The 57,984-nt window shown below is 41.4% G+C and overlaps 3 protein-coding genes across 3 annotated transcripts in view; 1 reads left to right on the forward strand and 2 right to left on the reverse strand.

The window, feature by feature from the left end:
- Positions 1 to 10,456, forward strand: part of etaa1a (ETAA1 activator of ATR kinase a) — a gene marked incomplete at its 5' end in the record, with an annotated part of 36,042 nt that extends 25,586 nt beyond the window's left edge. Inside the window, 6 exons of the mRNA XM_071527273.1 lie at positions 5,047 to 5,178; positions 5,761 to 5,825; positions 6,181 to 6,293; positions 6,813 to 7,618; positions 7,850 to 8,506; positions 10,275 to 10,456. Coding sequence (XP_071383374.1) covers positions 5,047 to 5,178; positions 5,761 to 5,825; positions 6,181 to 6,293; positions 6,813 to 7,618; positions 7,850 to 8,506; positions 10,275 to 10,456 — 1,955 coding nt within the window. The remainder of the gene's footprint in view (positions 1 to 5,046; positions 5,179 to 5,760; positions 5,826 to 6,180; positions 6,294 to 6,812; positions 7,619 to 7,849; positions 8,507 to 10,274) is intronic.
- Positions 10,457 to 27,109: 16,653 nt separating this feature from the next.
- ppp3r1b (protein phosphatase 3 (formerly 2B), regulatory s1ubunit B, alpha isoform, b) lies at positions 27,110 to 46,471 on the reverse strand. The gene is made up of 6 exons (XM_071527274.1): positions 46,352 to 46,471; positions 40,302 to 40,341; positions 31,641 to 31,817; positions 30,254 to 30,313; positions 28,899 to 29,083; positions 27,110 to 27,895 (listed from the first exon to the last, which is right to left on the reverse strand). Exons 1-6 carry the CDS (start codon positions 46,352 to 46,354, stop codon positions 27,848 to 27,850), a joined length of 513 nt encoding a protein of 170 aa, XP_071383375.1. The 5' UTR covers positions 46,355 to 46,471; the 3' UTR covers positions 27,110 to 27,847.
- A 4,759-nt stretch (positions 46,472 to 51,230) lies between these two features.
- Positions 51,231 to 55,556, reverse strand: cnrip1a (cannabinoid receptor interacting protein 1a). The gene is given in 5 exon segments (XM_071527278.1): positions 51,231 to 51,279; positions 51,281 to 51,392; position 53,432; positions 53,490 to 53,634; positions 55,378 to 55,556. Coding segments are annotated over 5 exon segments (486 nt in total).
- Between the last annotated feature and the right edge of the window lie 2,428 nt (positions 55,557 to 57,984).

The raw sequence follows: 57,984 nt of genomic DNA on the forward strand, positions 1-57,984 counted from the left end.
CCTTTTCCTTCCTGACAGCGCGGCGACGGATTCCTCTTCCAGTGCATCGAAACACAATGTTTTCTTTAGAACAGCGGGGGATTCTATTCGGAGGCACAGGCCATGAAATATGGTGCATATCTGTGTTTGGCCAGCAGCCAGGCGGAGGGGGCGGAGGGGCGGAGGGGTGGAGGGGGTGGAGAGGTGGAGGGGCGGAGCATCGGGCGGCGGGACACTGATGAATCACTCGGCTTTCACCTCGGTCTGCAGCGGGCGAGGAGGAACGAAACAGTCTTCATCTAGAACAGTGATTCTCAACCTTTTTCATACCAAGGACCCCTAATTTAGTCCACATTAGAGCCACAGACCCCCATTTGATGAGATTTTGTCTCTCGGACCCAAATCTGAGAATATTTTTATTGTCAGATATGATTTTGTCCAGAATTCCATGTCTATCTGTATCGCAGGTAGAGAGATAACAGAGAAACTATGATCAAAAAAGTCATTCTTCTACATTCTCTAACTGTGTTCACTTCTTGTGAATTAAATAATGGTGAAGTTTAACAATTCATCCATTTGCTGGGGACCCCCTGGAACCTCCTCAAGGACCCCTGGTGGTGCCCGGACCCCACGTTGAGAACCACTGATCTAGAATATATTATGAGTTTGTTTCCCAAAAAGATCCTTGCCTGAAGTTCATCACACTGTACTTAACGTGTTAAAATTGTCTTAAAGGCACTGTGATATTGGATTTCAAATTTTACTTGATTTATATACATATATGATTTAAGATGTTAAATGAAGATGTTGTTGCAATTTGGATTTTTTTTATTTGGTTTAGTTATTGCATTTTCAAACATTCATCCTTTCTTCCAGTCGGTCTCAGACTAACTCCAGGAAACGCATCACAGCTGGACTCGCTCCTGATTGGTTCCCTCATTAAAAAAGGACTGAAGTCCGTCCAATCAGGGTCCAGTTTGCAGCATCTGAACTGGAGACAGAGGAGAGCTGAAAACAAAATCATGAAAACTGAATAATATGGAGCTTTGAAGTCTTACTAGTCTTACACTAGTCTGCTTAACGTGTTAAAATTGTGGGCAGCAAGTTACATAACTCCACAATTATTTATATTCTGTTTTGTTACTTTTATTATTTCAGTATTTCTATTGTTTTGTTTTGTTTTTACATTTTTTGTTTGCTTTTTTTTGTTTGTGTGCTTATATATATTTATTTTTTGTTTGTGTGCTTATATTCTATTTTCCTTTTCCCAGCTGAATCCTGTCACTTCTGCTGCTGCAGCGACCTGGTTTCCCCACAGGGATCAATAAAGTTTCATTTCATTTCAGCTTCATTCAATATCTCTAATATATCAAGCATCCGCTCTGTGAAAGTGTTATCATCAGTTATCTCCTATCTATCACTTTGCCCAAGTGGGTGTTTTCAAACGGCGCGTATCTCATTTTGACATGAAACTTGTTTTTTCTGCAGCAGCATCAATATGCACATTAATGTCTATATATACTGCAGGCCCAGCAGGTTGTTGATGCACTAATCCTTCCTTTGGGGAAACAGCGAGGCGGCGGAGGGAGATCTCACTGACAGCTTCACAAACAACCCCTGCTGCTTCTGTCAGCTGCTACATCCACTGCAACCAGCCAACTGCCTCTGCTGCCTCAGCCGCCCCGACACACACACACACATACACACATACACACACTCTCTCTCTCTCTCTCCCTCTCTCTCTTTTAAACACATCACATATCTGATTATTTGATGTGTAATATCTCTGAGATATAAAATGAACAGGGGTTTTCTGTTGCTTTGCATGTGTGATGGATATTCATGATGATTCTAATTGTGACTGCAGCTGTAATTGCAACTATCACTGGCAATAACTGTTAAAATCTATGTTCTGTAATGATTTGCATTGCAGACATATTTGTGTGAATTTGTGGCAAATTGTAATTTTAGTTCTTCAAACATTTCTCAGAGGCAGAGCGGCTCTGGAGACAGAAATAATCTGATTGGTGGAGTTAAACCTCAGTGGGTGGAGCCAAAGAACCACAGTTAGCAAGTTTGCTAACTGGCAAACTTGAACGGCAAAGAAGGAATTAAAGTAAAATATAAATTCAAATATATCTGTTAGTAACTTATTTAGTTTATTCATTCATTATGTAGAAGGTCAGCAGCTAGCTAACTAGTTTACCTAGATAGCTCTAGGCTAGTTTGGCTAGTTTGAACTTTAAGGTCAGCTAGCTAACTAGCTAACCTAGATAACTTAGTATGGATAAAGTGTATTTTTTCAGTTAGTAGCAGAGCGCTAGGCTTCATAATATTAGCTTCCTCGTCTTTACCGCTTGTCTTTTTCACTAAAAAACTGTGGTTCTTTGGCCCACTGAGGTTTATTTCAACCAATCAGATTTGAATTTGTTTCTAAATATACAAAAAAAATATTATATTCATGTAGATGTCATTCATTCAAAATATAGGCCTATTTTGACAGGCCAAAATATATTTTGGATATACTTGCAATAGTTTATATTGTCATCAGCACATGAAGAAGTATTTTTTAAACATCTCTGAAATATGTGAATATATACTGTAAGTGAAATATATCTGTTTTGGAACAGCGGTCTGGTTTGCGCATGCTGCGCAGCATTCGTGCAGCTTTGCGCCTCTTCAACATGCCCTCGAATGGAACTCTGGGAACAACAAGATGGCGGGACGTTCAAAAACTCCGCAGACTGGCCCGAGTTATAACAAAATACAGTGTAAATAGCACAATCCAGTGATACAGAGAAACTGTGCACTGGTACATCGTTAACAGACGAGTAGTGGAGAAACACCGGTGAACATGAACGAAGTCCGGAGAAAGTTAAACCCTCCGTCTCGTCTGACAGACACACAGCTCCAACAATGTCCGACGACAAGCGGATCAAAACCAAAAGCAAACCGGCTCAGTCGGAGTTTCAGACAAACTCAGCAAACACCGAGACCGGCTGATGTTGTCGAGTCTCCCAAGTCCCACCAGACAGGTCAGCGACGTTACTGTCCGATCGCTCGTTTAGCTCATATTTTAAGTTGTCAAATGTGTTTAATTTACCTGGCTTCCCAGTCTGTTGGGTAACGTTATACGCCCTGATAACGTTCCGCGCTCTTGTATGGAGAGAACCGTACGCCAAACTACATTCAAATATCTGGCAATTTCATACATCGTAGAACAGGACTTAAGACCTTTTTGGGAATCATCAGGGTTCACTGCTTAATTCGGCATACTTAAAATTACTTATTTCGGTAAGATGTTAACTTTTAGGATGTGTTCACCTGTTTCTCCTGCAGTCGTCTTCCACCAAAATACACTGTAGATCATGGCGGTAGCGAGCAGTGTGAACCAAATATAAAAGTTGAGATTTTATTGAAATAAAGTACTGCTTGGTGGATGATACATTTGCCGAATTTAGCAGACGATGGTATTGATTCATAAAACGTCATAAGTAATGTTTCACAAGTTGTGTATTTATGCCCGTAAGCAAGGCAACATTAATCTGCCTGATCTTTGAATGGAGTTTGTCATAACTTCCTCCATATGATAACGGAACATAATGGGGCTGATAACAAGCAGCTATAGTTGGTATTGATCATTAACAGAAATGAACATGAAGGTTATTATAAATTCACAGAACTATTTCATTAAGCTAAATGATCCACCAGAGATCCACCAGTACATCTCTATACAGCTGATTCAGTGCCAGGATCCTCAGGTCCACTGTCTGCCCTGCTGAAGTGTCCTTGAGCAAGTGACTGAACCCCCACCAGCTCCAGACCCTGACCTCTGACCTGCCTGTGGAAGGGCAGGGAGCAGGAGAAAAGAGGATTTCCGTACATGGATTAATAAAGCATCATTTACACGAATATCCTATCTTTTTATGCTGAAGTTTACCGTGAGTTCCTTCAGTCAAATTAACCAGTTGGTCTTCTGTGGAAATAAGGCAGGATGAGCTCAAGGGAAGCAGACAGTTCGGCCTTGATTTATGACTTTGAGTTTGGGCATGTAGGCCCATGCAGTCAGATATTCCACACCGCACCTCTGTGCTATGGTGCAGAAAAAATCTGCTGTGGGGGAAATAGGCCATTGATATAAATTGAAGAAAAGTGGTACAAGCAGTCAGCGCCTGAAGTCATTTAGTGTGGAGAAATTTCTCCCCGAATTGTCTACAGCTGCAACCACACAGAGCGACTGAATGCTGCCTGTGTAGAATGATGTGTACAGTCGACTGTCTGCTGCGTATCTTTGTTACTGTGATCCTGATGCTGATGTTCAGGGCTGTTTGACTGCTAACCGGGTTGAAATTGTTATTTTCAAAATAGAGCTGCAACAATTAATCGATTAGTTGTCAACTATTAAATTTATCGCCAACTATTTTGATAATTGATTAATCGGTTTGAGTAATTTTTTAAGAAAAATAAGTCAAAATTCTCTGATTCCAGCTTCTTAAATGTGAATATTTTCTGGTTTCTTTACTCCTCTATGACAGTAAACTGAATATCTTTGGGTTGTGGACAAAACAAGACATTTGAGGACGTCATCTTGGGCTTTGGGAAACACTGATCCACATTTTTCACCATTTTCTGACATTTTATAGACCAAACAACTAATCGATTAATCGAGAAAATAGTCGACAGATTAAATGACAAAGAAAATAATCGTTAGTTGCAGCCCTATTTCAAAATGCGATCTATCTCAGATTGCTGATGAGCTGCAGCCGTTCTCCAAGCTTCTTTTTTGAGACGTTTATTCCTGTTGTCTTTCAAATAAAAGTTGTAGAGAACTGAAGCTTTGAACGGCTGGAATCAACTTCTCCTCCATTTTGCTCTTGTCAGGCAGAAATATTGTTCATGAAACTAAATCACATCAGTAGAGAAACAAGGAAGTGCAGAAATCTGATTGGCTGTTGAAGTTTCCCAGGTCGCTCAGCTCTGTGGGAAGTGAATGGACTTGTGCTGACTTGTTGCTCGCAGTGTGAACACACAGTCAGAATCAGCTGGTGTGTGTTTCTTCACGTCCAGATTTCAAGACCCCGACCCGAGTGCCGAGGTCCAGATATGTTGGAGGTTTCACCGGAGAGTCGCCGCAGAACGAGTCCGAGTTTCAGCAGGACATCATTTGGGACGCCACCTCTCCTTCCCCCAACAGACCTGGTAAACCTCCAACTGTCGTCTCATGATGCTGAACGTGGTTTTGAAGAGTTTGTTTCCAAAACACCATACAGGTCTATTCATTTTAGAAAACTGAAGTTTATCATTCAAATGGTAGAGTGTTGTCATTTTGTCGACCACAGACTTAGGTAACCCAAAATGCTTAAAGGTCCTGTATTATTCAGGTTTCATGATTTTTGTTTTCAAATCTACCGTGGCTCAGGGTAAGAGTAATGTTCTTCATGATGTAGTTTAGGTAATAGGGTATTTATTGAGGGTTCAAATGCTGAGAATTTGCTTGAGTGGAATTTAGCAATTTGTTTAGTGAGTTGAGCCAATCAAGACTAAGTCCAATTTTGATACGTTGGCTGGAATTAGTCAGAAATTGCCCGTATAAAAGGGTTAAATTTAACCACTCAAACAAAATCATATTTTAACAATGTCTTCATTAAGCAACTTTCATTGTATGTTTATATAAATAGAGGCAACTTTGAATTTGGATTGAAGACAAAAAGTTGCATATTGTTTTAACAATATGTTGGATTTGTACAGCGTGGTGACTCTGTTTCCTTCCAGGTAAAAGAGGCAAAAAACACACCAACACCGGTGTTGTGGACATTTCAGAGATCGTCAACAGGATCGCTCCTAAGGTTGGTGACAAGTTCCTGACCAAACTGATAGATAACTGCATGAGCCAAGGACATTTTGAATCAGCACTTACTCATATTTTACCATATTACATTACAAGCAACCAAAATAGGGCTCTGACCCTTGACCTCCTTGCTTGTAATGTTAGTGATCAAGGAATTGATCTGTAAGTTTCACTGGATAAGAGAGTTAACTGCCTAAAGGTGTTCCGACTCACAGCTCCGATCAGAAAGTGGTTTTGAATGAACAAGTGCAGCCATGAAAAGCAACGGTCACCCAGTCATTAAGGGATTTACAACCATGTAGTAAACACCATGTAGTTGTTTTACTGTTGTGTCGTCACGTGTGTTTCTAAAGCACGGCAGACCCAAGGTGGTGGAGCCGACCTTACAGCAGTGGATCGGAGACAGCGCCACCATTCCCTGCACTCCAGACGTCCGGCACCCCCGGCCCAAGAAGAAATCCCCAAGGTATTTAAACAGACCGACAACACAGTCCAACCCTGTTTTGACTTTCCATCATGAAGATCTGATGATAAAACTATTTGGGACAGAGCTTCTGGTGTGTAGACATTTTGACCCCAGACTGAGCTTCAGACTGAAAGACAGTCTTTTTAGCCTTTTATTCTTTTTTGTGGATTTTAATTGACCTTAAACATTTTAGCTTTAATCTCTTAACCAGGCAACTACATTTTATATTTGCAATTAAACTAACCAAAAGCAACATGCCAGCATCATTGGCAATCCTCATTCTAATGTTTGGGTATTGCTAATAGCAAGCTAGTTGGTTAGCTTGCAGGTGAAAGTTCCCATTAGTTTCAGGGAGAAATGCTAATGCTAATGCAGTTTTTCTGCTGGAAGAAGAAAATTGTCAACAAATGTAGATTTTCTTTCCCGGCATTATTGTAAAACTCTTTCATTGAAAACAGAGTAAGAGTAAGTATCCAATCTACATATTTTCAAAAAGCTACTTGTTTTATTTTACCACAGGCCAAACGGAGTCGACGACCTGTTGAAGCTGGCCAAACAGTTTGACTTCAACATGTTTCGGCAAGATGAAGACGAAGCTGAAGATATCCACCAGCAAAGTCTGGAGCTTCTTTCAGGGGACATCTTGGATTTCGAGAACGAGACTGAACCCCCGCCTTTGCTTCCCGAAACCTCTCAGCCAGCTGTAAACGCAGCGACTGTGAGAGATTCCCAGGTCCAGTTGCCCCTGGATCACCATATGGAGGATGATTTGGATTTTTTGTTCGATGGGCCGACCCAACAGCTAAATGGAAATTTAAGTCAGATTTCGATCGCTCCGTCTGCAGAAGTAAAACCCGCTCCCACTGTATCCTCCAGAGGGGTTTCTGGGAAAGATTCCGGTCCCTCGCATCGTCGCACCTCGAGTGTTTCCACGACACGCACCAAAGGCTCTTCAGTGAACGACGCGTTTGAGGACGACTGGGAAAACGACGATTTGCTAAATGACTCTTTAGTCTTTGAGATGACCCAAAATCCACAGAACTTTGCCGTTCCAAAGCACTGTTCAACCCAGAGAGACTCCTGTGAAATGCAGTATCAGAGGGATAAGGCAGTGAATATTCCTACCAATGGAGTTGTAAGACGTGAACCAGAAAACGGAGATGGCCAATCAGCTGTCTCTAAAGTGGAGAAGGAGAATGGGAAACACAGAATGACCTTCAGACTGGAAGCTAATCCTGATTTCCCAGTCAAAAGGATTCTGACAGACGCATCGACAAACTTTAAGTCTGCCTCAGATCGCGGCGTAGCTGCGGACGCACCGCAGAGTCGGGTTTCATCCAGCAAAAGTCTTCCAATGGAGACTGGATCTCAACTTAACTGGCAAACGCGCCATTCAAGCGTCATCAAGTCAAATCCACAGGAATCACCGTTTCATCAAAGGACTTCTGCCGCTAACTCAAGTGCAAAATACAACACGTCTGCTTCTACTAGCTTAAACGCATCAGCTACGAAAACTACTAAAAGTTACCTAATGAAACCTTCTGCACCTGAGGCAGTTTCTACCCATAAACCTCCTGAGCGCAGGGAGGAACCCGCCGTCCCTGCCCCGCTCAGGAACAATGACTTCCCGGATGAAGACTTGGACTCTTTCTTCTCGTCGGACTCGCTTTGGGATGACCAGGAGGATGACGACCTGATGTGCGAAATGTGCGAAGACCTGGAGAGCCAAGCCCAGAGCGTGGAGATCCTTCCCACCAAGCAGACGCCGCCGCCGCCGCCGCCGCCGCCGCCGGTCGGTCAGACGGTCAACCAGAGAGCGGCGCCGGCTCCTTCCACCAGAGCCTGGGACCACAGGAGCCAACAGCTGAACCATGTTCCAACCAATCCACAGTCTGCTTCTGGAAGAGGAGGCACCTGTAAGCAGTCGTTTCCCAAAAAACCAACACCCACATCTCTACCCTCGGGTTCAAGTAGACCAGCTGGGAATTCGTTTGCTGGGACTTATGGATCTAACTGTACAGCGAGTTTACAGAGCGATACTGGGAAGGACTCGTACAGATACATGCAAGCCAAGAACACTTCTAGAACAAACGGCTCAACCTATTTGCAAAGGAGTGGGAACCAGTCAGCTGCTGCACCACCGCCTGTCAACCATCAAAGTCAGTTTACCTTCAAGAGGCCAAACAACCCACTGGCCACAGTGACCAACAAAGGTAAGGACACGATCACACTGAGCATGTTCGGAGCGGTTTGTTTGAGTTCTGCGGCGTTTTCTGCTTTAGTTTGGTTGTTTTAGGTCAGATAAGAATTTGGCATTCAAATTCGTGTGGCACCAAATAACGGCACCAAGACGCCTGAAAATGTGAGTCTCAGTCCCCTAACAAGAGAACTGCGGTGCGGTTCGTTAGGAGTGAGAACATAATCCAACCAACTACAAGAAATTACTCAAAAACACAAGGGATTATGGGTATAAGTGGACGAATGTTGGCATCTGATAACCAACAGGTTCCTCATGCTTGGAAAGCCTAGCAGAGCAAAATGAAGTCTGGACTGATGGTCATATTCAGCTATTTCTTCGTGTGTTCTGAACTGGTGTGAACACCACAGAAGAAGAGACAGACAAGTCCATCATGTTAGATACAGTTACAGAGACTGGAGTCAGATTTGTAGGCCACTAGCATTATCTGAAAGTGAGAGAATGAGAACTTATAGCAGCTGTAAAGATAAATGGTAAGTAATTTTAAATGTTACGTGCCAAAGCCTTGTTTTGTATACAAGAGAAAATTACACAATATGTCATAAAAATAACAAACTGTTTTGAACCATCAGGGACTACTTTCCCTGTTTCCATAGGAAGTGAAGGCGGTGGGCGATGGGAGACTGTGCGGCTAAAAATCACTGCACAGCGGATAAATATGTGGTTTCTCACCTGAAATAGTTGAAAAAATAAGCATTGGCTAGATTGACTTAATGATATTTCATTTTTATGAATGTACAGGCCATATAATAAAAAACACCAACAACTTTTTCTTACTAAAAGGTCTATTTTCTTACTTTGGATGATGCTAGTGGCTACTGTCACTCATGTGTTAGCATGGAGCCAAATGTCACTCAACATAGTGTATGCTAAAGTGTTAGCAAGGAGCTACTGTTACTCAACATACTGTATGCTAAAGTGTTAGCATGGAGCCAAATGTCACTCAACATAGTGTATGCTAAAGTGTTAGCAAGGAGCTACTGTCACTAAACATAGTGTATGCTAAAGTGTTAGCAAGGAGCTTATGGTGCATTCCATTGTACTCAGAACTCGACTTCCAACACGGAAAAGTGGAATTTTCAAGTCTGAATTCCCAGTCGGAAATTCAGGAAAGATTCTTTCCGCCCGAGTTCTCCGACATAAACACAGCTGACGTCACAGCATCAATCTGTACTTAATAAAACTTGATTTTACTCAATATGTAGTTTTTGGGTTATGAAAACGTGTTGTAACAACTTTGTAGTTTCCATTTGTAACGTAATTCAGTGATTTGTGCTTCGTTACTAGGTAGAAGTCTTTGCTGTATGAACTCGCCTGCTAACGTAGCTCGAGCTGTCAGATAGCTAACGTTAACGTTAATGGGTAAAGGCTGCTGCCTCCATGTTTTCCCGAGAAGACGCACTGGAACGCATTTAGATCGGAGGTCGGTAATTCCAACTCGGAACTACCGACCTCCGACTTCCAATGGAATGCAGCATTACTATCACTCAACATAGTGTACGCTAAAGTGTTAGCATGGAGCCTACTATCACTCAACATAGTGTACGCTAAAGTGTTAGCATGGAGTCTACTATCACTCAACATAGTGTATGCTAAAGTGTTAGCATGGAGCCTACTATCACTCAACATGGTGTACGCTAAAGTGTTAGCATGAAGCACTGGAGCCACTGATCTACCAGGGACACGTGGATGATCTTGGTGTCTCTGCTCTCATCACCTGACAGGTAATTTGACCAACGGGACGTTCTCCCAGAAGCCTGCAGCAGCCCCTTTCCCTCCTGCCTGTGTCTCCACGGCAGCGGGGGGGAAATGCTCGGCGGCGGAGATCGAGCTGAAGAAGCAGCAGGCGATGGAGAGGAGACGGCAGCGGATGCGAACCGACCTGAACCTCCGGCCGCCGACATGAAGGAGCCGGACCGGACTCGGAGCGACAAACCAGCAAGCAGAGTCGGATCAGGATCAGCTTAAACCAGGCGGAGTCCGGACAGTGACTGTGTGCTCCAGCTCTTATCAAGGCCCAGCTTGTGATGCTTCATCACTGCTATCCATCATATAAAACTCTATACTTGCATTAAAATCACTATAAAGTTGTGATTATGGTTTTTTTTAGTTGTAGAAATCTCTGAAGTTTTACAGTTTATCAGTTTCATCAAATTGGTAGAACTGCTAACATGAGAAAAAATGCTGTGATACGATATAACAGACGGCAGGGCTGGTATCTGTTAAAATTAATGTAAATAAATCATCCACATGGATACTGTAGTATATATTTTTTGGGTTTTTTTCCCCATATTTTTGTAATTAAGCTATGTTGTTGATTTCTTGTATTTATTTTTTAATTCCTAATTGTATTAAGACATTTGAAGAGTTCCTTTCCAAAATTTGATATATCCATTTAGGAAAAAATATCACCAGCAGTTTTTTATTTTTGCACTTTTCCTTTCTTCCAAAAGGCAGATATCTCACTTCACTCTTCTGCACATGAGTGAAGTTTCCTGTAAACAGATGAAGCTTCCAGATCCTCCGGCAGGCTGAACAGATTTATTTCCACATCTCTGGAAGTTTTTTCTCTCTTTTGGATCATGAATATGAGACTCAGCTGCTTTTACTCATTTTCTTTTTTCTAATCAGACTATTAACAGTTTGTCTGGCATTTTTGTTTATTGATTTTTATCATTTTATTTCCTGTAAAGCACTTTAACTGCTTTGAAAAGTGCTTTAGAAATAAAGAGTATTATTAATATTATTATTGTTTGGGGTTTTATTATTAACCCCCTGATGTTTATGGGTGGTCCTAAGATTATTATTATTATTATTAGCATTAGCCTATTATTATAGTATGTTATTGGTTTCATATGGAGTCATCTGATCAGTGATTTTAAATCTACACTGCAGTCTGGACCCACCTGATTGAATGTATTGTGTTTTTCATTCTTTTAAAGCCATTTTGATCTAAAGGCTTCTGCTTAAATGCTTGAAATGAGTTTCTTAGACAAATATAAATAGTGAAGTTGATCCTATGTATGAATTTCTTTCCAAAGCCTTTGCCTTTCCATCAAGGCAAAGGGCGGCTACTTTAAAGAATCTAAAATATAGGAGAGTTTTGATTTGTTTAACACTTTTTTGGTCGCTGCATAATTCCATCTGTGTTATTTCATAGTTTTGATGTCTGCACTGTTATTATAAAATGTGGGAAAATAGTAAAAATAAAGAATAATGTGGAGTCCCCAGACTTTTGACGGGCAGTGTGTATCCTCCCTGCTACAGTCAGTCAGGTATCGTCTCTCAGTCTGAGGTTAGTCTGGGTTGCATGAATCATTTCATCATTACATGTCGGTCAGATAATAGAAGCAGAACCTGAACGCTCCAGGGAGCTGCAGAGCGGAGGCGGTTCACCCACAGAGGGACTTCTCCTGCAGACAAACCAGACAGACAGAAAACCAGCAGGAAGCAGGAGGATCAGCTGAGGAAGAGGATGAGCGGAGGGTGAAACCACCTCCACCTTTCTATCAGCAGTTTGCCACCTCTTCATGCTGCCTTCAGGTGCTCTTCATAAGCTCAGAGTTCTGCAATCCTGAATACGACTTGTCCTGCATTCAAAGTGCTTTCGCTGGCAAATAATAACAAAATAAACCCCATATTGAGTGAGAGAGTTTTAGGAGGAAAGAGGATACAAGTTGTTTTTATTGAGTGGCAATTAATAAATTAAGAAATGGAAAAAAGAAGTGGAAATAGAGCCCAAGATTTTTTTCCCTAAACGGAAAGGAAGATACGCCACTGCCCCGTCTCTTCCATTGCTTCATTAAAAATAGACGATTAGGACCGCAAACAAGCTCTAATTGACGGTGTGAGATCAGGCTGTGTGGCTAAAATCAAACTTTATGTGACTCTACAGCATTTTCTACAGCAAGGTTCTGGAATGAGCTGAGTGCAAATAATCCCAAATTCCACTATTCACATGACCGCCTGTCAGAGGTCATGTGACTCGCTTTGCTCGAGTCCCAAGTCAGTCTCAAATCTTGAGGCACAAGTCCCAAGTCTGAGTGTAGATTATTAAGTCAAGTCAGAACAAATCAAGAGTCCAGTATCAATTTAATATCTTAAAGAAAACTAAATATCTAGGACTTTTCAATGCAATATGGTTTTAATAGGATAAAAACCTGGTAAGAGCATCATGAGTTTGATTTCTATAATCAGTTTCAACTTCAATAAATTCAATCATTCCATACAAATTCAGAAAACAGAATTTAAATTCAGTCGTCTGCTGGAACAAATCTCATCACTTTCAATCTAAGTCATTTACACAAACACAAGATCTCAAGTCAAGACTTTAGAAACCTTTTCAAGACATCAGAGTACAAGTCAGAGTCAAGTCCCAAGTCACCAGAACCCAAGTCAAGTCGAGTCTCAAGTCTTCTCTTCATGCATCAAGTCTCAAGCAGTTACAATTGTGACTTGAGTCCAAGTCATGTGACTCAAGTCCCCCCCTCTGCCGCCTGTTTCTCAGTTTAATGTGTTTTTAAACCTATAGGTCCCACAGCGGTGTGGCTGAACAGTGCTGATTGGCTGTCAGGTGAATCACTTTCAGCAGGTGTGACGTCACTCAAAGGATAAGAAAATAAAGCATAAATAAATCAATAAAACAAAGTGGTTTTGTAGTGAGTGATATTAAGCTGATGTAAGTTATATCAACAAGAGTTTCTCTTCTCTCTGTCTGTTCAGCCATGGTGGCTATAGCTGCTCATGCTAACTACCCAGTTCTTCTGCTGTTGATTCCAAACAAGCCAGAAAAACGCATCACTTCCTGTGCAGCAGGAAAGAGCTGCCAGATACAGATACAGGTGTTCAGAACAGACATGTAAAGTCTTTCATGTAGTGGATACAGGTTGGATCACTCTGGTTTGATATCAATCAGACAGAGCGCAGCAAAACGGACACTTGTTTGTATGAAGATGTTGTGTATTGTTAGTTTTATCAGAGTATCTCTGGGTGTCACCTGACGCCCGGTGGGAGTCACCCGGCCCGGAGCGGCCGGGCCGCCCGGCCGGGCTCGTCAGGTCTCTTCATTAGTAGTCTGGCAGCTGTCTGATGGCGGAGATACCGGCCCGGCGGGTAAACCGAGCCCCGTTATCACCAGACAGGTGTGTAACTGAAGTCCCGGGACATTGCTGCAAATCAGTGGCACAGAGATGTAATCTGCCTCGGTTTAATCACACTGCCACCGTCTCAGCCTTATTCCAGGATTAGGTTTACTCCATTTGTAAAGGACATTTGACTGAACTTTTTTGCCAAGTGGAAGTAGTATTTTTAATTATACAGTAGTCCATTTTGGCAATGAAAGTACTGAGTGTCAAAGCGGTGGGTGGGGGACTCAGTGAGGGACATAAGGCTCTCTGTTAGGAGAGGAAACTGTTTCAATTGATTTTAATTCTTATTTCTGCCTCAAACATATATACAGTATTTACATATATACTGTATATATAAGTATAGTGTATTTTTTTTAGCAGAGTAGAGTTTTAGTTCTAGAAATGTTTCTCAGAGGCAGAGCTGGTCTGAAGACAGAAATAATCTGATTGGTTGAGTTAAACCTCAGTGGGCGGAGCCAAAGAACCACAGTTTTTTGGAGAGTGCAAATTAGCTAACTGCCAAACCTGAATGGCAAAGAAAGAAGTCTGGTCAAAATAATAAATAAAAATACGTCAGTGTCTTCAATGTCTTCTGAATCCTCAAAAAATGTGTAACTAAATACTCCAGGACAGCACTCCAATTAATTAATTTATATTTATTGCCACTCAGACGTTCTGTCCTGGAGTATTTCTGCCTCTGAGAAATGTTTGTAGAACTAAAGCTCTAATCTACGTAGTTTTACTCGCTGTGTTTTCAGGAGCAGTTTCACCAAAGCTGAAGAACATGTTGTGGTTGGTTTGTGGTTTGTCTCCCCCTTTAAAGACACGGAGCCTCTCTCTTGGTTTAAACTGCTTCAACACATGGATTCAAACAACAGATCAGACTCCTGTGTTTCTTCAGCTCGGGACAGAAAACTCTCCTCTCTCTCTCAGACCTGAAAACTTCTCATGTAAAGTTAGAGCTTTTGTTTCAGAGTCGGAGTTGCATTCAGGCTCCTGCTCTGCTCTGCCTGCAGTACGTCAGTGTGCCCCCCCCCCCCCCCCCAGGCCCTCGTGGTGTTCATGTCTTTCCATAAGCGCCTGCCTGTATACATGACCCGCCTGGGGAAGAGAGCAGTTTCATGGCCCACCTGACACCTACAACACGATGTGCTGAAAGTGTTTACGGCGGATCCTCTTCCCTGCTGCTGCAGCCACCAACAATTGCTGCAGGTGAAATGAAGTTATCTGAGAATTGCATTGAACTCTGGGTGACCTGCACCCCCCCCCCCCCCTCCTCCTCCTCCTCCTCCTCCTCCTCCTCCTCCCCGCCTGACTCTGCCGCCCCATTAATTATTCCCGTCCCAATCACAGAGGATAGTGATACTGGGACAGGTTGGAGTGCAGCAGCTCACACCACATCCACACTGCCTGCACTTTAACAGCTTTTTCCTGACGAGGTCGTCTGCTAACACACTGAGCAGCTAACACACACACACACTGAGCAGCTAACACACACTGAGCAGCTAACACACACTGAGCAGCTAACACACTGAGCAGCTAACACACACACACACACTGAGCAGCTAACACACACTGGGCAGCTAACACACACTGAGCAGCTAACACACTGAGCAGCTAACACACACACACACACACTGAGCAGCTAACACACTGAGCAGCTAACAGGAGCTAAGGAACTATAAAGGAAAGGAACTAACTTCAATTTTAGCAGGATATTATACAAATATCTAAAAACTAAAACTGCAAAAACTCTGAGTTATAAATAACATCCCATATACTATAGTGATATATGGAGATTAAAAAAAACAAAAAAAAAACATGTATTACTCTAAGGTCACTATAACTCACTACTGAGTACCACAAACACTCTATTGTTTCTTTTGCTTGTAATTGTTTGAATCCATTTATTTTATGTAAATCACTTTGAGTTGCATTCTATGTATGAATGGTGCTATAACAATAAAAAATATTATTATTATTATTATTATTATAGTGACACCATAGGAGATCAAAAAAGTTACCAAAAGTACAATAAGGTCACTGCAAATTCACTACTGAGTATCACAAACACACTAATATTATAGGAATATTATAGTCAATACAAATACCATGAAGTACAATAATGTCACTATAACTCACTACTGAGCACTGCAAATACACTATATACCAATAAGAATACTATAGCAAAATTATAGGAATATTACAGTGATACCTGGAGATGAATATACTATAAACTCACCACTGAGCACCATGAACACACTGGCAGATGAAGTACATAATGTACTCATCTGGGTAAAGTGCAGACTATGAAGTGCTCATCCCATAGATACGAAAAACTCTACAGTGAAATAAAGTACAACATTTTTTTTTTTACACAATCAGCATGATGGCAAGAAGTAGGACAATAAGGCCGAGGCTGAAAATAACCAAAATGTTCCTTTAAGTATTTATTTAGCCCACAGTGTCCCAGTCTAGTGAATTAACAGCCTGACACCATGGATGTAAAAACACTTTTCATTTTAATCAATTCTTGCATGTAGCCTACTATGTCAGAGTTTGGAAGTAACCACAGTATTTACATTTACTCACATACTACTGTAATTAAGTAGCTTTTTTGTGTACTTTTATTTTTTTTAAAGTCAGTAATTTGTCTTTGCACTCTGCACCATTGCACTATTGTCCTAGGGTTGTTTACATATGCATATTTGTATATAGTAGTTAAATGTTTAGGTTTAGGTTGTTTCATCTTGTTGTCCTTGTTTTTAGCTGTGTATTTATTCTGGGTAAGTACATTGAGAGCAACAAAAAAACCCCGAGTCAAATTCCTTGTATGTGAACATACTTGGCCAATAAAGCTGATTCTAATTCTGATTGACTTTTACTACTTTTACTACACTTACTAGTACATTTTTACTGCAGTATTGTACAGATGTTGTCTCTCCATCAGCAGCAGAAACTGGATCAACGTATAAACTGACAAACTGTGGATCCATTCACAGTGAGAAGAGGAATCTGACTTTACTTTGTTTCTGCACTTTATTTTGTCGTTTCTAATGTTTCCAGTGAAAAGATTGTAGTGTGAACTCTGTCCTCTCTCCTGTTAGAATCACATGGAAAAGATCACAGCTGACAACGTTCTCTGTTCTAAAGAGGAACTCAGGAACTTTTTACTCTGAGGACATTTTAAATCACACACTTTTTACTTTTGCTGAAGGAGATTTTTTACACCAGAACTTTTTACTTCTAGATTCAAGATTCAAGAAAACTTTATTGTCCATTAGTGCAGGCAATAAAATAAATGTGTCTTTCGCTGGTGCATAGCTCACTTAAGAGATACAATACAGTACATATAAGAACATAAGTGCACATAAAAAGACAACACAGTACATGTAGTAAAATCTCATGCAGTTAAAAAAGTTGACCAGTGGCAGTTAGAAATTAAATACTAAATAGAAAGTGCAGTGTAGGTTTCTTCTTAGATGCTGTTGAGCTGTGCAATGGCAGTGGGGATAAAGGACTACTGCTCATGCTCTACTGAAGTAAAATATGAGCAGTAATTTTCATATTCTACTGAAGTAAAATATGAGCAAAGTAACAGTACTACTACAGTACTACTACTTCTACTGGAGTAGGACGCTCCGCTACACCACTGAGTATTTCCCTGCATCCCAGTGTGGAGGACAGCAGAGTTTTCCTGGTCGGTTCGGGCTTCAGGTTTATCCTTGTAAGGGAAAATGTTGTGTATCCCGCTCCGTCTCTCTTCTCCCAAACACTCCCAACATAAAACTGATACATGAGCTGCACTTTGTTCCCCGCACAGCTGAGCCGGCGCTCCTCTGTTTACGCTCAGGACGCTGTGTGAAAATCCATATTCCTAGTAATTGTGTTTATGTAGTTTTAGCCATTACGCCCGGGTTATTTAGAGAGCCAGAAAGACATTTTAGAAGCAGGGCCGGCCCCGGGGCTTTTCATGTCCGGGGGCCCGGGGCGAAAATAAATCTGGAGAGTTGCTGAAGTCCAAATCACAAACAGATGAGCAGGTTCCATGGGAAGCGGCGGGTTCGAGCTCCATGTGTGCAGCGGGGGAAACGGATGGGACTTTTAATTGGCAGCGACGGGCACAACTGGCCGCATTCTGCTGCAGCTCAATTAGGAGCGTTCAGGCAGCCTGACACTTATCTAGGGGAGGGGGATCTCACACACACACACACACACACACACACACACACACACAGGACAAAAGCTCACTGTATATGATCTGTAAAATAAGACAATTTGATTACATCTGATTTAACTAGAAACCAAATCCATATTTCTCTTCACATGAATGAACGGGGGATGCAGTGAAGCTTTCCTGACTCTTCACCCAGAGAACAGTGAAGTGAAGTCAGGCGGACGGTCACAGATAAAGACAAAAAGAAAAAAAACAATCACATAAATATCACACCAACATAAAACACTTCAAAGTTATCTCCTGCTCCAGTAAAACCTGTTGTTGTTCCAGCCTGTGTGATTGAACAGCAGCTACAGGTGTAGTTTCACTGTTAAACTCTCCTTTATGAACCAGTAATCCCTTAAAATACCTTTTACCTTTACATTAGTTCACCCTTAATTGATGCAAAATCCCCTTCAAATGAGTTAAGGGAGTTATTAATGGAGGAGATCCCATCAAAACCTCCTTAAACACCTCTTAACTTTTAACTCCTTGCTTTCTAATTTAATGAAAAATTCAGGGAGACCGGAACTTTAAATTAATAACTCATTAATAACCTGTAAACCTGCACAAAAGGCATAAAAAATCCCTTAATTTCTAGTGTCTCCATGAACCAACCCATGAATAAATCCCTTATAAACCCATGATACTAACAACTTTAAAGCTGTTATTTTTTAATGGATAATTAATGTTTATGTAATGGAGAAATTAAGGACATTTCAGGGATCAAATTAAAGGGTTTGGTTTGGTAGTGCTCATCATGACCTTTGACCTACAACACAGAAACAGAAGCTTCCCCAGTGATAGTAGTTTGGTGATATTATGGAGTGTTATTTCTGCCGTTAGGTTGATCGATTCTTCTCTTATTTTCTTTTTAATGTATTTTTTTCTGTCTTGTGTTGCAGGCCTGGCAAGACAAAAGCAGCAGTAAAGTCAGAGTAGAAACCAAGAGGAGCGACTGTCCTCCTCTTTCTGCTAATGTGGATCCAAATAAATAGAAACTGTTGAAAGTTGGAAGCGGGAAATTCCCAGCTGGCAGAGACATGAAAAAAAAAAAAAGAACAGGAGAAACATGGCCGACTGCATGATTTTCTTTGCCCAACATGAAATATTGTTTTCCACGCAACAGCTAATGTTGCGTCAGTGATATTTCACAGTGTTAGCCGGTTAGCATAGAACGTTAGCAACTGTAAGCACAACTTAACTTTTCAAATTATTTTTTTTTTTATGATTTTATTTTCAACACAAAACATGACATCTTATACAATTACCACACACAAAACATCCTAACATAAATACAAAACATCCATACAAAACAAAAGCTGACATTACTAGACTTACATCAGAACATGCAAATCAACCTGTTTGCTCAGTCCCACATATCTGCTATATTCCCAAATAATAACACCTATACATTCTAACACCTCAGCTATCCAATAATCCAATACCTTTTCACACAGCCTCTTTTGCAAATGAACACATTATCTGTTCATTTTTTATCATCTCTTTTATGAAATCCACCTGATTAATACTCTTTCATCTCTTAATCTGCACACCTAATAAAAAAAACAAACAAAAACAAAAAAACAAAAACAAAAGCTAACTTTTCAAATTCATGTTCAAAGGACTCCTGCACACTGTCTACTTCACTTGCAATTAGAAAATATTTATTGGGAACAACGTTTTGGTACACAGACCTTCATCAGGTTATTTTACAAGACTAAAGGAGAGGTTGACCCATGTGGACCAATCAGGTCACACTACAGACTGACATCACTCATTGAATAACGCATCATACATAATCACATCATGGCACCATAGGCCAACAATATAAATAGACAGAAATATACAAAATGCACATTATACGTAGTTTAAAATGCACATATTCATAATAAAGAAAAGCTACCATACCAAGATAAATATTAACAATATTTCCAATAGCCTATCTGGTTGGAGCTTGAAAAAACTGTCTCCTAGAATCTGTCCCTAGACAAGAAAAAGAGAGGAGACGGGATTAGAAAAGAAAAAAAAAACAAATATATATGACGAAAGATGAAAGATAAAAAAAAAGAGACGAAATAAAATGAAGACAAAATACAGCAAAAACAAAAGCCATAGCTTATAATAAAGTGGTTCCTTCAAAATCAGTCAGAAACATCACAGAAAACAATAAATAAACAATAAATAAACCAATAAATCTTCTCCAATTGCAAGTGAAGTGGACAGTGTGTGGGAGTCCAGTCGGCTCATGGTCTTCTCCTCTCACCTGTCCATCTACAGGTGGGCAAAAGTTCTGCTCCTTCAAATTCATGTTCAACCGTTTACCAAACAGCTGATTTGATCAGTTCATGAGATGCTGGACATTGAACTTGATGTATTTTGAGGATCATAAAGATGTTAACAGTGAAGCTGAGTAGAGTTCAGAGCGGTGTGTTGTCATGACGACAGACAGCAGCAAGGAAACCTCCAGGTTACAGATCTGAGTTTCCCGCTCTGACCTCTGACCTCTGACCTCTGACCTGACGACCGATCGTCACTTTTCTCCTCGCAGGAAGTCGAGTTTCCAACTTTCCGACCGCCAGTGGTGGAAAGTAACTAAGTACATTTACTCAAGTACTGTACTTAAGGACAATTTTGAGGTACTTGTACTTTACTTGAGTATTTCCATTTTATGCTACTTTGTACTTATACTCCACTACATTTTAGAGGGAAATATTGTACTTTTTACTCCATTACATTTATTTCACAGCTATAGTTACTAGTTACTTTTCAGATCAATATTTTATATTTAAAACATTTGATCATCTTTATAAAATAACTATAAAATAGCATTGTTATAGATTAGACCACCCAAAAGTATAGCTAAATTGTTAAGATTAGCTTCATGTTGACAACTTTAAAATGCTGCTTACATGTACATGTATGTCAATAAATCAGTATTAATATTCCAATAATTTATGAAAAATATAACTCTCTAAATGGGGACAGTTTGCATAATGAGTACTTTTACTTTGATACTCTAAGTACATTTTGCTGCCAATACTTATGTACTTTTACTTAAGTAAGATTTTGAATGCAGGACTTTTACTTGTAATGGAGTATCTTTACATTGTTGTATTGATACTTTTACTGAAGTAAAACATCTCAGTACTTCTTCCACCACTGCTGACTGCAGATCAGATCAGAGCAGGAAGGTTTCAGCTGATCGTCCCCAAAACCTTTCATCTGGATCACAGATTTATAACAACCAGGATCAGACTGATCTGGATGATTTTAACTCAATTGTCACGCAGGATCCTTCTGATCCAGATAAACAAGATCAGGATTACAGAATCCAGGCTGTCAGTCTTTAAATGAACCTCTGTCACGCCACCTGCTGGACAGATGATGTTACAGCAGCTTGTTAGAGCAAAAAGACACGAGGGAACTGGATGGAAGAGTAAAAGACAGTTTGTGTGTTACTTTTATTCACTTATCTGCACAAGTTTATGATGCATAAAAACTGAAAGACAAAATTCCCAGCAGCTGGTATGAGACTGTTCATTTAATAAAATGTAAACATTAAATCATATTGTTAATCTATATTAATGATGTTCAGAATTCAGTGTCTTGGTTCTATATGAAGCTTTCAATTCAATTCAACTCAATTCCTATATTTAAACAGGTAAGTCCCATTGAGATCGAGATCTTGTTTTCAAGAGAGAAACAAGAAAACAAAACGAACAAAATCCATCATTCATTCAGACAATCCACATGCAGACAAAATAAGAAAACTAAGAGAAACAAGAGCAATCCCTGTATAACGCATCATCCAGCAGCACCTAAACGTCTCTATGGAGACAAGTCGGTCCAGTTTGAGTGAGTCCTGAAGCCTGTTCCATCTGTTAGGAGCGTAAAAGGTGAAAGCGGTCTTTCCTGACTCTGTGTGTTCATATGTGGAATGTCCAATCTAATGTCAGCCTGTGAATGTGTCTGGTAGCACTGAAACTTTAAAGTGAAGACAAACACAGTGGTAGTTTGCCACGTAAGGATTTGTAAATAAACAAAAGGCAGTGTTGTTCTCTTCGAGTGGTAAGAGACAGCCATCCTACTTTCTCATAGAGAATACAATGATGTGTTCTGAGCATGTCACTGGTTATAAATCGGTTATAAAAGCAGTGTGGTAAACAGCATCAAGTGGTTTGAGTGTCAGGGCCCCAGGGTGCATATAGATCACATCTGCATAATCAAGCACTGATAAAAATGTTGCTTGGACAATCTGCATCCTACTACTCATGGTAAGGCATTGCTTATTTCTAAAGAAGAAACCCAGTTTAAACTTCAGTTTCTTAATAATAATAATAATAATAATACATTAGTCTTGTATAGCGCTTTTCTAACTACTCAAAGACGCTTCACAAACAGGGTAAAATCATTTAATAAGTGCATTTAAAAATAAAAAAATAGTAAAGACAAGAATAAAAGTAGGTGGTTAAAACTAGAGGAATCAAGAGTCAGTTCATTGACATGGGTTTTAAAAGACATTTTTTCATCTAACCAGATACCTAGGTACTTGTAACACTGGACCTTGTGAATTTGAACCTCATTTATTGTACTAATGTTAAAATTCATAGTATTTTTTGTATGTGAACTGGTAAAAAGCATGTATTTCGTCTTATCTGGGTTTAGCACAAGCTTAAGTTTAATCAGGGCGTTTTGAAATATGAAGCTTCTTCTGTCTCTGAATCCTCTGAATCCTTCAGTGGATCAAGATCATCCTGAAAGCTGCTGATCTGACTTTGAGTTCTGAAAAACACACAAACATTTAAACTTCATTAAAGATAATATTGGATTACCCAATCTGAACGATCAGAATCTGGTTTATCCGTTTTAAAGACAATTTTCAGATTTAATCCAGTTACTGAAATCCTGTTAGGAAAGGATTCAGGTTTTAGGATTTCCTGTCAAGTCTGAGCTGGGAACTTGTGCTTATGGAGAAACCTTAGGATTATAATCGGTGTCGTGCTTTCAAACTGTCAGTTAATGTTTTAAATGTCTTATTGAGGCGATCGCCATGTTGGAGAACGCAGGCAGCTCCCGTCAGGTCTGAAATGCATCATGGGAAAAAAGTGATACTGTTGGTTATCCTGCATGACGAAAACAATAAAAAAATCTCTTATTTGTTGTTGTTTTTGTTTTTTTTCAATTTGACCATTTTTATGGCAAAAATCCCTGAATTTTCTTCTTGTCACGGTGGAAAAGCCTCTGAAACAGCATTTATACTTTTTTTTATTATACTTTATTGTGTCATCATTACAATATAGCAGTGAAACAGCATTCAGAGCATCATGGGACACTAAAACTCTCCACTGAAACCAGACTGATGAGATTCTTTTAGTGTCAGCAGCTCTTTAAGGCAGAGAGACACCACACCTGTTCAATGGTAGAGAAACTCTGGGAGACAATACTGCGTTTCAATGAAGAATTAATTCACAAAAAACAACTAAAAGAATAAAGAAATGTCCAAAGAAAATGTCATATCATGTCAGTTTTGTCAGTTCTGTGGTCAGGAGGAACCTCCATCACATCAGAGCCGGACGACACTGACTGACTGATATCTGATATTTAACAGAAGATCAATATCGGCATCATATATCGGTCTAACAGCAGCAAAGAGAAAACCTTCAGCTTCCTTACAGCCGTGTGAAAATATAATATGAACTCAGACAGACATGATTATATTATTTAAAGTCCCAAACTCAGACACTGAAGCTTCTGACAGGAGGGAGAGGGAAACATGGAAACTCCACAGGAAGCTGCTCACTGTGTATACGGAGGGGTGTGTGTGTGTGTGTTTGTGTGTGTGTGTGTGTGTGTGGGGGGGGGGGGGGTGTTAACAGTGAACACATGTAGTTCCTCAGCTATCCTTCATGTTAAGTTACACTGACACCTGCTGCTGGGACCAGAGCGGCACACTTCTGCCTTTAAATCTGTTAGAAATTTATTTTTCAGGCTTTTCCCCAAAACCAATTAAGGCTCATCATGTTGGTTTGACTGGTTTTGTTGCCTCGTCTCGTCCTAAACTTCTACTTTTAACGATTATTTTCATTATCGATTAATCTATCGCTTATTTTTTCGATTAATCGCTGAGAAAGTGACGTCTTAAAACGTCTTCCTCAGTCTGGAGAAACTGAGAAAAGCTGCTACAGCTAACCCTGTAACCCTGTTTGGTATTTTTACTTGATAAATGACTAAAACTTGATGAAATTATAATGGATTAATTTTCTGCCAATCGACTGATCGTTTCAGCACTATTATTTATTTTTGAATCTTTTAACACTTTTAATAGTATTTGTATTACCGCTCTTATGTCCTATTTTCATGTGAAGCATGTTGTAATCTGTTGTGATGAGCTCTATGCTACATGAATAAAGGTTTATTATTATTTTACAGGGCTGCAGGACTCCAGTCCTCCTTCTGATGTGATGATTTGTTTTGGATGTTTGCTCGACTTTTTCCTTCCTTTCTAAAAACATTTTAAAAATGGGACATTTTATTTTTGTTTGGCTTCATTTCTCAGTCAAAGTGGAAAAGCACTCGGCTCCTTAGGTAAAGATACTTCAGATTGTAGCTTTAAAGTAATATTCCACTTAGTTTAAAAAGGGGTTATTATGAAAACCAGAATATAATCTACTCACCAGGATCAGATGCAGCTGGACCAGTTTGTAATGTTCAGATTTTTACTTCCCATTCATTTGAATGGAAACTGACATTGAACACGTTGGTGAACAGATTCAACAACAGATCCAACAGAATTTCACCAAACAGATAGAAGAGAACACAGCGGAGGGATACCATTTAGGAGAGATCGTTCCTGTTTGGGAGACCGGATCTACTTTTATTTTTAAACGCTAATTTTAGAGTAAACCAAGAATAGAAACGCAAAATGACGATAGACCCAGGATGGTTTGTTGTCTTAAAAGCAGGATCTGTTCACTAACGTGTTCAATGTAAGTTTTCAGTCTATTTTCATTTATTTTCATGTCTTGTAAGTCGGTTCATACTTCACATAAAAATGGCCGCCACTCCTATAGCATCCAGGAACGTTGATTTGAACGGGAGTGACAGTTCTATCCATTGCAGTTCTGTAGAAAGAGACAGATCTGGTCTACACAGCCACACCTTCACACCTTCTGTAACAACTTTCAAATAGTTTATTTCTCATTTCCATGTAAGAAGTTTCAGTGGTTCCCACAGCAGAGACGCAGCATGCAGATGGAAAACAGGAGTAAAAACCTAAGACTGGATCCACATCGCCTCCACTCTGAACCACCGCTAACATCCCTTTCACCCAATACAAGACATTTTAGCATTGACCTGAAATAAACTAAGCGGGAAGCATTGACACTCAATGTTTATAACAAATAATCTGTACAAAAAACAAAAAAAAAAATCAACTTGAAAAGAGAAAGCGAAGAAACGAAAGCAGATTTTCCCCCTGAAGCGGCTGGCAGTCGACTCTGGAGTCACAGTGACACTCCTGAAGATACAGCTTGGTGTAGCGAGTTGGTTCTTAGTCAACATTTACCCTTCTTTTTTTTTGGCAATATGTAATTTTCATCGTGTCGTTGTATATATATATATATATATATATTAACGTTACTTTTCACATGTAAACACAACACAGTCTCACAAATATATTCGTGAAAAGAGCACAAACTCTGAAACGCAGATTGTTGGCGTTCCTGCATCATTGAATCGGACGCCATTTTCTACGGTTACACAACTTTGGTTAAAATTAGGATTAGGAAATTAGGAGTCAAAATGAAAAATGACTCACCTTGTTAACCAATTTCCCATACCATAATATACACCTATGTAACTTATGTATTTTCTTGTATTTTTTATATGAAATTGCCATAATTTTCCCGTCTTGTAAAACAGTATTTTCAGCGGTTACTGAATTTGGAGTTTTGGAAACGCTTTTCTTTCTCTCACTTTTCGTGCACGGAGCATTTTAAGCGGTTACGCGTCGCAATTTTCCGACATCGTGCTCATTTCACTCAAATTTCGTGAGACCAGGCCGGTAAACAAGAGGAGCTTTAAAAAAAAAACAACCCAAAAAAAACAAAAAAACATGATGCTCGAAGGAACGGGGAGAAGAGAAGAGAAGAGAAAAGACTTCAGGTTTGGTTTAAAGTCTTTGTCCTGCAGCACTGGAACAGCGTAACGCCCGGCCGGGTAAAAGCACCGAACACGTGGATTCCAGAGGTGTAACTTGGGCCTTTTTTTTTCTGTTGTTTTCCACCCATGAAAAGCTCAAAGCACAAAAAAGATGAAAATGGTTGGAAAGAGGAAAACTTCAGCTTCTCCCCCACCTCAACCTGAAGACCGGTTCGCAGCCTGAAGTCCTGTATCTGACAGGGTTCCTACACAGCTCCGAATCCAGAATGAATGACGGTTCTTTTTCTTGTTTTGGTTTGAAAAGTTTGCTGCCACATCGCTCTGCAGAGGAAGATTCTTCTTCACGCCGACCAACATCAGAACATGTGAGATGTCGGCGGTCTAAAACCCACAGAGGATGGACATTTTTCCCCAAACTTTTCCAAACTCTTTGTGCAAATTTGCAAACTTATCAAGACCTGGAAATGACCAAATTCTTCTCATCTGTGTAGGAACCCTGTTGTTCCACCCGACCTCCCTCCAGGTCCCGCCACTAAAGCTAAAACCAGCGGCTCTACAGCGCCGCCTGCAGGTTCTGATGCGTCATCAAGCAAAATGACAGCATGGGAATAATCTGCATTTCTGCATTTTGACCGTTTTACGTTTTTTTTTAAACATACAGAAAAAATGAAACGCAAAGCGACACCTACAGCAGCAACACCGGGTATCAACATTTTCAGATGGTTTTTGTTTTGTTTTTTCCCCCACCAAGCTTGATTTAATGTGTTTCAGTTCGGTTGTGTGAGGCTCTCTAATAGGCCGAACTTTTCCCAGGAGCAACCTGCCGCTCCAAAAAGACTTGAAGTAAACCATAAACCTGTGTGTGTGTGTGTGTGTGTGTGTGTGTGTGTGTGTGTGTGCAGGAGTTGACTAGATTTCTCTCTAAAACACTGTAGGCGCCGACTCAGAAAGCAACATGACAGCAGCCAAGTCCCTGACAGTAAAAACATGTATAGTGCATAACCCCCCCCCCCTCCCTCCTCCTCCTCCTCTCCTCCTCCTCCTCCTCTCCTCCCTCACACCTTTGTTTCCCAAAATTTTGTCAAACACGATGGAAAATGAAGCCGTTCGTTATGTGTAAGCAGAAGAAAAACGATGCAATACTCCTGGAAATTAAATGTGATTGAATAATGCAGGTAAGCACTCTTAAAAACAAGACGCTTTTCTCTCCGATTTGAGCAGATATAGATCGTGAATTCAATGTTTTGTCATCAATATGTTCTGGTTGGCACTTCATGCTCTGTGTGGTGAAATCAAGTTACATCAAGTTACATCACAGCTAAATACACACATCCCCTAAGATATACTTTCTTTTATCTTTAAAAAAAAAAAAAAAAAAAAAAAGAGACCAAAATAAATATAAAAAAACCCCAAATACCTTGAAATCCAACACAAAAATACACATACACACACACACACACACACACACAGACACACACACACACACACTACCCTTCCTCCTTTCCTCCACCAAACTGAAACGCTCGCTCCACGTTAAAAAGCTGTCCGTCAGCTTTTAAAGTGCTACGCCGGGTTACTGAGAGTCCTGTTCAATAACACTTGGTAAGGTTTGGCTTCAGAGACTCGGGACGGGACGGGGGAGGGGGGAGGTGGGAGGGGGGAGGGGGGAGGAGAGGGTGTGGGGGGGCGTTTTCACAGAGAAAATACTTCCGTTGAAAATAGACAGAGCGTTTTGCTGGACGACGTCTTTGAGCAGATCCTCAGTAAAATGGAGAAGAGAAGCGGGAAGCCGTCACACGTCCACCACCATCTTTTTGTGAATGTCTAATCCACCGACCACCTGCAGGAGGCGAGAGGAAACCAAACATCACTTCTTCATGTTCACATGTTAGACATTTAACTCTTCCAAGTCTTATCCAGGGCAAGAAAGAACAAGATTAAAGGGGCAATAGGGTTGGGCGACAGGACAAATATATCGGCTATCGGCGATTGGCTGAGTCCATCGCCGGTTGTTTTTTTTGGGCGATTTTTGTCATTTCATTTTGCTAATTTAATGGTCTAATTTAATGGTAAATAATTAACCTGTAAAGCGTAATTCAAAGCGTGTGCGAATAGGAACTGGCAGTTGGAGTCGGGCCATATTTTGCACGTTCTTGTTGCACTGATTTCTGACGAGTCTTTCACAGAACAGAGCAGTGAGCGACTAAATGACAATTAAGCCTCTTTAGTGGTCGCTGTCTGATCGATCGGTGCTGAAAAGCAACGTCAATCCATAAATCATATTTGAGAACTAGACCAAAAGCTGTCTGTGCAGTTGTGCACCCTGATCATTTAATAGCATCATATGTTCTCCCACCTGTTTGTTCATATGGAGGCTGCAGGTGGAGGGAGGCTCCTTCATCTGACGCCATCAGACTCTTTTTCAGATCGCGTCGGAGCTGTTTGTCCGATTTAAAACCATAATAATCCCAAATAGGGGATTTTGTTTTCTTTTTGGCAACGAGCTCTTCCATGATTGTTGGCTGAAGATGGCGTGTGGGGAGTGGGGGGCTGCCCCGCCCCCTGAGCACGCCGCACACACACCTGCGCGAATATATCAGCAATTGCCGGTTGATGGGCTGACGGTGGCCGGTTGGAAAGTTTTAACATATCGCCCCAACCCTAAATCCAGTATAATATCTTTTATAGTGTTTGATGCCCACTGAGATCACCCATGTCAAGAATATCTGCACTCATTGTAAATCGCTTGCAATAAAAGCATCGACCCCATGACAGAGGCTGTTAACTTCAACGCAGCTGAAGCTGATTGGCTGGAACAAGGAAGCTGAATTCCCCAAACTTACTGCACAGAACTCCTCGAAGGATATCCTCCCGTCTCCGTCTTTGTCTGCGTTGATGATGGTTTTGTCGACGATCTGCTGCAGCTGCGTGTCCTTCAGGTTGTTGCCCACCATCATCTTGAGGACCTGAAAGAGCTCTCCGTTGGATATGTAGCCGTCCTTGTCCATGTCGTAGATCCTGAAGGCAACTGAGGTCCAAGACACAACATGGAGGACGGTGTCAGTGTTCAGGTTTGACCGATGAGCATCGACAACACAGTTTTAAACGATGCTGACACAACAGCATGGAAAGGACACACATACATCTTTTCTTTTAGTGGCGATTGAGAATTTGTAAAAGTAATTGATAAGACATTCCTCTACAGCAGTGGTTCTCAACCTTTTTAATATCAAGGACCCCTAATTTAGTCCACATTAGAGCCACGGACCCCCATTTGATGAGATTTTGTCTCTCGGACCCAAATCTCAGAATATTTTTATTGTCAGATATGATTTTGTCCAGAATTCCATGACTATCTGTATTGTAGGTAGAGAGATAACAGAGAAACTATGATCAAAATAGTCATTATAAAATGACAAAATAATGAAGTTTAACAATTCATCAATTTGCTGGGTACCCCCTGGAACCCCCTCAAGGACCCCTGGTGGTCCCCGGACCCCACGTTGAGAACCACTGCTCTACAGTAACCATTTTTCAATACCCAGGGTCACTGGCTCCAGACTACAGGATTTGCTGCCCCCTTGTGGATAAAAGGTTTATAACTTCTGACTGTCAGCAGAGAGTTTGTGCATGTTGTAAACTTGTGTTATGGTATGCATGCATGCCTTGTGTTGATTTAGATTTCCTTTGGATCTCTTTTAGCCCCAGGGCTAATCTTCCAAGAGTCCATCATTTTAAAAACACTGATTCATATAAATCATCATCATCAACGAGAGAGAGGAAGAGAGAAAAAGATAAATCAACATCACAACAGAAAATGTGATGTACCAAGCCTAAGGCACTCAGCAGGCTTACTGTATTCAACTGTCCTGTTGTGGAAATAGCTCATACCGCAATTTTGGCGTTTTGCTTTTCCTTAGTTGAATTTAAAGTGTAGACAGTCATTTGTATGGTGAGTGTGTTTAGTGACCATTTGGCTGATTAAACCTGTTAAAACCTCACTCTAGTATTTCAGAAAAATACAACAACAAAACAGCCATGCTTGCCTTCACACCTGAAAAAATTATGTTTGGCAACAACAGCACCATGGCATTTAATACATTCAGTCCATAACTTTGACCAGGTTTAACACTGAAAAAGCGGGCCCTCGAGATGTGGAGAGACAAGTGGAGATAATTGTTGTATGTCTGACACTTACAACGCAACTTCTGCTCCTTGTCACCTTTGACACTGAACTGGGAGACTCCTTCGATGAATTCTGCCATAGGAGAAGAAAAACACATCATCATTTAAAATTGCAAGAGAAATAAAAACAGTTTTGTACAAATAAATGCAGTCTGCAGAAAGAAAATGACCAAAGCTGCAAACAAATCACGACGGAAACAATTCAGCATTTTAATTGCGTAAATGACTGCAAGCCTGACCAGCCTGTCCAGCCTGTCTGCCATCTCAACAAACAGGAGAGAAGAGTTTGAAGAGACGCCAGTTTACATTTCCATAGAAAATTAACTGGTGCAGACAGAAAAGGTGACTGACAGCATCCTGCAAGGTTTCCACAGTCATAAGAATCCTTAAAAGTTATGGAATTTGAAAATGTGGTTTCCAGGCCTGGAAAAATGTTTGAAACTTTATTTCATTAAACTCTTGGAAAAGTCATGACATTTTAAATAATGATACTAAGTTTATTATATTTGTAAAGAAAAAAATTAGAGGAGTAATTTGGAAAAAATTTGGAAATCAGTCTAGGCTGAAATGTATGGAAGCATAATGGATTCACTTGAGAAAAAAAAAAAAATCCCTGTTTTTCTGAATTAACAAGATAAATATCTCAGAATTCTGCGAAAAGTTTTCATGGAAAAAAAATAATTCTGCTGTTTTTCTGAATTAATGAGAACCCAAGAGAAGCTCTCATTCCTACTTGAGAGCTCGATTTCATGGAAGCAAACATGTCCTGCCTGTTTAGTTTAATCCAGTTTTATTCCATGAAAACTTTTCTCAGAATTCTGAGATAATTATTCAGAAAAACAGGGCAATTTTTTTCCTAAAGTGAATGCATTACGGTTGCGTACAAATGCAACTGGTCAGACTCAAAATAAATTCCCAATGTCAGCATTTGTAAAGGTTGCTTTATACATTTCACTGCAGTTGTACAGTCATAACAATTTTATATGAGTTTACGGGAAGGTTATGGAAAAGGAATTTAATTTTATAATAATAAATGTGGGAACCCTGATCCTTAAGGATTTTCTAGAGATCGGGCTTACATTTCCAGATCTGCAGCTGGCAGCACAACCATCAGCTCTACTGTTCTCATGTGCTGTTAGAGCAGGAAGAGTTCACACAACGATAAAATGCTCCATGCTGCTGTATGCACACATTAAAAATATGTAAGTATGAAACAGATCTGTCTGTCTTTCAAAGTCTTTCACCTCGGTGCTGAAGCTTGAGCTAGCTGTAACGCTAACAGGTAATTTTAGGGACAATTATTGTAAAAACCTTGTGACGAGTATGAGGTGGAGAGAACTCCCCGGGTAACATTCAAGATCACAAGACATCCGAGTCAAGAGTAAGGATAGAGGTCCTACCTTTGAAGTCGACTTCTCCGTTTCCATCGGTGTCGAATATATCTATAACTCGCTGCACGAGGGGATTCTGCTGGAGCTCTGGTAATGACATAAACTCCTCCACGCTCAGGGAACCAGAGTTATCTAGGTCGAGTTTCTTAAATCGCTTTCCTAGCCTCTTAATCTCATCAGCATCAACTGGAACAGGAGAGAGAGAGAGAGAGGGAAAGAGAGAGTGTGAGAAAGAGAGAGAGAGAGAGAGTTAGTTATACACACAGAAAGAGAGAGAGGGAGAGACGGGTGTGTAGAAACAAACAGTCCAAGTTTCAGCATAACAGGAGAGCTAATAGTTTTGGGCAAACTTTAGCCCAAAGACAGAGTTTGAGAGCCTCTTCCACCACACCAGACGGGACGTACGCACATTACCCACAATGCCTGCCGTCCCTTTCTATCCGCCACATCCTGCCTCTTTGAAACCGTTCCCCCTTCCAAAACTGAAACCTACCTGATTTCTTGTACCTGCTGGCCATGGCTGTGCGGAGCTGCCGGTCCCTGCTGCAGCAGTGAAGCTGGACCTGCTGGTGTCCGGCTCTAAGCCCTAACCCCCGGGTCATGTGACACCTCTTTCAACACTAATCACTCTGCGGATGAACATTACTCAGGGGGGCGGGACGCAGGCAGACTTACTGTGTATTATTACAGTTCCGGTCTAGGTTACTGGCACCCTTGTGTTTTATGTAGATAATGTACAGCATCTTCTGAAATAGCTGGAAATAACTGGAAACCTCAATTTTCATTTGACTTAAATTTTCATTTGAGACTCTCAGGGACAAGCAACTGACACCTGGGTTTCTGTTATCCGGTGATTACCATATATTTGCCGGGAAAATCTGTTGAAGTCCGACATATTTAAATCTCTCCGGTCATAATGTCCGGTGAAAATAATTCCCTCTAAGCACAATTATTGGAACATTGTGCTCCTTGTTTACTGAGACTGAGACTTACTACTCCCAGTCTGTCTCCCGACCTGCTCCTGACAAGTAGCTTTGAGTCTCTTTCAGTAAAGTAATAATAAATATTGCACTACATGAGTTGACATGAGACACAACTGGGGAGGATTTACTAAATTGTTTTGAATGTAGCATAATGTATTAACTAATCAAGGGTGATGTGTGTGTGCGTCGGGTGAAGGGAAAATGCCTTTGCAGTTTATTTTCATGACTTTTTGCTGGGCTGAGCTTTTTACATATTTACTGTGTTGTTTTTCTTGGTTGTAGGTTGCATTTTTAGCAATTGGCAGTGTGTGATGATGGTTAACGGGCCATGCACGTTGCGCATTTGGCATTGCATAATGGTGAGAGGGACACGTAGTTTTTGGCATTTGGCATTGCGTAATGGTGAAAGCATATGGCTATCTGGCAACAAAATACATGTCAGGAACGAAATAAAGTGCAAATTTTCATAGTAGAAGATCCTATTTTTCTATTTTGCATGGTAACGTTGTGTGTGTGTTTGAGAGAGATAGCGTTATGCACGTGAGTCTATTGACGGGACTTATTTTATTTGGAATATAATGTATAAGCAAATATAGCCTACATTTCAATAAAAAAAAATATTATAAATCTACATGCCTTGATGATGTAACTCTTTATATAGCCTGCAGTTTTTTAAGCTCAATAAACACAGATAATATTTGACCAGAATTTCTCCCATTTGTCCGGGACATTGAAATCTTCCAGGACACGTGGACCAGCACCAATGTTTTATAACAGAAACCCTGACTGACACTATGGTGGGGAATTTACAGATCTTTTTCCAGACGTTTTGACACGATTTTGCCATACTTTTTTAAGCCCTGGAAATTATTTTACATAAATTTCTACATTTTAAAAGCCGGTCCTTTAAAAGCCCTGTTTGCAGTATTTTGGCTTCTATTAAAAGCGTAGTGTTACCAGTCCATAACAACAACGGGTGCTGTTCAAAGAAACAATAACACCCATAAACGGCTGCTGATCTTGTGTGGACTGGCTGCCAAATGGTTGAAATAAAAACGTGATTAAGATTTCACAATGATAATCTATGAACAATTAATCCAGCAATTGAAACCAACAGCCTTGATACAGATTTGTTTCAAGTCAGCTGTCAAACTAGGAGTAAACTTTCCACTTTTCCAGTTTTCCTCCACTGTTTTCTGCCCCTTCATGCCTCTAACTAAATGTTGCTTTAGGCCGATCTGTTGCTCACAGCTGTGTATGATGTGCACCATGCTTTCTATGCAGACATTTACAAGCCACATTTCAACTGGGACAAGGAACAGTATTGTATGATTTCACTGAGATTTATCCAACACTACATCATTTGCAGATACCATAGAAACCTCAATGGACTTACAGTTATCAGTGAACAGCAACGGCCATCGCATCCTCGCCTATATCTTTCAGTTCAAGTCAAACTCAATGACTGTGAGCTTTATTTGACCGATACTTCAAACCTGGGACTTTTCCTGAAACACGTCTGAGCACTGATTCCTGTTGTACTGTAGTACCAGGCTTCCATGTAGGCCTCTGACCGGTGTTATGGCGGAGAACGGCCACTAGATGGACCACGACACAAAGGAGTGCCGAGCTCTGAACAGCAACATAACAGATAGATGTGGAGACACGGTTTTTAACCCATATTATTTAACCAGGCAAGCTGACCAAGGACACATTCTCATTTACAGCAACGGGCAGGGAAAACAGTTGGCAGGGGGAGGAAGGGCTCCACACATTCCCACCTAAGAGCTGCCAGTACAACCACAGTCTACTACTGCTGACCACTGGGAACTGCCCAGTACAACCACAGTCTACTACTGCTGACCACTGGGAACTGCCCAGTACAACCACTAGGGATGGGAGGATATAAGATTTTATATTTTATCGCGCTAAAAACACTCAAGATAATTTTATCTTGGTGAATTTCCATTATCGGGATAATCAATATCCTCACGAGTGACTTGAAAAAGCTGTCTAGCTCACTAACGTACAGTCCTTTGAATTGCCATTCTCTCATTGTGATTACCTGCTGGGTGTTGGTGAGAGTCTGAATCTGTCTTTGTTTGTTTTTCACTAAAAAGGATGTTCACAAAAAAAAGATATGTGTCCTATGATGCAATAAAAATATTTGTTTCTTAACAAAATGTAAGGTAAAGTGATTCTAGTATGTTTTAGTGCCATTTTAAGAGTTTTAAGCATATTTTGATGATTATCGGGATAATATCGTGAATCGCAATTATTTTGGCCAGGATAATCGTGACATGAAATTTTCATATCGTCCGATGCCTAACAGCCACAGTCTTCTACCATCGGCCACTAACCGACTCACTCCACCACAGCAGTCGGGGTTCAGTGCTCATGGAAGTTGTTGAGTCAGGAAAGACAACCATCAACACTTTCCCAGATGGTCCAGGGATTCGAACCAGCAAACTTCTGGCCATTTTTTCTTCCCTTTTCAACCTAGCAGGACCCCAGACTGACCAAATAACCACATTTGAAAGCCTGGCTGGTGAAGACGTTGTGTTGGGATGTGGAGGACAGCGTTGGCAGGGTGAGGCATCGCTCAGCACAGAGCTGTGAGATTCAACATCTCTCCCTGCCAGGCTTGTGGTTTACTGCCAGACAGTCACAACAAAAGGGCAAACACACACATTTCTAGACGCACTGCGTGGAACAGGGCAGATGAAAGAGGCAGGCAGCGGATGAAGCAAAATACAGAAATTTGATCTGCATGTAATGGCTGGCAGACTATAACAAAAATCTCATAGAGGAGGCCGAATGAGTCACGATATCGGTTGCTGTCAATAATATTTCACCCTCTCTTTAGCTCCTTGGCAGATATGAGAATCCTGCTGCAGCACCTCAAAGCCTGAATCCATCAAAATAATTCAGTTGCAAAGCCAGAAGTGAGTAATATGCTGTCCGCTGTGTCCATGTTCAGTCTGTCAGGACGGCTCCAACAGAGGAGGAAGAGAGAAATATTCTTAGCAACCAAGCAGAGCAAACCCCCACCCACTACCACTCATCTCTCTCCCTCACACACACACACACACACACACACACACACACCACAGGCCCGCACTGCCGACCCCCTTGGGAAACCCCTAGCAACTAGGAAATCCAGTGAACACACTGAAGAGGAAGGGGGGGAGGGGGGTGCTGGTATATTTGAAGGCTGCCGTTGGTGACAGGAACACCTTTCACTAAGCACAGAGCCACCAGCTGTACGATGGTTTCCATTCCTGGCTTTTATAGCAGGAGATCACCGACCTTCATCTGCCTCCACAACATTTTTTGATTTTTCTCTAATTTATGCTTTTGTCTTGTGAAATACTGAATCGTTTAAAGCCTCTAGGCCTCCGCTGATAATGAATCAAGTGACATTTGAAAAGGGAAAATCATTGTTTGAACTGCTCACCACTCTGCATATGCAGAACCACTGGCATGAAACCAACCTACCAGTTAGAGGGGAGTTTCACTCATGCAAGCCATGAGTCGAGTGACAAGTCAGCCTATGTAGCTCGATGGGTAGAGCAAGGCACCAACCCTGTCAGGGTTTGGGGTTTGATTCCTACTGAGGCATTCACCTTTGGATGAAAGCGCCCACTAAACAGCAGATGTTATGTTACATGACAAGTCACCACAAGTCAGAAACTGCCCATTCATAACTGAACATTGGTATCAAGCACTGCATTACAGCAGGCATAACTACCGTATTTCCTCTAATATTGGCCCAAGCCTTTATTTACCACTATATTTCTAATTCCCTCTGTTTGATAAGTATATTTGCTCATATTTTAGTACGAAGCCTCCTTGTTTTCTGATCTGCTTCTGTTGGGGTTCGTTAGGTAGCCGTTTTTTTGTTACTGCAACGCATTACCGATAATTACGGTAATCGACGACGGCACGCTCCAGAGACTTCCACCAGGAGTTTACCGGTATCCACCGTTGTTTTTTCCTTTGTTTTTTTCCCCGGCCTGTATTTGGGGCCGGCCTTTATTTGTTTGTGTCGACCATGGCCCCGGCCATTTTCGGAGACCCGGCTTTTAATTGACTACCGGCCACTATTAGAAGAAATATGGTATATCACGAGTCACTCTAGCCGCTCAATGCTAAATTATCTTCACTTTGGATAGCTGAAACTCTGCTTCACACATTTGCCGACAACCAGAAGCAGAGAGTTCCTGCTGCCATTTTACATGAGGGGGTCCGATGAGTTCCCTCTGACTGGACGGCCTCCTCTCTTTAATTTACTGCCTGGAAACACAACACCTCCAGCATGCTGCCCGGCCACAGCGCTGATCCCTCTGAACAGGCAGCGCCCGCTGAGGAACACCAAAGCTCTGCAGTCGCCTCCACAGGTGGCTGAAATCTGCTCTCAACCCGGCTGCTGTCTGACATATCATTTAGTGGGTCCTTTTACCCAAAGTGCCTTACAGTACCATAGGCGCAGGTGGTTTTGGTATTTCTGGCTGCAGTGGGATTGGAACCCATAACCCTGTCAGTGTTAGTGCCTTGCTCTACCCACTGAGGTTCACAAGACAATGATGTGACGTACACAGTGAAATGTATTTTTGGCTCGTGTGCCATTTGTGTAAGCTCTGGGACTAGTTTGCAGAAGTCCAAAAAGGGGGAAACTGGTGTTCTCTTGGGTCCTGGACAACCTAAAACATCTTATCTATTTATCTATGAAACAGGAACAGTCAGACTCAGCAAACCACTCATTTTCATCTGTAATACTACTCCATTGAGAGGTAGAGGGGACACAGTCAGAAATATACAAATTATCACTATCAAAACTATCCCAATCCCTGTGTAGCTCAATGCAAAGCACCAACTATGGCAGGGGATTAGATTCCCATTTGGTCCACCCGTGCTAAAAATGTATGGACTCATGGTACTGGAAGCAAGGTATCTGTAGGCTTCAGAAAGCCAAACCTTTGTAGTGCTATCTGGTGTTGATTTCAAGACAACAGGAAATTCACTGTTATGGGACACAAAGTCCTGTAATAAGTCCTGCTTTAATAAACTGTGTTTATTAAAGCAGATAGGATGCAGATTGTGCTACTAACCCTGTTCTGGATTCTAAGAGTGGACGGTACCAAGAAACCTGTTACTGTATGGTGAAAAAAATAAGACTTCTAATAACTGTATTTAAGACATTTTAATACTTTTTAAAATGCCTTCAATTTACATAACTTTTAAAATGTTTTCTTATGGACCCACAGATACCCTGTGTCAGGCACTTTGGAAAATATCATCCACCAAATGGCAGATGCTATACAGTATGTTAGTGGGAAATACCCTGGCAGGTCGGATGAGCGGCAGGACGGCCTGATGGTTAGAGACATGTATCCTGTAGAAGTGTCTTTGGGCAAGACATTAAAGTCCAACCTGCTCACTCACTGTAAGCAGCTCTGGATAAGAACATCAGCTCAGTGTCCAAAATGTAAATAAACGGGTCCCGGTGACGCTGGGCGGGTGAGTCCAGCCTGGCAGCTCTGACTGAAGGCTGTGGGCTTCCTTGACAGGGAAAGCAGCTGGCCCACACCCTCCTGGGAGCAAAGTAGGGTAGGGAGTTGTGGGGTGGTAGTGGTGGTGAGGTGGGGGGGGGGGGGGTTCCCATAAATATCCCAGTGTAGGGGAAGTCCATCGTTGGCTGGCTGGAGAAATACAGTACAGCTGGCCAGACTGAGCCCACCTGCTCATGTCTCTCTGTTCTTGATTGTCCTACAGGTGGACAACCCAGAATCCTCTCTGTGAACACTGGAGTGGTTTGGTGGTTTGGTGGTGAGGGTGGAGCCAATAGGTTTGAAGGTCTAGCTGAGAGCCTGAGAGCTGCTGGTGTGAAGCTGGCGTCAAGTGGCAGGTCCTTGTACACGGCAGGACCCCAAAGTCAACTCCAGTAAGCCGAGACGCCTGCTTGAACCCTTGCCAAAGTCGCACATCAGGGCCTGGTCTCTCTCAGAGAGACTGGAAAACCAAAGATTTGGTATTAACTTTCCAGGCATGCAAAGTTCAAGGCGAGGCTGGGTTCCTTTCTGAGATTAAATGGGACTCAGGAGCAGCGGGTCCCGGGTTTGGAGGGGTGCGACGACAGAGCCGAGGTCGTAAATCTTGGGGGCGCCCCCCCCACCACCACCACCACACCGAAGCTTCCCCCAGTCTGTGACACCTTGCTTCACAGCTCGTTAGGAGGCGGGCCCCCGACCTCCCAGCCGCTCAGCACACACACTCGATACCAGCGAGGGTGACGTCATTTGGAGACCCGGGTTCAGCTCACACCCCGCCTCCCAGAGGAGGGAGCTCCCAAAAAGTACGTCCAGACATTTCAATCCTTAATTTATAATTAAGTGGGCAGCTTTTCTCCTCGGGTCCGGGGTGACGGGGTTGGACACAGCGAGGCGACAAACTAATTAAAAATGGGATATTGCTCCGACTAAAAATAAAGGAGGCTCTCCCTGAAACTGACCTTTACGAAGCGATGAGGCATTTTTAGCCTCCGAGCGTTGGGAGTCTGGGTCACACTGCTGCCGGTGGGGGTGGCGGTCTGAAGAATGTGGTATAGCATGTGGTGATGTACATATCCATCACCGCTCACCGCCGTATCGATTCCCTTCTTGCCAGTTGTTTATCTGTTAGGTGTCCCAGACTGTGTGAACTCAACGCCTCGCCTCCATGCCGGCCGTTTCTCCAGATAGGACAATTCAGATAAGATATCACTACATTTATTAATCCCCATGGGAAAATTCGGGAATTCAGGCGTGATTTCAGTTTTTTGCTCATTTTTTAAATGATTTTTATATGCAAACGCCACATTTTTAAATCAGTTTTGTCATATCACTTCAGCTCATTCACTCCCATTCACTTCCAGACAGCCTAGAAAACAACTAGAGGCTTCTAATTCAGTCAGTAAAGATAATCCGTGACCAGAAGCCAAGAATTACAAGTGAGCGTTTTCCAAAGTTGCACGCTAATATCAGACTATAAACTATCATTATGAAAGAAGTTCTGTTCACTGCTTCATATTAATGCGTCTCACTTCCACTTTCTGCTTGCAAACAGAGCAAGCTAAAGCTAAAGTTTCTGGTGCATGACGTTTCCAATTTCCGCTTTTTCCTCTCCAAACAAAAACTTTCAACCAACAGCCAACGTTCTCCACGATTACGTGAGGAACCGCCTTCTGTCAATCAGAACCCATTCAAGCCAACATACAAATCAAAGCAAGACACTTATGGCAGCTATAGTCAATTAAATGACACAGAAATTAAAACTACATTTTACACGACTTTAAATTACTGTCCTCTTCTTTACTGGGAGCACGCATTTGCTTTAAAATATATACTCTGAAAAACAACTAAGACAAAAGGAAAAATAGCAAATATCGCCCGACGTGGTAAAAGCTGGAAAACAATCTACAGTGATGTAAAACAGTAAGGGAAAGCAGGAAACGAGCCTTTCAACAGAAACATCAATGAAACACTGCTGATAAACTTCTGACATGCCAACTTTATAATACAAAGTGTACAGTGTTATTCAGTGTTTACAGCCAATTAGGATCCACGTCAGTAACGTAATCGTTGACGTGCTTCATCTAATGTCATGTGGTGAAGTGACATTTACACAGACCGCCACCCGTCATACTCACAGTGCGAGCACATCTCCAAGGGATAACTGGCTTCGTTTCCCTGGAACGAGAGGGGAGAAGACAGTAAGAATCAAACCAATGTTCCACAGTAAGACATCTGATTAAAACCAAATGCATGACATCAACTAACATCAGAAGAGTTTGTGAATTTGTGGAATGGTTTGGATGTGGAGTTAAAACTAAGTACAAACATAAATCAGTTCAAGGTATATGGATGAGGAAGGGTTGTGTTAAAGCTTTAGTTTTATTTTATTTACATCGTGTGGATATTTGGGTTGAACATAGAATTGGGACAGTTGTTTATAAATTGTATATATGAGTTTATGGATGAGTAGTTGAGAAAGGGGTAGGAAAAAATAAGTGTATACTTCTTCCTACTCCTTTTCGAACATGTAATATTTAATTTGTGTTGTTTATGAGAATTTGTTTATTGAGTTTGTTGTATAGGTTTATTGTTTGTTAGATTCTGTTTATTAGTCAATTAGTTTATTAGTTTATGAGAATTTGTTTGAGTTTGTTGTATAGGTTTATTGTTTATTTCATCTTATTGTTATTCTTGTTTTGTTTTTAGCCATTTCTTCATGTGTTCCTAACTGGTTTGAACACCAGAGAAGGTAAATTATGGAGCACAGACAAATCCATCATGTTATCAAAAGCTACAAGAACTGGAATCAGATTTCTTCACCGATACCAAAATCTCTAACCTGGCAGGATGTCAGGTGACCAAAATTCTGTCCAATGAATGAGCTACTTGTGAGTCATGTGACTTTTGTTTACAAGCCCCGGTTCGCTTGTATTCAGGCAGGGTGAACCTAAAAGAGCCTGATCGCACCCCAAGTAAATCCCTTGACAGAGGGTGGGGGGGGGGGGGGGGGGGGTAAGAGACAAAAAACCTCTCATACACAACTACTGTGAAATGAAAATGAAAACTACTGCAGAGTAAAAAAAAGATTTGATCCATTCTGCGTCCTATTGTTGCCGTCTGTTTGTCCCAGAGAAGTGGCGCTCTCCATTATGCATGAGAACAACAGAATGAACTGGATTCTGCCAGAGTGGGAAATTAGGCCGACACCCCGCCTCACCCCGCCTCACCCCGCCACATCTCTGAGGGACGTGAAGAAATTGAACCAGGCTGCTAGAAAGAGATGGCAGCTTTCCTTTGAGCCTCCCTAACCCTTGACTGGCAGGGAATGCCGAATTAACTCTCAATCACTTCATTGACTTGCAATAAGTCAAGTTTTTCCTGCCCCATAGCACAAAATGATCATAATATATCTGCAGGTTGTTGATCAATACTAATGACTCAATGATTACTTGGCCAGCTGCCTGATTCTCAGCCCAAAAAACCAAACAACGAAGACATTTCATTTCATGGACTAGCATGGTGATATATTAGCTCTTCATTAGATGTTTCCGTTGGATCTCTGCTCTAATTAGGTAGCGAACACATCTTCAAGTAATTACTTTTGTCAATTACAGGCCACCGTAGCTCAAGGGGACAGGAGGCGTGTCTGTGCCAGAGACTTGTAAAGCAAGAGGTTCTGTTGTATTTCTACTAGTCAATGGTAAGAGCTTGACAAAACTCCATAATACCCCTTTAATAAATATTCAAACTAAATCAAATACCACAGATGAATGCAACAACAACAAGCATCAGGCTGCAGCAAAGCTTTACATCCGTAACACTGGAGAGATTCATATGGTTTGGTTCTTGAACGCACGCCACTTCCTGTGAGAGGACGGTCCCAGGCGGGCCGTCAGGTCGTCAAGTCAGGTTTGTTCCTGATTGGATCGTTCTGTTGTGTTTGATCCATGTTGACTCAAGAGGTTTCTCTGACTGCTGTGCAACCACTTGGGAGATTCCTTGACTCCTCAATTAGTGGAAAACTGAACATAAAGATTTGTTCCAACTTGTTGCCTGACTCACAGCCCAATATCACCTTGGTTATCATCACAGAGGCACATGGGCAAGACTAAATGCTGTCCCCTTTTCATATTAAGCAAAATAAACTATACTTCAGTGTTTCCCATACAGTGTTAATATTTGGCCCACCCAGATAAATTAACAGCCCACCAAGTACAGGTTTGTTTGGCTGTTCTGGCTTTGTAATGCTGCCAAATGTTGAGAGCATGTTAGAGAACTACAATAACCATAATTCACTGCACCTACAATGCAGCTCATCTGTCCTCCTTCGAGTCACGGTGCGTCTGAATGGAGATACAATCTGAAATATAATCTCCATAATCAGACGGCTAATGTTGTAGTGCCGTTTACACTAGATTGAGAGACTTAAGAACCTGAAAAAATATGAATTATTCACTGAATGAAATGTCAATAACAAGTAATCAATAACTACCACTCCGTCTCCCACACAAACAGACAGTGTGGGCATCACTGGCCCCCTTTACACCTTGCATTAAAATGTGTTTTGGGTGATCGGATTGCAATCGGATAGTGCTTGACCACATGAAAGTACAGGTGTAAATGCACCCGAGACGCACTGAGGACGGATTGTGATCCGATCGGCCAAACCACCTCCGGAGGTGGTCAGGGACGCATTGTGACCACACTGAACACAAGTGTAAATGCAATTGCGTTTTCAATCCACATACAACAACTACGTGGGCGGAAATATGTAATCACGCACGACTGGCTTCGCGGGGGAAGCCCATGTGAAGCCCTGCTGCGGTGTGCCCGGTGTTCACGGTGTTCACGGCAGACCGTTCTCTCCACAGAGCCACAGCATTTCATGGTAAATGCGGTAGCAGCGCGGTGTTCACGGAGAGAGCAGAATCTCCTCCTATTGTCCATTTTTGCCGGTTGTCAGCGGCCACTTGGCTCGATTAGACTTACTTCCCTGGTAACCAACTAACATAGCAACCATTAACCAATCATAGCCTCTGAACTGATTGCGGCGTTTGCGGGGGCCTCCGCAGAGTTTCATTTTTTGCCACCATGTTCAGCCATGGTGGCTATCGCCACTCATGCCAACTACCCAGTTCTTCTTCTTCTGTTGATTCCAGACAAACCAGAAACGTAAACCGCATCACTTCCTGTTCGGCCAGCTGCTTAAGGCAGGTTTCACTGCATGCCGTTTATCTCGCAACAATCCACAGTCCTGCATTTCTCTCTGACTTGGGACTACACACCACGCAGCATTAAGTTCAAGTGGATCGAGGGTTTAGGATTACAGCATCTACCTGTGTGTAAGGTCGCATCTGTGACTCCACAGCAGGATAATGCTGGTTTGGTGAGACAGTCGCTAAAGGTTTGGTTTGTTTTTTTAATAAAAACTGGATATCAGCCGGTCCTCCGCCGAAATGATGGAGGTGAAGATCTGATTTTACGCAACAGACAACCTGCAGTGGAACCTGCTCTCCCTCTCATAAAGAGCTGCTGACACTAACAGACCTTCATCAGTCTGGGATTCAGTGGAGAGTTTTAGTGTCCCATGATGCTCTGAATGCTGTTTCAGAGGCTTTTCACCCCGATGAGAAGGAAAATCTGGGGGAAACACTGAATACTTGTAGTTTTGAAAATTTTTGGGCATGAAAATCGCCAAATTTAAAGACGCTAAATATCGGCAGAATGGCTGCATCTTCAATCCACAAATATTTGCATCAGCCTTCAAAAACCCGTATTGGTCGAACCCTAGTTTTCGCTGCCTGCTAAAATGCAAACAATACAATGGACCACCAGCTCTTTTCATGATTCGTTTAAAAAAAACAAAAAAACAATTTAGTTCCTGGGGTCAAAGTGTAAACGATTCTTGTGGTCCATCCATTTTATTGTGGTTTTTCATAAGGAATTACAGGTTAGGATTAACTGCTTCAAAATCAACCTGACACACTAAAACAGGGAAAACTATAAACAAGGGGGGGCGGGGTTATTAGCGAGTTATACATTCACTGTGTTCTTTTAGCATTGCTTGTTAATTAGATCAGTGATTCTCAATCTTTTTCATATCAAGGACCCCTAATTTAGTCCATATTAGGGCCACGGACCCCCATTCGATGAGATTTTGTCTCTCTGACCCAAATCTGAGAAAATGTTTATTGTCAGATATGATTTTGTCCAGAATTCCATGACTATCTGTATTGTAGGTAGAGAGATAACAGAGAAACTATGATCAAAACAGTCATTCTTCTACATTCTCTAATTGTGTTAACTTCTTGTAAATGAAATAATGCTGAAGATTAACAATTCATCAATTTACTGGGGACCCCCTGGAACCCCTTAAAGGACCCCTGGTGGTCCCCGGACCCCACGTTGAGAACCACTGAATTAGATGTTAGATATACCTGCATGTTGAAGATCCAAGTACTTGGTTATCTCTTCCTTTTACAATTACAGAGCAAAAATGTTGCATTGGGCAGAAGTTTTGAGTTGCAGTTTACTTGGGCTAAAAATGGCATTTATTCTCAATAATCTGTCAATCTGTCAATCATGCAGCGAGTTCTACAGCAATGATGATGCCACTGAAACTGGGCAGCTGCTGAGAGAAACTGTTAAAATATACAGTATATGTGTTAATACATTATTTGCACAACACATTGGTGCACATTGTATTTTCTGGCTACTTAAAATCAAACCATCTTCAGTATAAGTGTAGACAGCTAAGCAGAGAGCAACTAGGGGAACTGAGCAGGCAGAATGGCTGGCTAGGCCATCTTTCAATTTTGGCTTCTTTTACACCAAGCAAGCAAGAATAACTAATTCATGAATTTGACCTAAAAATAAACCCGTTATATCCAGCCATGTAGTGGAGGGTAAACTCACCCAACTCAACTCCGTAACTTATCTCTTCATTTGCAGAAGAGTTTGACCCTGTTTTTAGGTCGACATAAATATTTATGACATAATTTCAGTTTACTTGATAGGAAGTACTATCAGGCTGATGCAAGTTATACACACATATGGTCTTTTAAGGGGGGGGAAAAACACAAATAATGCTTCAATGCTTTTCTGAGAGTATAACTGTTTTTATGTATGTTGGTGGTTGTTTGCCTTGTATTGATCAACTGGATGTCACAGTTTACCCTCGTTTTTATTTAGATTTAGTACTGAGCTACATCGCACTGGCTAACGTTACTTCAGTAGATGTAACGTAGATGGAAGCCAGTGAGTCTCCAGCTGAAGCCTACAGCTCGCCTCTTCCCCTCCGGCTGTACACTGAAATCTGGTCGGCAGCAGTTGACACTAATTCTAATTTAAACACCAACTGAGTGAGCTTCAGTGTGGTGAAGAACCTGTCAAGCCCGCCGCAATAAGATATGACTTCCGGTTACCATTTCCAAAATAAAACTTTTGCTGGTGAATAAACAGGTTGTTGTCAGTTATTGTTTGCAGAGTGCCAAAGTGTTAGTAAAGAATATTGTTTTTCAGGAAGATCTGTAGACCTAAATGCAAGGTGCTATATATAGATACAGCTGCCGAAAAACACAAGACTCAATCACACATGTACACACACTAAACACAGTTATTCCAAAACAACTGAGAAAGGGTGTTTGCTGCCTTGTAAAGGTCGATTTTAACACACAGTGGTGCCCCAAAATCATATTTTGACGCACTTTTAGTTCAAATCTACACCACGAACTTGTTCTTTTTTCATAACTAACACATTTTAAGCCTTTATTTTGAAGTCAAAATTACCGAATTTCCGTCATTACGCTGCCTATTTGTGGCTAGCTTGACCCAGCTCCAGCTAGCTAGCTAGCTAAACCACAGTATTTCACTTTCCCCGCACCAGCTAGCTTAGCGCCATTACTCCTGGGCTGACAGCTAGCAAGCCGTTTAGCGGGTTTATTCTGTACAAATGAAGTCGTCTGGAGGTGTCCACGTGTGTCAGTTGGTGGAAAAATAAAAGTCAAACGATGAGCCAACATTGTCATTAACGGCAAAAACTAGATACGCCTTTTACGTCGGGATTGAATATGGTGCTAGCTAGCTTCGGATAGCCTGGAGTGCTATGTATACAGGCGAATGGAGAGAGACAGTGTATACAAATGTTGGTTTGACGTTACAGTAATAAAGAACAGACTGTCCTTACCATCCTGTCGGCCGGGTTTCACCTGCTGGAGAGAGAGAGCCGTCTGGACCGGTCGGTGTTCGGGTTTGTGGCTGACTGACTGGAGCTAATAGCAGCCCGTCTCACTTCGCTTCTCACGACGGATGGAGGATTCACTGCAGCAGCTAGCAGAGCCGCAGAGAGGGAGAGAGAGCTTGAGCTGCTGTGGAGTAACAGAGAGAGAGAGAGGGGCAGGGGGAGGGGCAACCCAAAGGTCGTCTATTGAGAAGATGAGTCACTCGATATCTTAAAAAAAAAAAAGGCAACCGCCCGGTCGGCAAAAATGGGCGTTAGCCCTCACGCATGCGCTCTTAGGTATTTCGCTGCTGCTTCTTTGCAGTAACCTGACGCTCCAGATGGTTTGTTACACAGAACCATCTGAGAAGTCGTCCTTGGAAACTGTTTGGAAAAGGTCAGGCACGTTCAAAAAATACTTGGCAGGTGATTGGATGAACCATCTGTCCATCACCGTCTATCACGGGCTAACTTCAACCAATCAGATCAACGAACCATATAAACAAACTCTTGCCGAAGCCAGTAGAAGAAGAAGAGCGAAAACATCTTTTCCATCCAGAAAAGCCTTCAGTGCCGTTCTTTGCTCTTCTTTCAATGAAGAAATCCTCTCCAGTTCAGAAATAACTTATGTTATGGCAGCATCTACACTAGCCTCTTTAGGAGCCGCCATTGTTGTGAACGAACAGTCGTTTCTCGCTGTCGCCACACCTAAGCCCCGCCCCCAGCTGCCCTCACAGGACGCTGATTGGTCCGCACCGCTGTGGTTCGGCCACAAACGCATAACTTGAAGCCCGGCAAGATGGAATCCAGCTGCCTCGCAAGGTAATCTTTGCAGAGCGACTTAAAATTAATGCAAAAGTCACTTCAGATTAAAACTCACAATAGACAAAAAAAATGACTTTTTCACCATAATAGATAATTTCCCATGTCTAATATAGACCCATTTAACAGTAAATGCCAAAAACATTGGACAGTTTTCATTGTATTTGTGTTTTTATATCAAAATCCCAATACTGTTACTTCCTGAAACGGCAATGCCCACTTTAGCAAACCCAAAGGTAGTCCAGTTTTTTTTTTTTTTTTTTTTTTTTTTAACAAGTGAGTGGCTCATCATCTCAAACATAGACGATCTTTGGTGCGAACTGTACAGTACATCCTGGTTCTCTCTCTTTCTGTCTTTCTTTCTCTCTCTCTCTCTCTCTCTCTCTCTCTCCCTCTCTGTCTTTCTTCTCTCTCTCTCTCTCTCTCTCTCTCTCTCTCCCTTTCTGTCTTTCTTTCTCTCTCTCTCTCTCCCTCTCTCTCTCTCTCTCCCTCTCTGTCTTTCTTTCTTTCTCTCTCTCTCTCTGTCTCTCTCTCTCTCTCTCTCTCTTTCTGTCTTTCTTTCTCTCTCTCTCTCTCCCTCTCTGTCTTTCTTTCTCTCTCTCTCTCTGTCTCTCTGTCTCTTTATTTCCTTATTCATGTTCAGCCTGAAGCTCTAGCTGGTGATGGAGTGCCAAAGTGGGGAAACATCATGAATCACTAATATCAACAAAAAATAGCACCAGTATCTTCTCTTTTCCTGAAAAGATCACACGTTTACCTTCATATCCTACTTCAAAATAGTTTGCCCAGCTGTTTGGGCTGACAAAAATGTAAATTCATGTTATACAAGATAGTAAGTAGCATCAAAATGATGTTGGAAATGTAAGTGATTTTTGTTCATCTTGGTTCATCTTTTTCATCTTTGACCCAGGAAGATCACTGACTGAAGGTCACAGTTCATCCTTTTTATTTACCACTAAATCGCTCACTATAATGTATTCAAACTTACATTAGAATGATTTATATTAGTTATAAGTAAAAGGAGGGGAAACTGTTTAGATTTGACTCTGCTACATCCTGCAGTACAGACTTGACTTCACCAGCTAGACTTTATCCTCCTGTGACTTTATGCAAATGTGCAGCTGCATCAATTATATAGAAATCAGTTATATGGATGAGAACTTGAATATAGCAGTTTGCTGTAATACTGACCAGACAGAGTGAGACGACTCATCTAAACTCATGTTAGTGTCGGTTTGGTCTAAATGCAGACAGTTATTTATGTGTGCAATGACATTAAATGTGTAAACCTGACCTCTTCCTATAAACTCCACTGATAATTCATAAACCTCCTGTCTCCCTGCACCTCCCCTCTGTTCCCCTATGGGAGAGGTGGGTGTCATGTCTCCTCTCATATCATCACATAATCCATCTTCTACTTTCTTATAATTTCTTAACATCGTATTGTGTATTTTTGTTATCCCTTGTATGATGAAGTCACCTGTTAGATGTTCATGTATTACTCTACGAACCAGTAATCCCTTAAAATAACCTTACATTCACATTAATTCACCCGTTAATTCATGCAAAAATCCACTTAAAATTAAGGGAGTGATTAATGGAGGAGACCCCATCAAAACCCCCTTAAACACCCCTTAATTTTGACTCCTTACTTTCTAGTTTGATGTAAAATTCAGTGAGACAGGAACTTTCCCTTTATAACTCATTAATAACCTGTAAACCTGCACAAAAGGCATGAAAAGTCCCTTAATTTCTAGAGTCTCTGTGAATCAACCCATGAATAAATCCCTTATAAACCCATGATACTAACCTTACTTTGTTAAAGCTGTTATTTTGAAAGGATAATTCATGTTTATGTAATGAGAAATTAAGGACATTTCAGGGATAAAATTAAGGGGTTTGGTTTTGTAGTGTTAGCCCTTATATAAAGTTATATTTAATGAACTAAATCTGCTGAACTGTGTGAGTTCAGATGATATTCTCTCTTCTCCTTCAGTCATTTTCTTTGTGTCTGAGCTGGAGAGACAAATATTCACCTGGAGGATCTATCTGTTTTTGTTTCTTGTCAGAATAGAAACGGACGTCTGTTCCGGAGAAATCGAGTCACATGACTTGGACTCGAGTCACAATTTTAATCGCTTGACACTTGACTTGATGCATGAAGAGAAGACTTGAGACTTGACTTGACTTGGGTTCTGGTGACTTGGGACTTGACTCTGACTTGTACTCTGATGACTTGAAAAGGTTTCTAAAGTCTTGACTTGAGATCTTGTGTTTGTGTAAATGACTCAGATTGAAAGTGATGAGATTTGTTCCAGCAGACGACTGAATTTAAATTCTGTTTTCTGAATTTGTATGGAATGATTGAATTTATTGAAGTTGAAACTGATTATAGAAATCAAACTCATGATGCTCTTACCAAGTTTTTATCCTATTAAAACCATATTGCATTGAAAAGTCCTAGATATTTCGTTTTCTTTAAGATATTAAATTGATACTGGACTCTTGATTTGTTCTGACTTGACTTGCTGTTCTACATTTAGACTTGAGACTAGACATTAATGACTTGACTTGGTGTTCAGGACGTCCCGTGCCAAACCTTTTCATTCCCTCCCTCCACATCATCTCAAGCAGCTTCCAACACTCTGCTCCAGCAGTATTGGTATACAGGTTTATTCACATAGACACTTTATACTCCTCACTTCAATATATAACAAAACATGACGGTTTAGGCGTTGTGATATCTTTACATCTGCGTAACAAACAAACAAAAGAGAAACATATTTGGCAAAATGAATCCAGCCATGCACTTCAAGAGAAAACAGAGAAAGAACGAATGACACACAGAGTCAGACTGAGGCTCTGAAGACTTACAGGAGAAATCCTCCAACACTGTTATCATCAGTCTGTGACGTTCAGATCATTCCAGGAGTTATTTTGTGATGTGTGGAAAAACACAACAAACTACTGAATGGAGCCAGGAATGAAAAGTACATCAACAATAACTGTTTTTAATAGTGTGAAAGTGTTTTAGGGAGGATTTTTCCTTTAAGTAACACAATAACTAACACATAAGGAAGGTCAAAACTATTACAATGATGTACACACACACTCATACTCTCTCTCTCTCTCTTTCACACACACACACACACACACACACACACACACACACACACACACAGCATTAATAAATAAGGTTAAATACTCCTTCCATCCACAGGTGTCGTCCATCCTGGTCTTCAGCTGACACAGAGCTAGCTGGTGTGTTCAGTCACAGTCGCCTGATGTTGAGATAGATTTAGTTATCAATGAGTATTGCTTAACCTGGAGGCTTCTTTTCACTAACACCCCCCCCCCCCCATCACCCCCTATCCCCCCCCCACCACCACCACACCCATTAAAGCTGCACTAGGCAAGTTTTTGATGTAAAACTGCAGCCGTCTTCTCAGCCTAAATCCCAACAGCGTAATTAAGACGCTGTAAATTTACCATATTGACCCAAATTGAATTCTGCTGTCAGTCTGGTCACTGAGAGGAAAATCTTCTCCACCCAAAAAAAAAAAAAAAAAAAGTGAAATCCAGACTGTCTCCTAACCAGCAGCAGAGAAACCCGGACTCACCAACTCATCAGATCTTTTCCTCTCTCGTCTCTTTGGTTTCCTTTGGTGTAAAGCAGCACAGAGACCACATCACGAGACTTCTGGGTAATGAAGTTCAAAATTTTTCAAACCTCTCGCTCGCCAGTTGGAGCCGCCGACGTGTTGCGAAGTTGCCTAGTGCAGCTTTAAAAATCCCCCTTTAACCCCCCCCCCCCTTGTAAAGACCAGCATAGCAAACAGCTGTTCTCCCACCGTTGTTTTTTGATACAAATACCGGAGCTTGCTGACTCCACGCTCGCCTCTATAGGACGAGGCTTTTCCTGTTTTAAGCTGATGTTCTTAGGGAGTCCTGGTCCAGCTCATCTCCTGTGCTGGGCGCCTGCTGTTGCGGATGAGCTGGCCGGACGCCAGCCCCCCCCCCCCCCTCAGTTGAAGGCCTCCTTGTTGATCCACATCAGGCTGCGCGTCTCGTTGTTTGCACTCGTAGTCGATGTCGCTGAACTTGTTCCCGAACTGGCAGTGCTCCCGCTTGTAGTAGTTGTAGTACTTCACCTGCCAGACCGTCTCAAACTGCCCGCCTTGGGAAACTGGACACACAGAGACACGGGGGGGGGGGGGGGGGGTCAGCCCACATGATAATCCTGATTACTGGAAGACTGGCTGATATCCCATATTTAAAAAAGGCTCATTTCAGCCCCATATATCAGGTTTGTGGACCAATATCGAAAATTGGCTAAGACCACTCAATATTTATTTTAAACTTACACCTTTATGTTGGGGGTTCTGGCTGAAAACGAAAACTGTCCCCTGATAATAAATACAATTATTCTGTTAGGTAAAATATTTATATTTAAAGCTCAGTCAAGAACTAATGTGAAAAAAAAATACAGTGCAAAGCCAATTTCTTTTGGAAAAAATAATTGCTACAAATAGGGCTGCAACTAACGATTATTTTCTCTGTCGATTATTTTCTCGATTAATCGATTAGTTGTTTGGTCTATAAAATGTCAGAAAATGGTGAAAAATGTGGATCAGTGTTTCCCAAAGCCCAAGATGACGTCCTCAAATGTCTTGTTTTGTCCACAACCAAAGATATTCAGTTTACTGTCATAGAGGAGGAAAGAAACCAGAAAATATTCACATTTAAGAAGCTGGAATCAGAGAATTTTGACTTATTTTTCTTAAAAAATTACTCAAACTGATTAATCGATTATCAAAATAGTTGGCGATTAATTTAATAGTTGACAGCTAATCGATTAATCGTTGCAGCTCTAGCTACAAACCATTAAAAAGTAGCACAACACAATATGAAATGGGGAAAAAATTTGCTCTAGTGAAGAGTGGGACTATATAAAACTCTAAATACACTCTACCTGTCATATGTATATTTCAGTTTCTAAATGTACTGGTACTGTCAATCTAATTATTTGAATTACTGAAGGGATCCTATTATTTTTTATTTTTTATTTTTTCTATTTACTTTTTTACTACTTTTTTATTTTTTATTTTATTTAATTGTATTTTTTTTTTCTCCTTTTCTTTTTTGTGAGGATATATTGTCATGTCATCATATTGTCGTGTGTGCTATGTGTATTATTTGCCTGTAATAAAAAAAAAAAAGAAAATACTGTGACTGGCTGATATTCGATTTTAAAAAAGGCTCATTTCAGCCCCATATATCAGAAAAGTGATAAATCAATAGATAAGAATGGTGAGGATGCAGCTCCAAAGTGCGATACAAGTGTGAAATCCTGTTCAACTTCTATGAGCAAAACAATAAATCAACATTTTCTGTGGTTGTTTTTCCTGTGTTCTAATGTAATGGTGTAAATAATTTGTCGTTACCTTTCCATGGCTGTCAAACAACAGCGAGATCATTAAACCTCCCATATCATGTAAAGCAGGACTCCCCTCTCCTCTGTGATGATAAAGGAGTTGGATGGTCTATCTAAACATGGTGAAAGTATCAAAACTAAATCCACACAATCCATATTAGTGCAGCGAGCCTCTAAACGAGCCGTTTGGACTTCCGTAACTTTGTGGCGTCACAAAGGTTCGCTCATTATCATTTTTGTAAGAAATAATAGACTAACAAAGTGTTTTTTTCAAAGCGGTTGAGCGGTTGTCATTGTTTATTACCGGAGAGTTTTCCCTACCTGTAGCCGCCGGGCCGCGGCGTCTCACGTTTCACTCTTGGTTAGTCAATCAGAACAGAGGGGTCGTTAATATTAATGAGCCTTAAAGGCACAGCGACAGAAACAGCCTGTTCTTGGTAAGGCTCAGAGAGATGCTGGAAAATGAACGTGGAGAAATGGATTGAGAGTGTTTTTGGTTCATGACACCACACACACAGCTTTGAATGGACCTCAAGACATAAAATAAAACTCTGGGAAGAGGAGAATATGGAACTTTTTCTTTAAGTCTCAAAATGCAACATGACTCCTCTCTTGACCAGAAGTTTGCACAGAAGCTTGCTGCCTTGTTAGCATTTTGTGACTTCCAGATAATTAAAATATAACTTTCAGGCAGTTGTTTGACAGCTTATTAGAACACAGAAAAAGCAACCACAGAAAATGCTGCTTTATTGTTTTGAACAAAGAAGCTGAATCAGGTTTTGCACTTGTACACTGTTTAAAACGTCATGCCAGTCTTACGGATCTAACCGTGGTTCCAGTGTTACTGACCTCTATACTGACTTGGACAGGCTGTCTGTCTCCGCTCTTGGTGTGCGGGACGCCCTCCGTGTCGTACTGACCGTGATAAACCACCGCGTCCTGGTCCTTAGACTGCTGCTCCAGAGGGAAGATGATACCTCCGATGTTCATGTTGCTGTGAGGAAGAGGAGGAGGAGGAGGAGGAAGAGCAGGAGGAGGTAACATGATATTTTATTGACCCCTGTGGCAAGTTGAGGCTTCAGGTGGCATACCCCCCCCCCCCGCCCCGGCGGCCATGTTGGAGGTCCTCAGCTCTGTGAACAGCTGACTGTGTTTCTGTCGTCTCCACAGAATTGAACAGACGGTTAATTTCTGTCTGTTTCTGACTGAACTGATCATTTCATCACTGATCCATCTGATTGATTTAGTGTTTAGATAATGTCAGCTTGTTAGCTAGCTAACCATAGCATCTAGTCAGCTAACCATCACTGTCTTGTTGTTAACACATCTGATTAGCACACTTGCTAACGTATCTAGTAGCAGCTAGCGTTAGCATGTTGACATTAACATCAGTGTGTTTGCTGGCTAGTTAGCTAGCTAACAGTTTGTTCAGGTTAACTGAGCTGACTCTTCTCAAGCTCCAACCCTTCATGTTTTGGAGTAGAGACTAGGGCTAAAGACAAGACAGTTTACTGTGTCACAGTAACCTACATTTGGAAACAAATCCACCTTATCACACTATTCACTTTTACTGAGAACGTTACTGAATGGATCTACAGCCACACCACAACAAGCTGACTCAGCTAGCTCTGTTTCTAGCTGCTTCATACACATTTACACTTTATTAACTAACACACAGTTCTCCAATGTTCCTCCATGATGGAGGCAGACATGTTGGCTGGAGATATGGGATGCAACTGAAAAGCCGCTATCCTCTCCTCTCTCCTCCTCCCCTCCTCCACAGGGAGGTCAGAGGTCAGAGGTCAGGGTCTGGAGATGGAGCTCAAGGACACTTCAGCAGGAACCTGAGTCCTCTGGTTGAGGAACAGTCTCTCTCACCAGGTTCTCAGTTTTCCAATAGAAACATATTAGAACCATGGATCCCTAATGTTTTGATACAGTTTTGTCTCACCAACCCATGTGGGAAGAGTTTAGTTGTTGATGATTTAGTATTGAATTTGTTAACTTATACTGTCTGTATGAGGTGAGAGTGAAACATGTGATTACAATTCACCCTGACCTCATTCAACCTCATTCTTACACTTTCTCTGATAGTGAGACTATTCCTCATTTTGCTGGGGACCGCCTGTATCCTCTCTAGGGACCCCTGGGAGCCTCCAGACCCCACTTTGACAACCAAAGCACTCCATAACCCACACATATTCTGTTTTATTGATTTGTTTTGTTCTTTTTTTTTATTTAACCAGGTTATGAAGCGGTGGATCCTGGACACACCCACACCCACCTGAGCTCAACAAGCACACTGACTACACTTTAATTAATTTCCCCTACACAGTCTACTTTACTGTGCATTGTGAGGCAAACGACGCCTCCTGTCACCAGCTGTAATGAAAAATACATTGTCCAGTATCCAGGCATTATTTATTAAAGCAGATATCGGGTGCAGGCCTGCAGGCGGAAGGCCACGAGACAACATGCACCAGCTTTACCGATTTATTTTCAATGTATTTACGTCCAAATGTCTTATTATGGAAGGAGATTTCATTGATAATATCCCTATAGACATATTAGCCTTCGTTTATATTGCAAGGAATTAATTCTAACAAATGAGAGAATATCTTTGACCCAACACACATTACAACATGTTCATCGCTCCTGCTGCAGAGGACCTTTAACATCTAACACTATAATGATCCAAATATGAGAATTAATGATTTTTAATTGCATTTCTCCTTACGTGGCCTCGGCGACGCCAGGCTTCACCACCACCTCGATCTTGTATTTGGAGCCTGTGAGCAGCTTTATCGTCCGGTTCTGGCCGAACCGGGTGCCGTCCACCTTGAAGAACACCGGGCCGTCGTTGGGCTGGATCTTCAGGGAGATGGCGATGTTGATGATCGGCGGCACGTCGTCCATTATTCCGGGTTTTTGTCCGGTTTTGGTCCCGTTTTAAACCGAGGAGAGAGCGGATGCTGCGGTGATGCTGAGGAGAGGACCAGGGTCAAGCTTGCCAGAAGGAAACAGTACGACTTCCGGTTGTCGCTTTCAAAACAAAAGCCTTGCTGGCGTGCATGTATCGCAACGTGTTTATTTTGGTAATATAGAGTAACCTTCCATAGTGGAAATGAAGAATATATTTAGCGAGGAATCTGTAGGAAATTTAAATACAACTGTTGTAAACTTTACAGTCAACTAAAGTCACAACTGTGAAAGTCAATTTTAATCCAAAGCAGCACTTGACACAATCGTTCCAAAAAGCAGTGCTGGGGAATAGATTCACTAACTTAGGCTACATGTAGCCTAATTAAATTAGTAGTTCAACTACTTTTTGGTTGTAGTTAAACTAAATTCAAATTGAAGAATTTTAGTATCTTACTTTTTATCATTTTGAGGCATAGGTGCACCTAGCACTTACATTTGGCTGTAAGAGAAAATAAGCCGGGAACTGTATTTTTTCATCCTGTTTATTTTGTAGAATTTCTTAACATACTCCTTTTGCACACGTAATATTGTGTTATATGTCATTGCAGATAGGTTGAACTAAATAACTTTAGTTGACATTATTGCATTTGTTTTGCGAGTAGCTCTGCTGCTTCATCTTCTTCCAACGTGAAGTAGCAGGTAGCTTATGAAACTGAACTTTCCCAAACAAAAGGCTTTGGTGTGGGGCCTCCAGGACCAAGTGGCGAGCCGTTTTATTTTGAAGCCCAAATCACCTAATTTCCGGTCTTGTTGTGGTTAACTCTGTCCAGCTTGATGCTGTGACGTCCGCAGCTCTAAACGGGAGAAACCCCCAAAATAGCTGAACCTTCCTGCCACGTTAATTACTGGAGCGAAGATAATCCTGATGCGCCGCTGAACCATCCATCTGATGCCAAATTACTTTCAGCAAGGTTCTGAAGTTTTATTAATCTCAGGACCAAACACTGTAAAGGTCTATGATGTGCAGTACATGATGTGATGTGAGGCTCATACACAGGCCCGGATCCACTGACAGACCCGAGATCAGGCCTTCAGAACATTAAAGGTGTCATATCATCATGTCATCATTTTGTTTGGGACCTCAGCTACGGCGAGACACCTGAGCTTTATTGTGCAGATTTCTTGATCTAACAGGAGTGAGTCAAACATTATTACTAAGCCCTAGCAGTGAAAGCACATTATCAAAATCACACTCACATAACGTCATGGATGTGACGTCACAGAGGGGGCGGGGCAAGCTTCAAGGTAACTTAAAAGCCCCCCTTGAGTCTGGATTTAAGACAAAATACAAGATTAAAGGTGCAATGTGTCTCATTTTTAAACATCAGTATATTATTGACTAATGTTGCTGTAAACCACTGAGTCCATGTTGGAGTCTCCTCTGTCTCACACCAGTAGAAGCCTGTTGTTAGTTCTAGTGTTTCCACACATAAAAACGCTGTGTGAACTCAGCCATGTTCACCTACAGCGTTTTATTGTGTGGAGAAAGCTCTGCCTGGAGCTTTTTGTGAGGGGAAATAAAAAGCGGATCATGATAACATCACCTGATGTTAGCTGAGCAGCTGCAGCTCAGTAACCAGCTGTTCACTCTTCTGTCAGACAGACACAGTGCTGTGGAACAAGCAAAGACTGACCAGATATTTCCAATTAGGGATGTCAGTGCTTAACCGTTAGTTACGGGGACGCTCTGTCTGTCGCTCTGAACTGACTTTCTTGTGGTTCCCAATAAAAGGTTTTTAGGTTAGTATGCCTATGCAAAATCATGAATGTAAGTACCTCAATGCTGAAATCTAGTAATATAACGTAATATAAAAAGCTCATTGGAGTGCCGGACTAAAAGGAAAGTGCCACTTTCTTGTATTTCCCGTCATTAAGCGTTTTTTCTTAAAAATTAACCAGTTAGTTACCGGTTAATGGGTGTCGGCCTATCGAAAGCAAAATTAACCGAAACTGACATCCCTATTTCCAATACACGTCCAGTATAATCCATACTGCCTTATGATCGCTGTTGCGATAACGGGAATTCACTTATTACAACGTCCAATTTCTCCACCGGCACTTTCACTTTCTCCATATTTGTTGTTGCTATGGGAAACGGACGGCGTCTCCGTCATCGCGATTGGTCGGCTGAGAAAAAAACGCTTCACGTCACCCGGTGTTAGTTAGCCATCTTGCTATGCAGCTAGCTAGGCTGGGTAACACTAGGTAAACAACAGCTGTGTAAACAAATCACTGATGCTTCTTTTGCTAATGGAAGCAGCAGATGTTTGTCTGCTAGCAGTCACTCACACATTTCTTCCTCTAAAGTTGAGTCAGATTTCTTGTTGAGTTATAGTGAGTTAGAATGACTGGTTTTTGGAAG

This window comes from Centroberyx affinis, unplaced genomic scaffold, assembly GCF_046629955.1.
Source record: "Centroberyx affinis isolate AG114_WGS23_722 - 3 ecotype Tasmania unplaced genomic scaffold, CSIRO-AGI_Caff_v1 ptg001514l_1, whole genome shotgun sequence".
In the NCBI taxonomy this organism is placed as follows: Eukaryota; Metazoa; Chordata; class Actinopteri; order Beryciformes; family Berycidae; genus Centroberyx; species Centroberyx affinis.

What these genes read in the sequence shown, in the direction of transcription:
- ppp3r1b (XM_071527274.1), bottom strand. An exon ending in CTTGGAGATGTGCTCGCACT is followed by an intron (nt 31,818 to 40,301) that starts GTGAGTATGACG and finishes CTCCTGTTCCAG; the next exon opens with TTGATGCTGATGAGATTAAG. An exon ending in CGGAGAAGTCGACTTCAAAG is followed by an intron (nt 30,314 to 31,640) that starts GTAGGACCTCTA and finishes CTCCTATGGCAG; the next exon opens with AATTCATCGAAGGAGTCTCC.